Source organism: Eschscholzia californica, unplaced genomic scaffold (genome assembly GCF_041429995.1).
Source record: "Eschscholzia californica isolate CP2 unplaced genomic scaffold, dmEscCali1.0.p SCAF_1, whole genome shotgun sequence".
Lineage (NCBI taxonomy): Eukaryota > Viridiplantae > Streptophyta > Magnoliopsida > Ranunculales > Papaveraceae > Eschscholzia > Eschscholzia californica.
Window position 1 is genome coordinate 41,574,013 of NW_028238198.1, and position 67,695 is coordinate 41,641,707.

The window sequence follows — 67,695 nt, forward strand, 5'->3', positions numbered from 1 at the left end:
ATAGTTCGTTGTCTGGAAGTAACCCTTTTCGAAATGCATCCACTGCCGTCTCTTGGTTGAAAAATTGGGGATCGAGACTTTCTCTCTGTTGAACCTCCCCACATAATCTCTAAGTGGTTCACCTCTTCTCTGACTGAGTCGGTAAAGGTCAACAGAGAGCTTCTCTAACTTCTTACTACTCGCGAACTGTTCAACAAACGTTTCCGTCAGCTGGGTAAATGAGGCGATGGAGTTGTTCAGCAGGTTGGTGTACCACTGGAGAGCTGGACCAATGAGTCTCGACCCTAAGCTTTTGCACATGCAAGCCTCTCTATGGTCCATGGGTATGGCTGCAGTGAACATCCTTTGCTTATAGGATGCAATATGGTCGTCTGGATCTGAGGTGCCATCATACATTTTCATACCTGGGAATGAAAATTTCTTCGGCATCTCCACTAAGGCGATGGCGTCGACGAAAGGGGAGTCTGCATAACTCTGTGGTAGACTCTTTTTAAGGGGGGTTGGGACTCCTGGAATGCGAGTGATTAGAGCCTCCATCTCCGCCAATTTTTTAGCCATCGCCTGCTCCAAGGGGGTTTCTGCAAAGCCAGAGTTCAGACCATCAGTCAACAGACTAAAGGGTACTCCAATAGGTAGTAAAGTAGGAGCAGTAAATGAGGATGAGAAAAGAGGGGCAGTCATCGACTGCGATTGTTGATGGGTTTGAGCTGAGCTTTGGAAAGATAATAATAACGTCGTTGCCGGAATCGTAGTATCAGTCAGTGGATTCGAAATCGAGACGCCAATTGTGCCAGACTGGACGGTTGGTTGGCTAGAGGAGTTTCCTGCTTCAGGGGTCACCAAAGATTGCATCGGGTTGACTGGAGTTCAGAACCTAGGTCCTGTTGGATACACAATGACGAGTTCGGTAACTTTTTCTTGGAGTAGTTGACTCTCTGCTCGAACCAGAGCATTCTCCTCCTCAAAGGCCTTAAATTTTTGGGCATTTTCATGCACCTGAGCAGTGAGTTCAGCGATCTGGGTCGAGACATCGTTTGGTGAGGCTACCATTCCTTCCATTGATGAGGTCGTTTGAGATGTTAGTTTAAGGGGCCCCACGGTGGGTGCCAAACTGTGGACGGTAGAAAATCACACAATTAACAGAAGGTCGATTAGTGGGCCACCGACAACTTGGGCTTTAGACCTCGAGACGGACGAAGTTCTGGTTAGACCTGTAGACAGACAAAAGCGAGTAAAATCGTGAAGTCTTGGGGACACCGGAATGGTGTCTTGCCAAGGGCACTCCGACGGTCAAGTCAGCAAACTATAAATAAGATAAATATAAACTGGTGGAATGCTGAGGGTGTCACCATGTTGTATCGTCGGAGGATGGCTCGACTCGTAGAGTGGTCGAGAGGTCGTCTCGATCGGAAATTCTGGGTAATGGATAAGTGGGATGTAACAGAGACTTTAGAAGAACTTCCAGAATGATGGAGCTTGAAGATAGAGTATCGTTGTCTAGAGTGTTGAGTAGAAGATAATAAATGGGAGAGAGAGAATAATATTCAGTAGGTTTCTAGCTGGTATTCGATGCCTTTCGAAGTCTGAGTCTCTTTCTATTTATAGGTGAATGAGAGGCTCGTGGAGTCTATCAGATCCGAAATGCTTGGTATCGAGGGTGACCCCAAACCCTAAGGGAGACTCGTTCTTGGCCGTCGATTTGTCGCCTAGAGTAACTCGATCGTACGATTACGCCGCCTCGATTGTAGACCCTTCGTAGTCAGAAATGACTTCGAGATATTTGAAGTGACGTGGGGTCTTTGATTGACCTAGTCAAGTTGCACGTGGCGAGATCTTCTGAGTTGAGGTTAAATCGACAACCCGTAGGCTCGGTTGAGGGCAACCAAGAGGTGCTTGGAGCATTATTATTTTTTATGGGTTATTGTTCATCTAGATGGACGTTCACATGGGCTTGGAGCGTTCAGGCTTCTAATGGGTCGAATTCCTTGTTGGAGAGTGTCCAACCAGCAGACGAGTGGGCTAGGCCCAAGTGACATTTATTCGAAGTAGGTTGGGTCGAGGCGACATTTAGACGAAGTGGGCCTAGTACGATTTTTGGCCACTACAGTAGCCTTTTTGGATAAGATTTCTTTTGACTTCTAGAAACCCTAGTCAATCTTGACTTTGACTCAGACTTGACTATTTTGACTTTGAACCATAAAGAGAGGGTGCTCATAGAATCTTTCATTGTCTTGTTTTTCTTCTTTTCTTCTATGGGCTTTGGGCTTGAACTTGGTTTTGATTTAGAAACAAGGAGAGTGCCTTCAAATAAATACTTTGGCTTCTTTTTTCCATATCTTCCCCGTCCGAACTCCGAATTGAATTCCGTTTTCACCGTCAAACTCGTCGTTAACTCCACTTGTCATTTGATTTGCTTGAAGTCTTTTTATTTCGTTTTGGGCACATGAAATGATAGCGATTAATGCTTCGTTTTATTCCGAATAACACGCTTAACTCCAAAATAGGTACCTAACATGAAAAACACATAAAATATTATTGATAACACTCGAAAAGGATTAATTAGTCTATGTCGGGCTCTCCAAATGTGACATTTTTGTGTCACATCACATATACCTAATCTCTATTTCTATTCCTGTCTATCATGTAACATTATATATACTCCTCATATGAGATGAATAAAGTATCATTCATAATCAATCTTGCTCTGCTTTATTAAACTATTTCATGTTGTATGAGCTATAATTGTTCGAAGTAAAATCCTCAATCAATCCACGTATCTTCCAAGTACTCAATGGTTTTATTTGCTTTATCTTTGAAAAGTCGAACTCATATCATTGCCAAATAAAAATTGTTTTATGACAACAGGAGATCAAATCGAAAAGAAGTGAAGTCGTAATGTATCTCTTACTGAAAAGGTGAAAATCAATGTCATTGTGAAAAAATTTTGAAGAAAGAAATTCAAAGAAGTCGATGAAAAGTGTCTCGTAATGATATTGTTATACATTAATTTTCTAAATTGTATAAAAGTCGCAAGCAATTATAAGTTTTCAGTTAATTTTAATATGTTTTTATTCTATAGTTTGCTTTTAGAGATTTGTATTTTCAAACATTTAGTTTGATTGATTTGTATTAGGAGACGATCAAATAATTATGTTAACAAAAGGTCTTTTATTTGCAAATACAATATCATTCGTTTTGATATTAAGTTGGGTAATGGAAGCGTCCGTGCCAGAAGCACGGATTATACCTAGTACTTTAATAAAGTAAAAAAGTGTGAAACTGAAAAGGGAAAGAAATTAAAAGAACTTTAATAAAGAATAAGCAATTTATTTGTCATGCAATGATGTGAAATGAAATTTTGCTCAGTTAAAATGATCAACCGAACTCAATCGAGCCGAACCATGTAGGCCGCCTGAGTGAATCAGTTCGGCTTCGACCAGCGATTTAGTTAAACCACCACTTATTGGTTCGACTTAGTCTCAAACTAAAATCGAAAAAAACCTATTGTTGCTCACCCTTACATACCTTAGAGCATCTCCAATGCAAGACTCAAGAAAAACTCTAAAAATCCTACGTCTCAAGTGTGAAAAATGGATCTCTAAATGACCTCTTTCCTATTTGGCCATTTAGAGACACACTATTGCAAAACCTTCTCCAATGCAACACTCAAGAGAAACTCTAAAAACCTATATTTTGATTTAAAACTAATTGATTTGCTTATGTGGCACTTAGAGAATCTCAAGAAGACACTCTAAATTTAGAGTGTCCTCTTAAGGATCTCTAAAATAAATCTTGACACATCACTTTAGAGATTCATGTTGAGTTTTGCATTGGAGATGGATTTTCAAGAAAAACTCTAAAAAATCCTATTTGGCACTCTAAGATTTAGAGTTTTAGTGCTGCATTGGATATGCTCTTAATGTCTGGCAGCGCCTTATTCCCCAAATTTAGCTAGAATATCGTTGCTAGAAAATTCTTTAGTCTCCCTTTTAGTAATCACCCCCATCATCGCACACTAAACTACCACCGCTAACGGCCCAATCACCATTCTACGCAGTAGAGAGAGATTACAATAGAAAGAGATAAAATATAATGGTGGTAGAGGTCGATCAAGGTAGTTGGTTAACTTGTAGCCGTGACAGTGGCATGATATTGGTGGCAACATTGTGATGGTGGTATAGTGGTGTCGTGTAGTGATAGAGTCTAGGTGCCACTGGGGGTGGAATTGTGGTGGAAGTGGTTGTGGTGGAGCGGAGGTGGTGTTATTGAAGATGTTGTTGGTAAAGTTGTAACAATGTTGGTGGAACAGTTATCTCTTCTCCGATTTAGCTGAAATTTTTGTAGAGGTATTCCTGACTTGTTTATTTAGTATTTGGATGGAGGGATTGATATTTGGTGGCCGAAATCCTAGCTAGTGAATTTAGAGTAATTTTGGACTACATATTTTTGGGTTGTTTTACTCTTTCTTGTGAGGTTTTCTTCGTGTTTGAGATTGATTCTTTTGGGTCTGAGTCTCGGGTTTTGTTCTATTGAACAAAGAGGACGTAGTTTGTAACTCAGTTGCTTATTATAGTGGATTTGAACTGGACTACTTGTCCCGTGATTTTTTACTTCTCATATTGAGGAGGTTTTCCATGTTAAAAATCGTTGTCTTATTTACTTTCAGTCTTTCGTTTATTGTTACCACTATTCTACATATTTTTTTTATAACTAACACAAGTGAGGGAAAACTTTTGTTCTGCTACGCCGACGTACCCATTTTTCCAACAATATATTGACAGTATCGTGTGGTGGTGGAGTAATAGGTATGAAGTGGTGGTGGAGTTGTGCTTGAGAGAGTGGTGATTATTAGTGAAGTTGTGGTATTAATGATGTTGGTGGAGTGAACGTCATGTCAGTGATTTATTGTTAAAGTTGCAGCGGCGGCAGAAGGGTGGTGACGATGATATAGTGGTTGTAGTCGTGTGATGAATAAGTGAGGGAATGGTGTTGGGGTTGTGGTGGAGGTGGTACAGTAGTTGTAGCAAGATTTAATCTCTTCTCACAATTTAACCTTTTAAAATGCAAGGCCATGTTGATTCCCCTCTGTGGAGAAAATTAGTTCTCTAGTTTAAAATAAGCTGCAGTTTTTCTCAACCAAGCGCATTAAGTTTTAATAAATATTAAAGTAGATTGAAAACTCCTTCAACAAAAAAAAAAAAAGTAGATTGAAAACTAATTTATGTTAAGTGAAACCAAACGAGGCCTTAAGCCAACACCCAGAGATGGGATAATAAACTTTGGGTTTTTTCTGTTGGGTCCTTACGATGGTTTTATAATAATTGATAAAGTTTTTTTTATTAAAAAATGGATAAAGTTAAACCATAAATTCAATTGATCTTTTATAATGACATAATTTTTCCACTCATTCTTTTGTTCATGCCTTTCTTCCCCTTCTTTTGCTCCAAATAGCTACGCTTTTACGGAATAGTAACGCCTGAAACAAATGTAAGGACGCGTTCTAAAATTAAATTCATTCCATCAACGAGGCATTCATTTCAGCAAAAAAAAACTAGGCATTCATTACTTAAAAAAATGTCTAACATCTTAGAAATTCATTTTCTACATGCAGTGAAGCAAAACGAACCATCAATCTCTAAACTTATCTAACGAGTAGGTTGAATTGCTTGAATTACTAGAGAATATTTTATCCTTCTCATTTAAAGATCAGTTAAATCCAAGAATCATGTCCAAGTTTTAGGTAATGAATCATGCATTTGTGAATTAATCCACAAGTGTGTAGAGAGAAATTAGGAGGGAGGAAATATAGAGAGGAAAATGAAGTTAAAACATACTTCCACACTTGCTTCCATGAGGCAGTGCCGCAGTGGTTTGCGACAAAAATCAACAACATAGACCATTTTCTCAACACTAACAATATGTTCCATCTCTCTGGTGATGTGTTTACAAATACAAGGCACACCAACTTTCTTTATAGCCTCACAACACCCCTGGTTTGGTGGAAGCTTTGGCCCTTCCTTCAATACAAATAAAGCACATTCTGTTGCTAAATTGAGTTATAAATCTAACAAGAAATTGGACAGAAGATCTATATTTCTGAAATTCTTTGTAAAAAGACAAATTATTTTTCTTTGCCTTTGTGGGCACCACAAAATTTTCAAATACTCTACCAGCCCAATTTTGAATTCGACCGCTTTTTTAGTTACGAAAATATTTCTGTTTTAACAAGGAAATTCCTTCTAAATTAATTTTAATAAATCTTGCTGGCAGAGCTTGGAAAAATCTAGGAGCAAATTCGACCTGAATATTCGAAGAGATTTTGATCAAGTCCTCGAGACGTTTGAGGTTTGGGGTGGTTGAATCTGCTTAGTTTCGGTTTAAATGGACATTTCTTATTTCTGTTAAACAAATTTATGTTGCAGTTTGAAATTGAGTTTCTAGGATTTCCAATTTGTTTTTTGTTAAACAAATTCCATAAAGAGAAACTTAAAAGTTTCACAAGCCCTTACAAACGGTTTGCAAGCCTTTGCAATAGCTTGCAAACTGCTTGCAAGCCTTTGCAAAACTTGCGAGAGCCTTGTAAGAGGCTTTTCAAGACCCACAAGAGCTTGCAAGCGCCTTGCTAGAGGTTTGCAAGATCTTACAAACTGTTTCCAAGTCTTTGGACCAAAGGGTTTGTATCAAACATAAAAGAATCTTATATTTTCGTTCTCTATTGTGGCAAAAGAGGAAATAATAGTGAGAAATCTTATATTATAACCTTGTTTACAAAGCATTATAACTTGGTCAAAAAGGATTGCAAATAATTTGCAAAACATTGCAATTGCTGCTACAAAGTATTGCAATGGTTCGTAACCATCGCAAAACCTACTGCAAAGCATTGCAAACAATTGCAATTGTTACTGCAAGATATTGCAAAAGTTTGCAACCATCACAAAACCAATTGCAGAGCATTGCAAACAACTACAACTGCTGCTACAAAGTAATTCAAAGGTTCGCAACCATCGCAAATCATGGTAAAGTTATGCAAAACCGACTGTAAAGCATTGCAAAAGGGTTTTTGAACTATTGAAAACTGAATTAGGCTTAGCTTATCTTCCTTTTGGTTCTATCTTCAACGCTAATGGATGAACAAGTTTATTTTAGGGCTCTACAAAATTTTCAAACTTTAATCGAAGAAAAACAACCTAAAAGAGATTTTGAATATTTAAAGATCAAAATCTCACTATTAAAAAATCAAAATCTGAAAATCAACAACCTCATCTATCAGAAAATCAAAATCGAAGTGAGAATCAATCTCCTTAGATTCGTCCAGTTTTAGAGAGATGAGGGGGGAACGAGTTCATGTTCAGTAAAGAGAGAGAGCGGGAGATTTACTCTGAAGGTTATTTTTGTCTTTTCACAATGTTATATAATTATTATTTTAAATGTCAGAGGAAGCTGAAGCCTTGAAAACGTAAATGAATCCTTTTTACTAGAGAAACTTTTGTAGAGAGTTTTGACAAAATTTCATCAATTGAATTTTAATTTCTTATCAAAATTTTAGTAGAGTATGTTGTTCTCTGGTTATCAATCGATAAGTCGATTTCTCTCTGTCTTGCCTTGATTTAGACAGAGTTTCCTTTCTCTAACTTATAGAGAGATAAAATATTAAAGAATAATGATTTATCAATATTCCTTCTTTCGCACTAACCGAGATAGATGTTAATGTAGTCGAGGCAAGAATAAATTCTCTTTCCTTAAGACATTTTACACCCCCGTAACAGTACCAAACGTTAGGGTGTATGCCTTCGGGATACAACGACTTTCCTTTCAGAGTTTTAAGATGGTACTTCTTTATTCTGAAAGCGGACGAACCTTTGTAAGTATTATGAGCTCTTTGACTAATGCGGATGATCTTCTAGATGCTTCGGAAATTCAAATTTCACTCGAAACTTCTTTCTTCCTTTTTCTAGATATTCTAGTCAAACCAGAACCTCTAGAAATACTTCCTAATTAGATATTCTAGACAAACCAGGACCTCTAATTGTTAGAAGGGAAGAGAAGAAGAGAATGAATTGAATTGATGAAAAATGAAGTGGGTTTGGTGGGTTTATATAGGAATTGAATAGGTACATTAGTTTGGGACACATCTCTTGAGTTTTGGGGACAAACCCCTTAGTTTTTGGGACACAACTCTTGACAAGGAGTTGGTTACATAACTGGGATTTTCGGCAAGGTTTTGATACGTTTGATCTGGCTAAAAAACAAGGAAGAAACGCCCACCGTTGGATTTCTTTGGTTCTGTCCCGAACCATGCCCAACAGAGCTAACCAGATCCGTTAGATGAAGAGATCCCGAAGTGTGCCCGAAGCGGGATTAACGCCCGGCGTTGGATCTGGCGCAATCCCGCGGAAGGAACGCCCACCGTCCAGATCTGAGCGCGTCCTCTTCGCGAAAATGCCCCCCAACTTGACTTGTTCTCTTTGACAAGTTAGTCCATATTTTAACCGATGACCAAACTTTAACCTTGAATTTCTCATTCATCCGGAATCGGATTTGAGTGATTCTTGGCTCTAAATTGAAGAGCTCGACAAGACGAACGCAATGGTGCGTTCAGTTTCTGAATTTAACGAGTCGGGTCGAGCCAAAATTGGCTCCGATTCCAACAATCCCCCACATGAATGAAAATTTGAGGTTTTATGCTATGATATATGTAGACATACTATACTGACAGACTGACACTGACAGAGCTCATAAGCGAAACTTCGCTGCATCGGAAGAAGGTAGTCTTTCGACTTTGAACCTTTCCTAGTGAATAACTACAAGGTCTACAAGGACGGAAGTGAACTTTTCGTCTTAAACTAAGTCCTGGGAATTGTAATCCAAAATAGCTATCACACAGCTAATCCCTTACTTACTTAGGTTCTCGGTTGTGTTCATTTTGGCCTTGAACAATCCCGATTTCATGTGTGCTTTAGAGAAGTCGGCCTAGACGACCTTCCCACGGAACCGACATCAATTCACACACATATAGGTTATCCGTAATAAGGTATCCTGCTATACCTCACGTTAGAATCAAGTTCTAAGTTTTCGGATTCATTAAAAGCTTAATGCTTAGCCTCTCACTGCAGGCAACACTCTTGTCATCCTAGGAATGGGTAAGAGATAGAAGTCTCTTACAGTGTTACTGTCGAGTCAGGATATAGCTTCAGTTGCCCTTTGAACCTAGATCCTGAGATCTCCAGTCATCTAGGTAGGGTTTCACCATGCCTTTACTCATTTACTTTAGGCGTTTTTGCCACATTCCCCTTGATGATGCAATTTCAACTCTCTTGTTCACCCTTGTTCTTTACGGATCCGCCAGGTAACTTAGGATTAAGCATAATTTTAATTTATGCATTCCTTGAGAGCAATTGCTTTACGGTGCTAGTCTATTTATTTTGAATTCTCTAGACTTACCGTATTAGTGCCTACGCAACAACTACTTAGGTTTATTGCGTGCACTGGATTCAATCACAAACAAATCCAGGAAGTTCACCTACTTCCTTTGCTTTCTCCAAAGCAATGTATCCATCAAGGCCTTTAGGATTACATTGTTGATCCAGCTATGCACGTCTGCCTCTGAGGATTTTGTGATATCGTAGCCCTTAGTGGTTTTTCATATCCACTGTTAGACTTTGTATCTGAGATTCGAGTGTTGTCCACGTATCTTCATTTTCCTTTATGATATGTACAACCAAATAATACGAGTCTGCTCAGATACCTAAGAACTATTTGTTACTCAGATAACTCTTTCTTGAATTTGTTCAAATTCAAGTATTTATGCTTATCGTGGTTTTTGAGTGGTTATTCTACCATTCTCTGTCTAACCATGCACTTTAGATTATCAATCATGAGTAACGATTCAATCTGAAAAAGCATCGAATCATATCTTCTCAAACACTTTTCTTGCTCCTAACTAGTATCGTCTGTTATTTTGAACAGTTGATTCACGGTTGAATCTCGTTACTTAGTTAAATCTGATTTCCGAGGTACTCCATAATTTCCCTCTTCTCACGTCATTATGACGTTATATCTTCAGGAGAATTTGGATTTCTATATGCCATTTTATTTCTTTATAATTGGCTATTCGGTTCCTTCTCGGGTCCCCCCACATTTCAAGAGTATTTTCTCTTATTCATCAACTTGGGTGGAATTCTATATAGGGTACCGTTCAGATATGTGACAATATCTACCCCCACAGTTCTAGGGTAACCATTGCATTCTCCTCTTTGACAAAACTATGTTCGTACACAATTTCTTTAGTGTACCGTTTCTATTTGTTCCATAACATGATAATTTATGATCATTAGAACCTTGAAATATAACACAAGGTGAGTTTCTCTCTTAACTTTTTCTTAAGTTATATGTCTTAACATATTTTCTCCGTTGATAGATTTAAAACTATCGCATGATCATTAAAGTTATCATTCCCTAGTTAGTCCGTCATCGTCTCTAGATTTCATTCACACTCTTGAATCGAACACCAAGACCCTTGAATTTACTATTCGAGTCACGTCTAGACCGAATGATGTAATATTCAACTTTACGTCTTATCAACCTTAATTCTCTTGTCTATCCAAGAAGATTAGGTTGCCATGAGGATTTATAAGGACTATTCTGTAATGATACAGAACTAGGGACCTCCTTACAAAGACTTAAGGATTTATTTATAATAACTCCTGATCTCGAGATCTTTCAGCCAAGGTCCTTCCGTTTAACATATCTGAGGATTCTCTTGTAATTCTTAGACAAGTCTAAGGACCTTCTATGGAATTATACTGATTCACCGTCTGAATATGTTATGCGAAATAACTTACTTTCTCGAAGACAAGTTTAATTCCAGAATTTTTGCATTCTCCGTCAACTTTGTATTCAAGAATGTTTCACTGAATTTTCATTATCTCAGACCGATGAGTTCTTTCGAACAGTTCATCGTCTCGTAACTATTTGTATAACGAGAATATTCTGTCGCCGACCTTGTCTAACCGTTTAGGTTTTGACATTTGTCTTGACACACTTCTCCGCTCACTTATGCGGTTGTCTTCTTCGATTCATCATCGAATTGAACCTTTAGGATCATTTATGTATCATTGATCCCTCTCTGTATTTTTGATAGCCGGTTTCACACCTAGTGTTTATGTTGATACTTGGTGGTCAAGGTGTCGTTTAGCTTTTCGATGTCTCTATTATCGAGAAGATATTTTGAGAGTCATCAACTAAGTCAACATTCACGGTCACCATGTGTTGAACCTTATTTCTGCCCATGGCTAGTAATAGACTTTAGTGAAATACTTCACAAAATCCAAAGAGATTAGATTGATCATCGTTTTTAATCTCCACCGATCGAATTTTATCCCTTGTAACGTTCTGTACTTTCACTCTACTATACCAAAAGAGTCGACGTTGATGAACTATGCCATTCTTGGCGTATATCTCGGTGAAAGGAGATTCATACTCTCCATCTCAGTCGTTTCTCAAAGCCTCAATCTTTTTACAAAGTTGAGTTTCTACTTTTATTTTATAAAGCTCGAACTTTTCGATTGATTCGTCCTTACTCCTTAGTAAGTAATATCACAGAACGTCTGGAGCATGGAGTACATCGGTCAAAGTCACAGAACCCGGTCTCACTTAGAAGGAAACCAGAAATCAAGTTCTTTCGAATGTCTGGAGCATGGAGTACATCGGTCAAAGTCACTTCTATCTCTGAAGTGAATTTTAACACGATCTCCCCCTTTTCTTTGACTTGGGTGGTCGAGCCGTTTTCCTTGAATAAGGTCTCTCCTTCGGCTACCTCCGTATAGGAAGAGAACAGGCTTTTGTCACTACAAATGTGATGACTTGTCCCAGTGTCGACCCACCATTCTCTCTGGTTGTTAACCGGGTTAACTTCATATGCCATTGCACAGAGGTTCATCTTCAGAAGTTTCTGAAACACTTTTTCGAATTCAGTAGTCATAAGACAATGATTCCGATTTTCGGTATCTTTTACTAATGAAGATTGATTATCAATCTTTCCCCCTTGATTGCCATATGTGGAGTGACAATCTTTGGCTAGGTAGCCCCGCTTTCTACATTTGTAGCATTCGACAAGCCTTTGCCTTTTCCTCGACTTGCCTCTATTTTAAGACGGACGCTTCCGCTTCAGAGCGAATTCAGTTCCCTTGAACTTCTCTGGGTTTTTCACGTATGTGATGTTAGGCTGAAGAACCCGTAGGGTTGTTCTTGTTCTTGCCATTTTTTCTGAAACATACAGAAAATAACCCAGATCAAAATCTTATAACCAGAGAAATAATCGTTATGTAAAATGTCTTAAGATTGTTGTTCTCTGGTTATCAATCGATAAGTCGATTTCTCTCTGTCTTGGCTTGATTTAGACAGAGTTTCCTTTCTCTAACTTATAGGGAGATAAACTATTAAAGAATAATGATTTATCAATATTCCTTCTTTCGGACTAACCGAGATAGATGTTAATGTAGTCGAGGCAAGAATAAATTCTCTTTCCTTAAGACATTTTACACCCCCGTAACAGTACCAAACGTTAGGGTGTATGCCTTCGGGATACAACGACTTTCCTTTCAGAGTTTTAAGATGGTACTTCTTTATTCTGAAAGCGGACAAACCTTTGTAAGTATTATGAGCTCTTGGACTAATGCGGATGATCTTCTAGATGCTTCGGAAATTCAAATTTCACTCGAAACTTCTTTCTTCCTTTTTCTAGATATTCTAGTCAAACCAGAACCTCTAGAAATACTTCCTTATTAGATATTCTAGACAAACCAGAACCTCTAATTGTTAGAAGGGAAGAGAAGAAGAGAATGAATTGAATTGATGAAAAATTAAGTGGGTTTGGTGGGTTTATATAGGAATTGAATAGGAACATTAGTTTGGGACACATCTTTTGAGTTTTGGGGACAAAACCCTTAGTTTTTGGGACACAACCCTTGACAAGGAGTTGGTTACATAACTGGGATTTTCGGCAAGGTTTTGGTACGTTCGATCTGGCTAAAAAACAAGGAAGAAACGCCCACCGTTGGATTTCCTTGGTTCTGTCCCGAACCATGCCCAACAGAGCTAGCCAGATCTGTCAAATGAAGATCTAGAGAGATCCCGAAGTGTGCCCGAAGCGGGATGAAGGCCCGGCGTTGGATCTGGCGCAATCCCGCGGAAGGAACGCCCACCGTCCAGATCTGAGCGCGTCCTCTTCGCGAAAATGCCCCCAACTTGACTTGTCCTCTTTGACTAGTTAGTCCATATTTCAACCGATCTTCGACCAAACTTTAACCTTGAATTTCTCATTCATTCGGAATCGTATTTGAGTGATTCTTGGCTCTAAATTGAAGAGCTCGATGAGACGAACGCAATAGTGCGTTCCTTTTCTGAGTTTGACGAGTCGGGTCGAGCCAAAATTGGCTCCAATTCCAACAGAGTATTAGTATTTGATGTTTGGATATTTAGTGTTAGGGTCAAAGAAAAGTACTGGCATTAGTATTTGGGGCAAGAGTTTGTCCGTTATAGAATCTGGGTCTCAGACTAACCATTGACTCAATTGACTAGAGGCGGTCGTTAACAGCCGTGTTAGTCTGTGACTCAAATGCTAATGTCAGTACTTTACATTGACCCTAACACTATCTCAAAAGTAAATTGCAATGCCAAAATAAAAGCATATTGATCAATCTAAGAAAACTACATTGTAATTAAAAAACATAAATGTTCATCGAATTCAATATGTTGATTGTAGAGGGAACATGTTGTATTATGCACTTAATTCGCGTCCTCAAACCGTTGCGTCTTTCTGATGTGAAAATCGTTCCGTCAGTGCCTCGAAATATGAAATTATTTTCCTTACAAATTCTCTAGATCACTTTCTCTTTGTTCTCATGACACTCGTCTTTCTTGTCGTGGAACTCTCTATACTTTCTAAACATTTTTCACAAGTACTACATAGACTTAATTTTCTTTCTGAGCGTTTGATACAGTTGCCCTCTGAGAATCTCATCGGACGAGTACTTACGACTATTTCCTTGATACGTTGAAGGGGCTTATGCTAAGCAGTAGATCCACATAACCAAGGGGGAGAGACGCGAGCATCGTAAAAGCAATCCCCATGATATCTAGGGCAACAACAGGCTTTGAATAACTCCAATCAGCTTGTCTCTCTTAAAGTTGCATTTCTCCTTTTTATTTCACTAGATTTGGAGCTATACGAGACTCTCTGTTCGTGAAGGAGGGAAAATTTTGCTTTTCTTTTCACTCTACCTTCATCGGATTAGAAACTCCTAAGCTTCAGAAAGAAAAGAGCTGCAGGGGCATATTGAGCATTCAAACATTTCAAAGAAGGTCGATTTTAGGATTTTGACACATTCTAGAATTTGGCAGATTTTCACGAGTATGATTCGCACATAACTAATATTTGGCGACCCCTTGACACATTTTCATTACAAAAGTGTAGCCTTAATATCATGAAATAATTGGGTATCAAGATCCAATTATGTATTATCCCGTTTACTTACTTTTTAAAGTGGTGTTAGAATTTGAAAGTGAGTTGTTATAAAATCCAATTTCATTAAACATAAACACTAGTATTCTTTTATCTATGTACCGAGATAGATTATTAGAACAAATTTTCATCTCAAATACACAAATTTTTAGTTAGTGTTCGAAATTGAAAGTAGAGTTGTTATAAAATCCAGTTTGATTTGAAAAAACAGGCGTGTATCAACTCATATAAAATGGGTAAAATCAACATAAATATGACCATAATTCAGATTAAGATGTTCTAAAAAAAACAAATACTACCCAAATCTCATTAATGTCTTCTCTCGATATAATCTTTCTCTATACTTCTGTATTTGTTCGCTTCTCGGTATCCTCCTTTTCTTTTTTTCTTCATCACTTATAAATATGGTTTTTAATAATCAAAATTTAGGAGAAATGGATTATGTATTATAACAAAAGTTTGGTCCATCTCAATAGATTTTAGGAGATGAACAGTGCAAATATATCACTCCCCATATAATTTTTCCTTTCTAATTCTGTATTATAATTAGCACTCTTAATGGTGGTGAGCCCACTTCTCTACCAAAAATGGATTTCCCATAATTGTAACACTTTAAATGGATTTCCCATTATTTAAACATACATATGTTTAAACAATTTTATAGATATTTAAAGCTCGTGAATGAAGATTAAAAAAGTGTTAACATGAAATCAAAAGGCTCACTAGATCTTTGACTTCATCATTATGAAATGGTTGGTGCATGACTAGATTATTAGGTTTTGACGACACATGAACTCATTAGGGTACTACATCATAATACACTATATTTTAGGCATATATTGTTCTCTAATTATTTCCACCCCACCTTGTTTAGTTGATACAAAGAGCACTTTACTTTTGGTTTTTAAATATTTTGTGAAAGCACCCGGGTCATGTGGATCTTTTTTGTTGAAAGGGGTCATGTGGATCTTGACCCTACAAATAAAAAGACCAAATAATGTGACATGGTGGTCACTTTCTTATGTCTGGACTAAAGAGAGCAATCAACTGATGTTTATTAAATAATATTTTAGAATGTAAGCAATTCTTTTATGAGATATTTAGCATTAGGGTCAAAGAAAAACACCTACATTAGTAATTTGAGTCAAGTTTTTTCGTTATAGGGGCTGGGTAACAGACTAACCATTGATCCAGTTGACTAGAGACGGTCGATAACGACCGTTAGTTTATGACCCAAATACTAATGCCGGTACTTTTTCATTGACCTCAATACTAACTTTACTTTTTAATCATTGGAACGTGACCGTCTTAAAAATTGGTGAAAGATGTGTGGTTTCAAGGGTGTACACATTTTGATGAAGAACTTGAGATTTGAGAACTTGTTAGATGTAGAACAAAACCTAGTCCTAAGCTAGCCCTTCCACCATCGTTGGCGTTGAGAAAGACACGAACCTCGACCGACAAACTTGCCACTAGAGAGTCATGTATGTTGACGACCTACCGTTGGTAGAAAGACTAGTTATGTTAGCATAGTAACTCCAATGGATCTACTGCTTGGCATATACCCCTCAATGTATCAAGGAAATAGTCATAAGAACTCGTCCATTGAGATTCTTAGAAGGTAACTGTATCAAACGTCAAGGAAGAAAATTAAGTCCATGAGATATTTGTCAAAAATATTTTGGAAAGTTTAGAGAGATCCACGATAAGAACAAAGAGAAAGTCATCTAGAGAATTTGTAGGAAAAATAATTTTATATTTCGACGCACTTGTACAACAATTTTCGCATTGTAAAGATGCAACGATTTGAGGTCGCGCATTGAATGCAGAATAAAACATGGTCCCTCTACGATCGACATATTGAATTCGATTATCATTTATGTTTTTGAATTACATTGTAGTTTCAATATGCTTCTATTTTGTCATTACAATTTACTTGTGAGATATTTAGTGTTAGGGTCAACGTAAAGTACCAGCATTAGCATTTGGGTCACTAAAGGTTGTTAACAACACTCTCTAGTCAACTGGGGTAACAGTTAGTATGTGACTCAGACTCTATAACGGACAAACTCTGGACCTAAATGTTAATGTCGGTAAAAAAAAATTTTACCCTGACACTAAATATCATTTCTTTTATTTTTAATTAGTAAATGAGGCACATACAACATGGATATATTATATCATTAATTGAATAAGCGTTATAACTATCATCCCGTAAACATACCCTAATGGCCATAGAAACACTTTTAAACTCGTGAAGTTTAAAAGCCTATTTAGTATTACATCTGCCTTACTTATATTCATGTTCAATAAATTATAGATTTTCACTTTTATAGAAATTAAATTTAGGACCTCCAGGATGTAGAGTGGATGGCCAACGACAAAACGAAGTGGTAGTCCGATATAGTTTGTTAATGGTTACCCACATAAATTTGCCCTAAATTATTTTTTTGACGCACGCAGACGATTTATTTCTATCAATTGGGGGCAGCTAGAAGAGATCTATATACGTGTTTGGTTATTCGTTATCATTATTGTAGGTAGAGGCCGATGAAATGGGCCTAGCAAACTGCCTGCTCATCTTTTGGCTTATATCTCTAGTGTTTTAAAAGGAAAGACACATTATTACAAGAGAAAACCTTTTCAAAAGGAAAACCCCATTTGACAACATTTTACCCAGGAGAAGATATTACTAATATTGTTAAGAAAGTGGTAATGGGATAATGCTCTTGAATATACTATAATTTAATATTAGGGTTAGATCCCTTTTTGAATATACTATAATTTATAAGAGGGCCACCACACTCCATCTCACCACCAATGTGATAACCCTCCCAAGACCACATCATAGTAGAGCGAATCGTGTTGATAACGTGTTATAGGTGTGGATCAGCCTTCCGGACTGCGAGTGATATTGTGCGCTTTGGCACGCCCAGGCCTCACGGTTTCAAAACGCCTCTAGGGAATGGCGCTTAACCTCTTAAGAGAAGCATCACACTCCATCTCACCACCAATGTGGGATTGAGTTACAACAATTTGAGAGTTTTTTAAGTTGTGGACAATGCGTCGTGTGGGTCCAGAAACGGACCGGCACAACCCGTTTATAAGGCAACCCGATTTGGCACAGAACGACTCAAGTCGTACTGTGACAACCATCTCAAGTCAAACGGCTCGTGACTGGTCTAGGATTTTAAGCTCCCAAGTCCGTCAACTATGACACATTAGGAACAACACCGTAGCCCGCCACGAACCTTGTCGCTTCTGACCCGCCACGACCATACTAACCCGTTAGAAACGGGTTGTTTTATAATTTATAAAACATTACTACCACCTTGTTAAGAGTAATTATTAATTGTTACAAACCAAAAATCAAAATAGAACCCAAGTTTGTAGTATAGTTCAACATCTAAAATACTAAAATATAAACGAAAAGTGAAAAGTTATAAAAGATAACAACTTCTTTTCCAACAAATAAACAAAGAAAGAAAAAAACATGTTAGGCTTTAAACAAAGGGACCACAATGTTTGACTTGAAAAATTAAGTGTTATTTTTCGTTACTTTTTTCTGTGACAAATAAAATAAACAACTTAAGTATTGGTGAATGGAGCGGCAATGAGTGGACCATTCACCACTACAACGTCTGCAAACAGTAAGGCAACGGTTCGACGAAGGTTGGGTTGTGCTGTTGATGTCAAAATTTTCATTCTGGTATCAGTCAGAAGATGTGATCGTGGTGCTGGATCCCGCTGTAAATGATCAGATTACTGTAACTAATTTTTGCCCTTGCTCCCACTCATGTCGACCTGCGGAAAAACCTACTATTAGCTCGATAAACATCTCTGACGCTTAAGATGGTCAGATTGCCCTTGTACTTGGAAGAATTGAATATTGAGTGAACCTTTTTGTTTGTGCCTTCTTTGAGGCGAGTTGATAACCTTTTATAGCCTGCTTTGACTGACTGTTGGTAGGCGGCTTGATTGAGGCGATTGACATCTACTGTGTTGGATTGAAACTACTATTTCGTAGTTAAAAGATATTAGAGATTTCCTTTGAAGTTATCCCTTATCTTTGATATATAGGAGTTCCCTTGTTGAAGGATGTTTGATAGATATGATTCCAAAGTTGTAGATCTTGTAGGAAATATTTCCTCATTGAAAGACTCTTGAAGCCCAAGTTAATTAAATAAATATGATCCTCGTCGATTGAGATCTTTGATAAGATTCGAGATTAAGTCGGTAAGGATTGACAAGCTGCTACCCGACCCCCTCCTCATATTCCGGATTGAGCGGTATCGACCCTGCTGACGTGGACCCCTTAGTCTTCTCATAAATCCCATGACAGACCTGTAGTTGTATTTGGGCCAGGATAGGGCGTAAGGCGCCTAGGACAATCTTACCGACGCCTCGATTTTGGCCTTGAGTGGCAGACCTCTTTCTTATTCAACCTCCATGTTGTCTTGACACGGGTTGACCCGCGACTTTTGGTCTTCTCTTAACTCATTGATCTTAGTAAACTAATAACCATTTATGCATCATCAGTTGCCATCGTGTGTTTCTGTGCCCAGACCTTTTAGCTTTGTGCACAACACTACTCAAAGTCGTGTGCCGTATTCGTGGCTAAGGAACCCCCTATGTTTAAGAATAATGTAAGTGTTCTGGTTCTGGAGTATTTTTCATGTGTTTTATGTTTTGTGTTTTTCGTAAGTTTGTAATTCCATGTGTGTTTCTCTATTTTTGTCTGTCTCTTAAGTTATATTGTTTGTAAAAGTGGAGTTGAGGCGTTCTAATAAATATTCCTAATAAAGCTTTATTTAAATTGTTATTTTAATAAAGATTTATTAAAATTAAACCCTTGAAACCTAGATTTAAGACTTTTAGTCTTTTATCAACATATCCGAAAGTGTGTTGGAGCTCCACCTTTTTAGTTTCGATTTCACAATCTGCAGTCTTTCTAGTTACTTTTGACTGTTGACTTTGCCAAAATTGTGCCATTTTTTTGAATACTTCTGGAGTTTCATTTAATAATTTTCAAATATGTTGCTAGGAGGAACCCTAGTATTATGAACTTTCGTTTTCAATAGTATGGGACAGTGATCACTATTATATCGTGGGAAATGGAATACTCCTGTGTTTTTATAATGATCCAACCATGTTGATGTTGTTCCTCAAGTTATGGTTTGAGTTTACTTTAACTCTGTCTGGTCTTGATTAAGCCAGAGTCTGGGTTGAAGTAGGGAACTTCCTTTCTCTAAGTTATAGAGAGATAAACTATAAGCGAATACCGTCTTTATCAGTAATTCCTTCTTTCGGATTAACCGAGATAGACAAAAGATAATGGAGTCGAGGCGAGAACAAATTCTCTTTCCTTAAGACATTTTACACCCCTGTAACAGTACCAAACATTAGGGTGTATGCCTTCGGGATACAACGACTATCACTTCAGAAATTTAAGATTGTACTTCTATATGCTGAAAGCGGGCGAACCTTCCTAAATAATATGAGCTCTTGGACTGATGCGACTGATCTTCTAGACGTTTTAAGATTATAAGTTCACTCAAAACTTCTTTCTTCCTTTTTCTAGTGATACTAGTATTCCAAACACACAGAATACTAATTGTTAGAAGAGAAGAAAAGAAAAGAATGGACTTGAATCTTCTAGACGCTTTATAATTCTAACTTCACTCGAAACTTCTTTCTTTCTTTTTCTAGATATGTCAGACACACCAGAATATACTAAAATTACTTCCCAATTAATATTCCAGACACACATAATACTTATTGTTGAAAGATAAGAGAATAAGAGAATAAGAGAATGAATGGAATGAATAAGGAAGCGGGTTTGGGTTATTTATATAGGAAGTGAATGGGTATGGTGTCTATTGGGTTCAATGGACATATCCATTCAAATAGGCGGACTCAACTGAAAATTAAAGTCGATGCATTCTAGGGCGTTGGATCTGACTCAAAATCGCGGACAAGACGCCATCCGTTAGATGGAAATCGAGTTAGTCTCGGAACTGTGCCCAACAGATGAAGAAACCAACAGTTAGATTAAAAGATTAGGCGTAGCCCACATTCTGCCCGACACGGGGTTAACGCCTCCCGTTGGATCTCGCTGATCCCACGCGTCTGGCGTCATCCCAATACTGTCTCGAGGATGAAAAAGCGCGACCGTCAAATCTCACTTCAAAAACTCGGGTGGAACGCAAGCCGTCCAGATCTGGGCGTGCTCGCTTCGCCCAGATGGTCCCAAACTAATTTATCCTTTTTGACAACTTAATCCCTATTTCAACCGATCTTCGTCCAAACTTTAACCTTGAATTTCTAATTCATCCGGAATCGGATTCGAGTGATTCTTGGCTCTAAGTTAAAGAGCCCGACGAGACGAATGCAATGGTGCATTCCGTTTCTGAGTTTGACGAGTCAGATCGAGCCAAAATAGGCTCTGATTCCAACAGTTGAATCAGTTAGAACCCTGTCTCGTCTCTTTCCTATAAGATGGCCCAAATCTCTATTGTTAGACCAAGTAAAAGTTGGCCCGTTAAAACTCAAGTCTGTTAAACTAGTTTCGTTCATAAAAGTTGAAAATTGGCTAGAAAAAGAAATTGTCGTTGACCCACCCCATTTTTCACATTGAGATCCACTAGCATTGAGGTCACTCATACATGATCAGCTAGCAAAAATTCTATTTATCCTTCCATTTTGGTCCCTCCCCTAACCCTCCGCCGATGTGGCGACATATCACTGAAGTATATTTTCTCACAGTTCTCTCTCCAATTGCTCCACGCTCAAGTGATATGTTGCCACATCGGCGGAGGGCTAGGGGAGGGACCAAAATAGAGGGATGAATATAATTTCTCATCAGCTAAACCTCACATTGTACTTTCTATAGCCTGCCAGAACCTCAGTCTATCACGAACCCTTCGTGGTTCATAATTAATGCAAAATAGATTCTAATTAAGATTAAGTCACTAACCTTTGCTTGAATCAGATATATCAATGCAATGCCACCACCACGGCCAATTGTTTTTTCTTTTTGGAAGTCGACTACGATCTACGTATGTCGTTACATTTGGCACTTGATACATCATAGATGTGATAAGCTCGATAATCGCCCACTCAAACACTAACAGAACCAGGCCTATAGCCCAACAAGACATGACCTAAAGCATAACAACATTATTTACACCCTAATAACTCCAATTCAAATAACTAAAGATTCCACCTTCTTTGGGATTCGAACCTGGGACCTCCAGGGATTTCTGGAGTTTATGTCAACACCTTGGAACCACTTGGACTACCAACTGTTGGCACCACGGCCAATTGTTGGAATAATTAACTTGTGAAATAAATCAAATCTATCCATATTGAAAACAAGATAATCGGTATGTAGTCGAGTTTCAGACGGAAAAAGAATGTCAGGTTTAACTGCCCGAAAGAACTGATGTAAAGTATGAATTGTCTAGGTTTAACTGCCCAAATTTTTTTTATTTGGAATCGAACAAAAATTTAACGTGTCATATTTGTCAAAGTTCTGTAAAATTTCTTAACTAAGTAGGATCATATTTGTCAAAGTTCTGTAAAATTTCTTAACTAAGTTTATCCTACAAGATTGGAAATCCTCCACCTATTGCAATGGATATGCATGACAAAATCTTAAAAATCTTTTTATTTAGTTACATGTCATATCAAATTTAAGATATAAAAAATATTTACAGAGCTGATGAGTTGCATTGACATAGATGTTTAAATATATAGTGAGTCCACTCAAGTATCTTTGTTAGAAGTGTGTTGTCATCAAACTAGTGTTTTCTTAGAGACCAATTCGAAAATCAATTGGACTAAGTATATATTATGGATCGAATTTCTAAAGATGAAATCTTCCATTACACACGATGAAGATTTATGCTAGGAAACAAGAAAATCTAGACAGACTCTGATATAAATCTTATGTGGCTTGAGGTGATTTGTTGTCTAGTGGATACAAATCGTCTGAAGTACGAATCGCAACAAGCTAAATAAAATCTGCCAGAATTGGTTTACTTCTTATTTCCCACTATTTTTTTTTTCATACTGAAAAATTGAAACACATTTCACATTCTCACTATATGAGCTAAATATTGTAGTTTACTCTATTAATACTTTATTTCTTTTCCATTATTTGTTTACCATGTTACAACTCCATAATAGTGGTTGATAACATCATAATTCCAAATAGAGCATATCCCATTTTATAGACAAAGTAAAATGATTTGCTGCAAAAATAAGGAACATGAGATAGAAAGTGATGAATAGAGAGAGAAAGTGATGATCATAAAGAGACATGATAGAGAAAGAAAGAAACATTTACAAGGAACCCGTGAAGTCTCTGACAAAAGGTATGACTTGATGAAGACTAAAAATGAGAACCCGTGACATATAGTACACATCACATGCAACTTCACATTAATAGTACTTTACTATTACACTTCTTCACTTTACTCCAATTTAGAAGAACAAACAACAAAACAAAAAAACACAAATAACCCATAACTTCTCAAGACAAATTAAACCAACTTCTAATAAGACATTAACAAATTATTACATAGATCCAAACCAAACCCTAATTTTGTTTCACTCCTTACATAGGAAACAAAAGAAACCCCTAGTTTTTAGGTACATAGTTCACGAGAAACACCAATTCTTGAATTTGGTATATCAAACAAGACTCTATGATTTTGTTGTTGCATATTAGCAATGACATTCAAATTTGAGTTAATATTATCATCAGGAGCAGAAGCCATGGCTAAACAAGTAGTACTTCCAAAAGTACTATGAATCAAGATATTATCAAGTGGTAAAGTCACATTCATCCCTGTAAATAGTAAAGAAATAGTTGGAGCAATAATGGGTTTATCATAACAAGTATCAAAACCACCTAAACTTGTTACATTTCCTTTAATTCTCCTTCTAAATTCATCTCTAACTGCATTATAAGCTGGTTTTACTAACCTAGTAAATACTGTTCCTGAATCAAATATTGTACCAGCTCCTGTCACTGGGTTAAAAGCTAGGGCACTTGGTGGAATATCTACTATTTTTTTACCAACCCTAATAGCTACTAAGTTCACATAGTAAAGGGAGGATCTTCTAGGGTTTTTCAATAGTGGGGTGTATTTAATTCTTTTTGGTTGGGCTACTGGTCCTAGTCTAAGTGAGCCAGAGAATTTATTGGACTTAAAACTTGGTAGACAATAAGAGAATGTTGATTTATAGAGATCTAGGGTTTGGGAAAGAAGGGATAAGGGTCCTCTCCCTAGACCAAGTAGTCCTTGTGGAGGGACAGATTTGCCTGTGACTTGTTGAAGACACCCAAATGAGTAGTTTGGGACTGGGTCTCTAGCAAATTGAAAAGTGTCTTGTGAGAGGTTGGCTGAGAATGTTGAGGAACCATATGATTGATTGAAGGAACAACCTGATCCACCACAAGTTGGATTGGGCACCTACAAGGAAATAAAATCAGACAGGCGCATGTTAGTATGAGCCCATATGAATTTCTAACTTACACATTGTGATCTTTATGAACAACCAAAATTAAAACCATAAACATAATCAAAACATACCAAATTCTCACATATTTGGCACATTTGATCATAACTACATAAACATTATTGTTTATAAATGTCACTTCCCACAAAAAAAAAATAACATTGATAATGAACTGTCTAGATCTGGGCACCCGAAAAAAGTATACGTGTTAGTTGTTGATTTAATCAGGATGACAAGATCTGAACCGTTCATTGTGAATATTGTTAAAAGTTAGTAATTTAATTTGTGTTTGGATAATAGCATTTATTTCTTTTAAATGGATTTGGAAGTAGTAATATAAAATCAAGTTTACCTGCTTGCATTGAGCAGATTTACAACCAAGAGAGTGAAAAGATGTGGACTTGTTAAAGTCAAAGAGCTTAGAGGAGCAGCCTACACAGCCACTACAGGGTACCCAAGCTGCATCATTACTAGTATCCATGGCCATCATAAGTGTTTGAGCTGGGGTACCAATATTAACCTTGACAATGTATGTAGCACTCTGAATTATCTGTCTAGCAGAAGCGATTGGCACGTCCGAGCGCCTCGCAACAAGGTTAGAGAGATAAAGAAGTCGGGCTTCGTCTTTTTGGGCCGTCTCGAGTACGGTTTCTTCCCAAGAAAGAGATTTTGATGGTCGGAACGGCGAGCATTCGTCGTAAATATGCATAACTTTAAGAGTAGAGCCATAGTCTTGTGACTCACATCTAGGGTTGGAGTGCCCTTGAGAAGGGTAGAAGAAAAGTACTAGGGTAAGCAAGGAACCAAGGAGAAGTAAAGAAGGTTGTGACATCCTTTAGAGAGAGAGAAATGGTGTCTTTGATGTTTGAGTGTTTGAGTGTTTGAATGGGTGTATATATAGTGGATATGGAAACATTTTGTGGTGGAAAAGGAGAGTAAATTGCCATGGCTATGCTTTAATAACAGACTGTATTCCATTTTACCCTTAGATATTATATTTTTATGCCTACTTTTCCATTGGATCTCACTACCCTTTTATATATGTTTCTTGTGCTTTACCACCTAAATTTGAAGCATTTCGGATGAAAGTGTCGGTCCAACTGTTTTATCATTCCTTTTTAATGTAAAAAACTGAAAGAGTAAAAACATTTGCTAAATAGAAGGAAAAAAACTAAGGATTACTTCAAGAGTGAGTGAGTTACATTTTTTTATTGAACTATTTGAGTTGTTTGGTATGACAAAATAAGGGTATCGTTTTACCTTAACAAACGGGTAGGTGGCACTTGGTAAAAGTAAGACATAATTAAGTTGTGCCTTTAGCCAATTAAATCCATGCTCTTATTCTGATATGACAAATAATTCCAAGAGACATTTATTTGTTCATTTCATTTGGACCACTAAAAAACCAATAACGACTTTTAAGTTTCATCTTAAAGAGCCTTCAATCCCATCTAAACTACACTTATTTCATTCAGTGCATATACTTATATCAATACATTTTGGAGATAATACTTCTACAAAAATTCTAATCTAAGACTCCTGCCACTTAAGAAAAGATTCAAACTAGTCTACCAAAAGTCCATCCCCATTGTAAAAAAAAAGTGATAAAAATATTTAAGGACTTTCACCAAAGTCCAAAAAAGAGTTATAATTGAGGAATTAAGGCTGACCCAGGTTTCCTCAGTGGAGAGATGCATGCAGCTAAAGTGAATTTCACATATCATTGGCAGAGAGTGCCGTGACATTTCCAATTACAAAAGTTATGGGGATTTATCATGCTTTCATAAAAGTTTGACATGAACCATTCATATTACCCCCATCCCTGCAAGAATCTAAGATAGTGTAAACTTTGTGTTTTTGTTTGATACCTTGGTCCTCATGGGGTCTGATAAATTATTTGATGTGGTATTGAGCTCTTCAAAATTTGGGATTTTTTATATGCTCCAGCAGGACGAGTTGAGGATTAAACTGTTTATCCAACAAAGAACCCAAAAATGGTACACTTATTCAATTGATTTTATATGTGAATGTTTATATTGATTCAATGGATGAAGGACCTCAATCTTAAATTAGCACATTTATACCCTATTTTGTGACTGAATCTGTCCAAAATTGAATTTGGTGAATAACTGAAATGTTAGTTTTAAATAAAATTATAATGGTCGGGGGAGGTATGCAAATAAGTATTGTAAGCTGGAAAATATTAAAGGCCACGGCTTTGGGGTATATAATCTCCCGGGAATAAATTCTCTAGGGAATTCATGTTTTTTTGTACATTTTCGGGAGCATATTATTTCTTAACCGAAAAATTAACTTGATCAAACATCGCCCCCTAGTCTTCATCTTCTCTATCACAAGCACAATCCAAAACTTCCCACCACCACCACCATTCCGACCACTATTGCCACTTCTTTCTCCTCTCTCACTCATTGTTACCCTCTCTCTCGATCTCTCCCTCTCTTTCCAATTATCTCTTTTTATTGCTCTCACTATCTATGTCTCTCGATCTCTTATTGTTCCTCTCTCAATCTCTCAGTGTTTCTCGATCGATCTTTCATAGACACTGTTCCTCCCTTCGCTGGAACGAGACCTCGAGCTGAGGAGGATTTCTGGCGAAACCCTCTGAGGATTTCATGGCCCTCACCACTTCGTGGCCACAACGTTTCGTGGCCACGAACTCTGTGATCTCCACAGAGAGATCTATACAGATCGCAAGAGAGAGAGGGATAGATAGATACTGCGAGAAAGAGAGATAAGGATTGCGAGAGAAAGAGAGAGAGAGAGAGAGAGAGAGAGAGAGAGAGAGACAGAGAGACAGAGAGAGGGAGAGAGAGAGATAGAGAGAGAAATTAATCTACAAAGAGATATGTCTACAATGAGAGAGATGAGAGTGATATACAATGAAAGAGAGAGAGGGAGAGAGAGATATCTAGAGTGAGAACGAAAGAGAGATAGTCAGTGAGAGCAAAAGAGATAATGAGAGAGAAAGAACGAGAGAGAGATACTGTGAGACAATGGGAGAGAGAGAAAGAGAGGGAGAGAGAGACCGAGAGAGATGTAGGGTTTTGTACGTCTCTAAGACTACTAGCTAATGTTGTAAGCGGAATCTCAAACATCTATATGTTTAGCACTAGATAACCAGAATCATAGTAAGAACTAAAGATGAACTAGAATCGGGAAAAACTTACCTTAATCACAAATTTTCCCTCACACATTTCCAATCGCGTGTGAAGATCAATAACTCCAATTGTCGTTCCTCTACTTGAGACACCGAGTAGGTTAACTTGATCTCCCTTCCTTAATGTTTGCTAGAACTTAGTAGAAGGTTGAGAATAATCCTTTTGCTTGACTAGATAGATAGAATTAGAGATTTTTCTCTAAAATCCCCTCTCTCTCTAAGTTGGCCGAGGGAGATGATTTCTCTTGAGAAAATTCCACACCTTTTCTGTTCTCTAACTGACCCTTATATAGAAATCCTAAAATTAGAGTCCCACTCAAATTAGATTTCTATTTGGGTCAATAGAAAAGATATTACCCAAAACGCCCTTTTAGGGTAATTAGGGCTTCCTCTTAACTGTGGTCGGCCAGAGTAGCCCACTATGGGCTTTCTCTGGCCGGACCACTCACCTTGGTCGGCCATCACATGGCCGGCCGAATGAGCCTTGCTTCGGGCACCCCTTTCGAGCCCGGTTCTTTCTATCTTTGTTCAGAATCTCCATTCAAACCCTTTTGGCTTATTTAGTTGGATTTAATCCATCTTAAGCCTAGATCTTACTTGTCAAATCTCTCCGATCAATTCACCACTCTTATGTGTAACCCGTTGTAGGATCCGGTCTATATTAGCTGCGAATCACCGAAGTGATCCGGCAATCATAAGCGGCTTCTAGCAAAGCATTACGATCCCCAATTGGACCGGACTGGATGATCTTCAGGATCGGGTCATCGTTATCCTAGCTGAAAAATTGATCGCATTGCCATCTTGGTCGAAGGACAATCCTTTGGAAGGACATCTCCTTCAAGCCGAACGGATACATCTTTTAGTCTCCCACTTGTACTTAGAACAAGTGCAATGCTCGATTCCCATGTCACTTCGTATCCCATCTTATACGTCATACCTTGTAGACTTTTTTGATCTGGAGAACAAATGTCAAATCAAAAGATTAACTCTTAATCCATTTGAGTGCGACCGCATGTTTTTCAGTTACTTCTGTCTAAGTGGCCTGGAGATACTAATCTAACCTCATAGAAGGGCATAATCCAGTCTTTTACTCCCACTTAACTTCATGTCTTTCATGTCTCACCCAGTAATCCGCTTTTATAACCTCTTTCTACGGCACGGCGTTTGGCGGTACCAAAGTTTGACATTCTTACATAAGATGAGTGAAGTACTCATGTTTAAGGAATCTCTTCAATCTTGCCTATGACAGTTATGACGTCTTTCATCACTTGAAAACTCTCATGTTTGGGTTATCCAGTGTATATTCCCAATCATACACCCATGTAATTGACTTGAATACCATAATCCTATAGCCCATGAAACTGCGCTATCAATCAATCTCACATGTTAGTCTTCTTGAGTCATTGTTGTCCATACAATGACATGGATTAGGAACTAAATAATGAATCTATTCCAAGTTTACTTAGTAGGGTTTCATTTACCAGATCACACATCTGATAATCCTACTTGGAATGCTTTATTATTTTTGGACTGTCGTTTAAATACTAAACCACGACTTGACGATGAAATAATTAACTTATTTCTAGTAATAAGAGTTTGTAAAATTGAGTCTTCCCGTCTAACTTCTTACACCCTCAATTTTACCAGTTTAAGTTTTTTTGAAAAGCTTAATACCTATGACCCTAGTAAGACTTTCATACTTAGTCTAAGGTGACAGTTTAGTTAGTAGATCTAATCTATGTGGATTTTGCTGTTTATCATCTTGATGATAATCTTTAGTATCCCAATACTAAATTAAAGCACCTCAAGCTTCGACTACTTTCTTTTATTAGTAAAGTTTGCAACAGTCTTCGTCTGGAACCTTTCCAGCATACTATTCTTCCAAGTCAAAATTGTCATCTTATTCTGGAAGTTTACACCATATGACTTTTCAACCGTTTTATTTTCCTACCGAGAATTTATCACAAGTTCTTCTCAAGAACTCTGTGCGATCCAGATTGGCTTATCTGGATTTGATCGGTGACAACCATAGATACTCCAAATATTTTGAGACGTTGAGGTGAATGCTAATCATGTCCAACATGACCGAGCTTATGCCTTAATGATGAGACATGAAAATGTCCCATCTGAATCTCTTAACTCGGGTTAGTTAGTCCAGTTCGAGCGGTTACTCTGATGATTTGTTTGATTTTCTTTCTCAGGTCTCATTTACGGGGTTCGATGCGAAAACATCGTGATAAAGACATACTTGAGGGGCATTTTGGTCATTTTAATGACAAGGGTATTCTGGTCAATATTAGTGCTCATGTGAAAGTAGAGTCGAATACGAACCCAACGGTGAAAACGGGAGGCAAATCGGAGTTCAAATGCGAAAAAATTGACAAGGTCAAAGTTTAGGTCAAAGTCTATTGACCAGAGGCCAACATCAGTCTTCAAACAACAAGTGGCTTGCATCTGACTGCTGGGATGATGTGATGGCTCTTTTCGGTCATAATAAGTTGTATTCCGGGGTCCGCTGGAGTGACCTGATCACATGCTTCTGTGCGCAAAAGGAAACTGTACTCCTCACGTCTATCCAACCAGGTCTAGCATCCGGTGTCTTTGGATAGACACGTGTCATTGTCGCAGAATGTGTTGTAGCTTTCCTTATTTCTCGCGCGAAGCATCAAATCAGCCCTCTCAACAGCCAAATCAGTAGCACCCGATTGTTCCCAAAATTATTGGGATTTCTTTCTTTTATTCCTCTCTAACGTTAGAGAGAGAGGAGAATGTTTTCTTTAAAAAGAAAACTAACCAGAGAGAGGAAGAGGGAGTTGGATATATTCTATAGGAAGACAGAGAAAGAGATTGATGATAGATTCATGGAGATTTTCGACTGTGAAGAGAGAGACCGAGAGAGAGAGAGATTGAGGGTGAGATTTTCTTTAAGAGATAAAAAGAGAAATAAGAGAAAACAGAGGCAGAGATTGATTCAGCTGATCGACTGAATATATTCGAGAGAAATTTTGTTCTCTGATTTCGGGAGTTGGAGCAAGAGAGAAAGATGAAGGGATTCGGTTAAAGCTGGAACCAGTAGAGAGGGAGAAGCAGAAAGTTTCTAAAACCGAGAGATAAAAAGTATTTTGAAGATTCTCATGTTAGACGAATTGTCTCCGAATACACAAAGAAGATGAAAAGAAGAGGGATGGAGAGATTAGAGGCTTGAAACGTGTACTAGGTACACTTTCCTTAAAGCATTATTTGCCCCCTCTCACTCGAGATTACTTGAAGGATACAAGGCAAATTGCTTCCCAAGATATGACAAGCCTTTGTGAAACTACACCAAGTAACTTGTGGAGATTTCACTAAAGGAGCATTAGAACATAATGAAGATGGCAAAGGTTTTCCGAAATTTTTTCTACATGTTGGTTCATCATATTTTTAGTTTGTTTAGAGAAAACTTTATTTATAGAAAACAAAGAGACATTTTTTAAGTAGAAAATCTTTTCACAAAAAGAGATATCTCTCCATATAATTTATCAAAAGATATAACTATTAGACATAAATTTCAAATTCAAATATTATAAAAATTAATTTCTGATTTTATAAAATAGATTACTTAATAACTTGTCCAAAATTCCAACAATCCCCCACTTGGACAATTATTAATAAAATTCCTTTGCCAAACTAAATATATTAGTATTAGTGCATAAAGTATGGTATCTTTCGATTTGAACCATACCTTAGTGTAAGTGCACAAAATTTTATCGAAATCCCAGGTAGCTTGTAGCTTTGAACCAATTATTCCTTGTGATAAAACCGGTAACATCACACACACTATACATTTGTTCCTTTGCTCCACACTTTTCTCGCTTAGCACTTATATGGCCATGTGCTTCTTGGTTTCATGAACTCTCCTTAGATAAACTCTAAATCTAATGAGAGGCGGCACCACCTCTAAGTTCACATAGTTGAAGTTCTTCTAGTATCTTTGCTACTTTAGAGATACTTGTCTTTGACTGAACTTCATTAAGAGTTTTAAACTCAACCTCAGTCCGTAGCAACCAACACTTACCATCCTAGATAGGGTTAGATATAAATTGAAGTGTTGAAACTAGTCACTTATCAATGACTTGTTGTTACCCATTGAACCTAAGACTAGTCATTTCCTAGTGTTAGGTTGGGTTGCCGTCAATGGTGACTTTTATGTAAAGAGTTTCAACCCCATCTCTCTAGATGTTAAAGTTTAAACATATCTCTTGTCAGAGATTTGATAAACAATGTTTACATTTTTTTTTAAATGTAACAGTATTAATTCCATCTTGAATTAAGTATTTCGCTTAGACGTCTCCACTTCTTTTCTCTTGCTAAATCTCATTTAAAATCAAAAGAACATGTAACAACAATCCTCTTGATATTAGATTGGCCACTCTAATGTCAAGATTGTTACCACTTTGTTGTGAATGATTTTCTAAATCTCATAAGAATCATCAACTCAATATATGCATATATTATCTCTTTTAAATATCATCTCATGAAATTGTTACCCCCACTATTTTGAATTTTAAGTTAGTATATTATTATTATTATTATTATTATTATTATTTTATGTAATCCTCATCGATTTACAAACAACATTTTCTCAATATTACGAGAAACAAAATTCCATAAAATATCTCATATTAATTTTATTAACTACCCCCACAACTCAAAAATTAGTAAAACCATCATCACTGCCTTGTTGATTTTTTTTTTTTTTTTTTTTGAAACATCACTGCCTTGTTGATGGTACTGCCTCTATATTTCCACACCAAATCGTCTGATGATTTTAGTCTCTTCTCACAAGTCACAACTATAACGGAATAGGCACCCCCACCATTTTTCAATAATATTTGTCTCTCTTTTTTAAATTTCAAATAAAATCTCAAAAGGGAGAAGCACAATTCCTCATCGAGTTCTCATTACTCCAAATTACCACACCCCCTAGATATTAATATAGTGGATAGTATAACATCTCATCTTGATCAATGGCTCCAATTCTACAGATCAATTGTAGAAGTTTTCTTTTGATAGAAAAATATTGTCATATGTTATAGTGATTAACTACGTCTGCATGCCACATGATCCAAGTCTACAACTTCTAAATTAATGTTACTAGTTATTCTAGTAACCCATAATAAATCTTAGATCCACAGACTATACTCACCAATATCACAATTTGGTGGTTAATGGTGTATTAATATTTTGATTACATTATAGTAAATAATATCAAAATATACAAGAATGATGTACAATTTATCATAGTGTAACACATCACTGCACGAAAATACAATAGTGTCGCATAACACCCTTTGTTACTAATTCATTTATTAACTACACGTTAGGGCAAAGAGAAAATGTGATTTATTTAACATACATATAAATTATATTTCCAACATTCTCAATACTCAAACATACCATGCATAAACTAAATACTCGTTTAATGTGATCGACAATTATTAAGAATTCTTTGCATGTGATTAAGACATGATAATAGTAAACAAGAATGGGTTATTGATCACTCCTCAAAACTAAGTTATGTAAATATCAGAAATGAAATGAATAGAATTGGAATCAAGGATTAATTCTATAATTAACAACTCATACCCTGGACCTATCCAAATCAGGGTAACCCTTTTCAATGAATCAATGATATTCCGAGAAGTTTCATTTAACTAAAAAAATTTATTTCTTTTTATTGGAAAACATGTTTCTTCCCATCAAATAGACATAACTATTGGCAAACCAATAAGATCAATAAAACGGAAAAACGCACCTTATTCAATTTGAGTAGCCGAATTATTCCTTCTGCCTTTGTCGGTTTTCCCAAAGTGTTCTCCTAAATCTATTGAAGAAGAAATGATCAATAAAACATAATCTACCTCTACATGTGCCTTTTCTTCTCCTCTCTCTTTTTCTCTAATGATTGGTATATAACTCACAAATTGAATTCTTGATTCAATGTAACTTCTTTCTTGAATAGTTAAATACCATTATCATCAGAGGATCCACTTTACACAATTTCCATTCTATTAATTTTGTAAAGTCAGTCTGTCTCTCGGCAAAATTATTTTGCATCACCAAATCTCCACAATGACTTGGGTAGTTTTAATCTCTCTTGCTCTCTACGCTAATAATGCTTTAAGATTGTTAGACGAATTGTCTCCGAATACACAAAGAACATGAAAAGAAGAGGGATGGAGAGATTAGAGGCTTGAAACGTGTACTAGGTACACTTTCCTTAAAGCATTATTTCCCCCCTCTCACTCGAGATTACTTGAAGGATACAAGGCAAATTGCTTCCCAAGATATGACAAGCCTTTGTGAAACTACACCAAGTAACTTGTGGAGATTTCACTAAAGGAGCATTAGAACATAATGAAGATGGCAAAGGTTTTCCGACATTTTTTCTACATGTTGGTTCATCATATTTTTAGTTTGTTTAGAGAAAACTTTATTTATAGAAAACAAAGAGAAATTTTTTAAGTAGAAAATCTTTTCACAAAAAGAGATATCTCTCCATATAATTTATCAAAAGATATAACTATTAGACATAAATTTGAAATTCAAATATTATAAAAATTAATTTCTGATTTTATAAAATAGATTACTTAATAACTTGTCCAAAATTCCAACATCTCATTGGTATTTAGAGAGAGAAGTTGAAGACAGAGATGATCAAGGATTGATGGAAAGATATCATGGAGGATTTGATTTTTCGATTTTGATTTTTATTTCTCTCTTACATAAGAGATAACCGAGAGAGCTGAAAAAGAAAGAAATCAGAGAGATAATCGATTCTTAGCTCTCTGGATTCGAGTGATTGGAGGAAGTTCTTTTGCTACTTCAATCGATATAACAACAAAGAAATACAAGGAGTAACACATCTCGGTTGGGAGGTCGAATTCTTTCTTTTAGCCCAACTAACAGAAATATTAGAGAGAGAGAGAGAAAGAAGGTTCACCATTATACCATTTATCTTTTCTTCTTATTCTTCTTCTTCTTCTTTTATTAATATTTTAGTGAGAGAAATAATTATCAATAGAGAAAGAGAGAAAGAATTGTAGAGAGAGAGAGAGATTTTTGTATGAGAAATAGAGAGAGAGAGAGAGAGAGATATTTTTGAGAAAGAATTGTATTTCAATTTCTGGCTATTTAATATATCATCTTTTTCAATTTTGGTGGTTGAAGTTCTGAATTGAAATAGAGAAAAAGAAGTGAAAAAATCAGAGGAGGAAGAAGACCACGTTTGGGTCAATAATCTCTCTGGAAAATAATTTTCCCAGAGAGAAAATACTTCTGAGAAGACGAGAAATTTATTTTCTCCAGGGGAGTGTTTGGCTGCAACAGGGAAAATTCAACGAGAAAAGTTTAGTTCTTTCTTTTCCCTCTTATTATTCATACTTGTTAGTTTTATCTCTTCCATCATGAGTAACTAATCTCCCAATCTAGGAATTTCGATGAAGTTTTGACATACGATTTTGATAATTTTTTCATGGCTTAATATCTTAAATGCTATAATCGTTATAATATTGAATTCGTAGAATTGGTGTAGGAAGATTTCTTCATTAGCTATGCTTTTGATTTGATGGTTCATGTTTAGGTTAAGTCCTTTAATGAGTCATGCTTATAGATTGATAGTTAATAGTTGCGACTTCGGTATTTCAAAACTTCGAGTTTAGACTTTAGTTTTATTCGGCTTTAACTAGAATATTTTCCGGGGATTGGTACATTCGGTTACCAAAACTCGAGTGATAAAAAGATATGCATGATTAGGTTTTCATGAGAATGTGTTAAAATGGATTCTAAAATCTTAGGCTCTCTTCCCATTTGAGTTCACCTTTTTAATCGGTTTAATATTTTTATTTTATTTTAAAACTTTCTAGGCCCATCACTTAAGCATAACCATCACTTAAGCATAACCATATTTCTCATGCGTGCTTGCTCATCAGAGTCCTTCAGATGCTGGATCTTGCCAAGCTGTGTGCCATGAGACTTGGGTAGAAATACTCTACTTGAGTCTTTCACATTTAGACTTTTCAAGACCTTTTTTTGAATGATTCTTATCATCTCCTCGATCTATCTCTATAGATCTTTGATGCGCAAAAGCATTTCACCTTATTGTTTAGTCCTTTTATTGAGTCAGTTCTAAACTGTTATCAACATCAGAATGTTGTTCTCAATTTCTAGTATGTCGTCTACATACTAGACCAAAGAAAACAGGGTCACTCCCACTAACCTATTTGAACTTCCTGAATTCAAGATTTCTCTTCATTCCCAAAGAAACCAACTCTTGATTACTTTGTTGAATCGAAGATTCCCACTTCTTCTTGCCCGCTTAAATCCGTATATGGATTTTTTTGAAGCTTGTGATTTTTACCAATTTTAGAAGTGTTAACTTCCTTCAGAATATGTCACGTACACATTCTTTTGCTAGTGATTGATCAGTATGTTCTTAAGCCTCGTGACATGAGAGTGTTAGGAATTATACGTATCTAATACATAATCTAATCATGTTACTAGTGTTGGTAGTGGAATCTCAATCATCTTATGCTTAACACTAGGTTGTCCAGGATTTATACATGAACATATCAATGAACTAGAATGAAGAAGAATACCTGGATTCGCTTTCCCACGAACTAAAATCCGACCAGTATTCGGAAGATAAAGAGCTTCAAGTGGAACTCCTTTACTTGAGACACCGAATTGTATAACTCGAACTCCCTTTTTTAAGTCAGCTAGACCTTTCTTGAAGGTTGAGATGAAGAACTGCTTCTTCTAGACTTGATAGAAAGAATGAGAACTTTTTCTATAAAATCTTCTTATCTCTAAGATGTGTGAGAGAGATGATTTTCTTCTGAGAAAATTCCACACCTTCTGAACTCATTATGGAGCTTTATATAGGCATTACCTTAGTAGAGTCACACTCAAATAAGAAATCCTAAAAGTCCCTTCAGAAAAGATAAGCACAAGTTAGTGTTTAAACTAACCGGGACTCTTTAATATTGGGAAACCCTAATTAGGGTTTCCCCATGGTATGGCCGGCCAGAGCAGCCCTTAATGGGCTTGCTCTGTCTGGCTCACCCCTTTATTTAGGCCGTTCAGGGATCTCCTCTTAAGGGAATCCCTGGTTTCCCCTTAAAAGTGGGTTTTTACCTTTCGGACTTCTCTTTCGAGCCCGATTCTTTCTATCTTTTAGACTGGATCATATCCATCTATTTACAAGTTCCCATCAGTCTATTCTCACTGTTCAAGTTACATATTCTTATGTGTAACCCGTTGTAGGATCCGGTCTATGTTAGCCACGGATAACCTAAGTGATCCGACAATCGTAAGCAGCTTCTAGCTAAGCATTACGACTCCTAATTGAACCGGATTGATTGATCTTCCAATAAAGTCATCATTATCCTATGAGCCAAATCATTCGCATTGCCATCTTGGTCGAAGGATATACCTTCAGACTCTAAGGACATATATCCTTTAGACTCTAAGGACATATATCCTTCAGTCTCCTACTTGTACTTAGAACAAGTGCAATGCTCGATTCCCATGCCTTTCATATCTCATCTGATACGTCATACTTATCAGACTTTCTTGATCGAAGGACAAACTGTCAAATCAAATGATTAACTTTTAATCCATTTGAGCACGTCCATGCATTTCTAGTTTTCACTCCTCAAGTGGCCTAGAGATACTTTATCCTAACTCTCGTTAAGAAGACATATTCCATTCTTGTACTCCCACTCAAATTCATGTCTATCATTTCTTACCCGGCCTCCATTTTTATAACCTCCTGTTACGGCGCGGCGTTTGACGGGACCATGGCTTGACATTCCTTACATAAAACGAGCGAGTACTCATGTTTTGAGAAATCTCTTTGATTTGCTAAATGAGAGTTATGAAGTTCATATCTTCAACTTCTTGAAGTACTCTCACTTGGTGGGTTCCAGTGTATCTTTATACACCCATGAAGTGAAGGAGTTGAAGGAGATGTCCTTCGACCAAGGTGACAATGCGAACAATTTGTCGGATAGGACAATTGATGTGGAAGATCATCAAGTCCGATTGATTTAGGGATCGTAGAGTTGTAGCTAGAGACCAACTACGATCGTCGAATTACGAAGTAATTCGCGGCTAACTTCGATCGGATCCTACAACGGGTTACACATAAGAGTGACAAATTGATCTAGGATATGACTAGTGGGAGTGAGATATAATCATGGGAGTGTCCCATAAACATATCTCATAGGCCTAAAAAGGAATTAGGCAAAGATAGTACAAAAAGGCCAAAAACAGGGTTTTTGGGCCTAGACCGGTTCGGGTACTTCTAGGACTCGGATTGGGCTGAATTTTGGAGGGTTAGTTTCTGATATAATAAACATTATATCTGACAATTTTCGTGGTGTTTGGACACCTCCTCCTTAGGGAATTGAGAAAATACCAACAGTTGCTATTTTCGACTATTTCCCTAAATCTTATTCTAAAGGGTGTTTTAGGAAACCTAAAAGGAGGTGGATTCTTATTAGGGTTCTATATAAACACTCTTAGGGCAGAGAATAAGGTGTGGAATTTCTCTCTAAGCTTTCTTACTCTACCACATCAAGTAGAGAGGAGAAAGTGAGCTAATTCCCATTAACTATCAATCTAGTCAAAGAAGAAGGTGTTCTTCTTTTCCAACCACCATTGGTGTGCTAGCTATACAACAAGGTGGGAGATCAAATTGATTGCTCGTGTCCCAAGTAGAGGAGCTACACTTGAAGCTCTTGGTCTTCTTCAATCAATTCAACTAGTTCGAGGGAAAAGCGATTAAGGTAATCTACTATCTCCATTAGATTAATTACTAGTTTTGCATGTGATCCAGGGAATACTAGTGTAGACATTAGATGTCATATTTCCGCTATAAACACTAGTAGAAGGGTGTAAATCCCAACAGTGGCGTCAGAGCCTCTTGCCATTAACTAGTTTTTGCTAAGAATCGAACTAATTAATATGCTTAATAGTTTGAAAATTGAGTTTATAAAAGTATTTTAAAAGGTGTTTTAAAAGGTATTTTTAACTCATAATTTGATAGGATTCAATAAATTTTCAAATTGAGAATCACATTGATGATTAAAAGTGTTTTAAAAGTCTCAATTTGATTGAATTTCAAACTAATCCATTCTTGATTAAATTGATAGTTATGTTTAAAAAGATTTTAAAACATAAAATTTGATTAATTTTGAATTGGATTCAAAGATTTTTCAAAATTGATTTCAAAATTGTTCTTTGAAAAATTTCAAAAACCTAGATTTTGATCCAAAATTGGTTTGATTAAGAGTTGTTTTTTAAATTTTGGAAACTTTTGAAAAACAAAGATTTGGAATTTTAGAAGTGTTCTAAAAAGAGTAGTTTTGAGTTTGGGAAACTCTCAAAACAAATTTGGAAAACTTTAAAAAGTTTCTAAAAGTTTTGAAAAATTTTAGAAGTGTTCTAAAAGGAATTTCAAAAATTTAAGAAAAGTTTTAAAATTGGAAAATAGCAACTTAAAGTTGCATAAGAAAAAAAAAAAAAATTTCTTTTTGGAAACTAGGGTTTTGAAAAACCCTAGTGTCCGGCCAGGAAGCTTCCTGGCCGGACCAGAAGCTCCTGGATGCGTCCTCTGGACGCGTCCAGAGCAGCTGCTGAGACGCGTCTTGAAGACGCGTCCAGAGCAGCTACTAAGGACGCGTCTTGAAGACGCGTCCAGGTCGCGTCTAAGACGCGACCAGCAGCTGCAAAGGAGCTTCCTGGACGAGTCTAGGACGCGTCCAGAGCACTCGACCAGACGCGTCTTGAAGACGCGTCTGGGAGGTTCTGGGTGTCTCGGACTAGTCCGAGACACCTAGTGCTGGTCCGGTCCAGTACCAGACACGTCTAGGACGCGTCTGGTACATGGACTAGCGTCCTGGCTCCGGCCAGGACGAGACCAGGCCTTGATAGGCCTCGGCCAGGACATGCCGGCCCTATGGGCCGTGCTATGTCCGGACCTTGTCCGAGCCCTTTTTGGGCTTGGGCCGGGACTTGTCTAGGACTTGTCCCGGGCTTTTTTCGAGGCTTTTCGGACCAAGAAAAGGGACCATCATTCGAGTGGGAGTTTTTGCCAAAAATTTTTCTGATTCCAACCAAATAATTCCAAAATCAATCCGGGCCATCCAATAGCCCAAAACGGATTTCTCTTTAAATTGATTTATGAAATCATTAAGAATCGAACCAATATTTTTTCCGAAATTGACCCGGGCTTTCTCGAGCCCAAAACGGAGTTTTTCTTAAAGATGAGTTTAGAAATCATAAAAGATAAAACCGGAAAGCACCATTAGTAGAATTCTTCGAATTTAGACTTAAGGTCCGTAATGTGACATGTGATGTCAACAAAAGTATCTCCCAAGATAATCATGCATATATAATTCTTAGCCTTGATATATTATATGATTGCATGTGATGTGAATGCGGGAAACTAGTATGGCCATAGATTTATTTCTTTATTCTTGTTTTAAGCACGGATGGGTGCATGCTTTGTAATTAATTTTAATTTCAAGTTTATACGATCTGCGAATCGTTAGAGTCTTGTAATTAGAGTTTAGGGTCTATGAGTCCATTGAAGAAACTCGAGGATGAAATCCAAAGGCGAGTGGGAGAAATCAATGGAGGTTCAAAGATGGCGATCTAAGACGAACCAAAAGGCGAAACAAGAAGAAAACCAAGGGTGATTAGATCTTCTAGGTTAGGGGCCATACTAGGATCCATGTCTGCTTGATTTACTTTCTCGCGCGCATTTACTTACTTATTTACGCTTTATGTCGTGGATGTTAGTTAGGCTAAATAGTTCACTATAACAAACGCCAGACTAGCGTAAAAGTCCCCAAAAGTAATCTTGAGTAATCGCCTATCCAGATTAAGACACTCGTTGCGCCCTTGTTCGAGGAAGGTGGGTCGGCCTTCGCAGAGTACCTCCTCTACCTTAGGACAATGCGGGTAGGTCTATAGAAGAGGCCTACACGTCTAAATGGTTCTACTCAACGAGATCAGCAAGAGAGTCTTGGATACTCGAGGCAAAAGGATAGATTAGTCATTCATTAATGAAATCTATCAACCAAGAGTCATAAGGTATGATCAGTGAAGTAGTTCGCTCACCCGGAACGACGGAGTCAAAGGGTAGGGCCTTCGTCCGCTTTACTTCGAAGAACTGGGGTCTTGGAATCACTTATTCAATCGGGGACGATTTTTATTGAATAATGTGGGAAAACTAATGTTTTTCAAAAACGATAACGAGTTTTAAAACTTTGCCATTTCTTTATGTAGTTTTAAGATGACACAAACGATTTCAACATTGAATCACACCTAAGGGAGGTGCTGATCCACTTCCTAGAATGGAAGAATGAATCCGAGAATAATTCTCAGATTCAAAAGGAAGGTCACTAGAATACCCAATCCCAATGTTGACTCATACAAGAGAAGGTCAAAAGCCATTTGCAAGCAATCGTATAACATTCTCTTTGGAAGAATAATGAATGCTAGCATAACCATTAAGACAAACTGAGGAAGAATTTCCCACAGAAGTCATAAATGGAGAGGTACGAGACCTCCAAGGCAATCTGAAAGTCATCCTAACGGAAGACAACAGAATACATCTATCACCCAATTCAATATTGATTGAACAAAGATAGATAAGACCTTAGATGAGTCACTCAGGTTGTTACAAACAAACTGAGCAGAACATACGGGAATATCCAGTCTAAGAAAGGTTCTTAAGATTTGGTACAAAGAATCTAAGAAATAGATTCAAAAGGGCAAAAGGATCAGTCAAGTGAGACAAACATTTGATCAAAGAAAAGCAGCTACCGAGTACATGATCAAGAGTATTTCTCATTACTGTGAATGTTTCTGAACAATGGCTAGACCATTTAAAAGGAAACTACCTTTAGCACCTGGAGGACAAAAGGAATGGAATTATGAATTCCGATTCCGTATCCTTGTTAACAAAGTTAAAAACAAGTATCGTAAAAATTCCTTCATCAGGTATTTAAGACCAGATGAGCGGCTCAGTGGGAGCTCAAGGAAATCACATACTTGACTAAAAGAAGTAAAGATCCAAGAGGGAGCAGAAGCAGTAATGCTAGGGATGCTGAAAGGGATCGAAGTCTTCTTTTAGACACTGATCTAGCTTAGAACTTAATAGTGATTATTTTGTTCTTCTAGAAACGTCTGATGTTTTAAACCAGTGATAAAATTAACTGAAGGTTAACATTGATAATGGCTAAAATCAAGAGATTCAAACTCATTAAACTTCAGCATTGTCAATTGGGTCTTAAGGACTAATTGACAAAGTCACCCTTTTCAAAAGGCATAAAGACTAGTAATCTATTAGGACTCATACGGTGTTATGCAGACCTATAAGTTTACTTGCAGAAGCTAACGAGAGAAACTTCAAATACGTACTCTGACAACTTCATGAAGTATGGAAACGTACAAATCATAAAGTATAAGTCAGAATGTTTGAAAGGTTCAAACAAAGTACAAACCGAAGTAAAGAATCACTTTGACAAGATAGTGAAAACTTGAGTCAAACACTTGATAACCATCAAAGGAGTTGAGAAACAGTTTCCCAACTCTGCTCCATGGAACACATCCGACGGATGGTGGATTCAGTAGGAGCAATCGAACATTGCTATGCATAATTCGATCAAAGATGGGTTTAAACCAGTCTTCCGAATATTTTGGGACATATTCTATAAACGATTGTTTTCACACCTACCAAAATTCCGTCTAACAGCTAAGCTTGTAAAAGCATTACAAAAACTAGCTAATATCTGACGCAATTTCTTTTGAAAGAAATTTGGGCTTCTTCCACAACCAATCAAGAGAACAAAGTGTTTGTTGCTCATGATAGTATTCTTCTAATAATTAGCACACCTGGTCGTCTGGGAGAAAAACACTAATTATTACAAGAATAAGTGGGAGAAAAGTACAAGTCGATTTAATTCGATCATGAGAAAAATCATGGAGGGTCATGAAGAACAATCATGAAACTTGTACAAGTCGATTAAATTCGACCAAGAGCAACAAACTGCGGCTCCTCGGAAAAGGAAAGGTTAAAGACATGATCTAATAAACCCACCGCACAAAAGCGAATGTCATTCGCCGGAGAACTCTCAAAACAAGTGAAAGTGTCTCTAAAGGAATATCTTAAAGTAATTGAGAAAATTCCAAATTGTTGTTCAAAAGCCCTAAAAGGTCAAATCTCAAAGACACAGAAAATAAAGGTTATTTCTGAAGAGATAAAAGACCTGCCCAGAAACGGAAACTGACTCTAGATTTTGGCTAGAACCCAAAATCATCGTGGAATCCATATCTCGTCAAGACATGAAGCTTGATAATTTAAGTCAACAAAAGACCTAAATTGGTTTTCCAAAATAGAAAACTGAGAAGGATGGAAACATTCGTGTTTCCCGAAACGAGACAAGAAGAATAAAGATTCTTCCAATCAAGTTATGTCCACAAGCATGCTTTAGAAATCTATCGACGGATTAAAAGCACGCAAGAGTTAGAATCTTCGATTCAAAAGGCAATCAGAGAAATTTGATTCCTGGAGAATGAAGAAAATCTTGAATCACGAGTTTCAAGAAGGTAAGTGGGAGTAAACAAACCTTCCGGGTCCGTATGCAGAGTACATACAAAAGATTGAGTACGACATAAGGTGTTGTATAACAGTAACGAACTGACTCAATAAAGGACCACACACAAAAGGATAAAATGCCATTTTGGGCATCTGAAGATCTATAAGCATAGATCAAAAGGATGATAGGATTAGAGAGACTCAGTACGCTGAGATGCTTGAGATCCGAAACAGAAAATCTAAGACTCGGAAAGTCTAAAAGAATTTCGACCCAAAAACTCATGACAAAGGGCGTTGCAAAACTCGGAGTCTAAAAGACACCGATGAGCTAGCACGCATGAGAGAGACATTTATGTTCGAAAACATAAAGTCAATCATGTTGGACATGATTAGCATTTAAACATCCGAATTCGGATTGGAAAACCGAAACACTACTTAGTACATCCTAGAAGGCTAAAGGATGAAGTAGTACAAAGTTTAACATGTCATCGTAGCAAACTTCCAGACATGGAAGGAAGGTAGGCTAAAAGTGTTTTAAGCCGGGAACTGTTGCAAATACTACACAAAGAATTAAAGGCCTTAACTCTAGTAAAGATTACTAGATATTATCAAGGTTGAAGATAGTAATCTTCAAGTTAATTGATAATAAGCAAAGTTTAAAACCGACTACCACGGTAGTCAAACTAAACTGTCACCTAAGACATAGTATGAGATTCATACACAGTCTAAGGCATGAGGTGTAATTTTAAACCTCGACAAGTAAAACTGAGTGGGTAAAAGGAGTTTTACGGAAGAGGCTCAGATTTACAACTCTCGTTATCAGAAATAATAAGAATTATTTCACCAGTCGTCTAAACTTGGTTTAGTGTTTAAACGACAGTCCATAGATAATAAAACGTTCCGAATAGGTTTGTCAGATACGTGATCTGATGAATGAAACCCTATTAAGTGAACTTGGAATATTTATTATCAAAAATCCCTGGTCCAGGTCATTGCATGGACAACAATGACTCACGAAGACTAGCACGGGAGTCGATGGGTTAGCGCAGTTTCATGGGCTATAGGAATAGTATATTCTATTCGACTACGTGGGTGTATAAAAGGTTTATACACTGGATAACCCTCAAATGAGAAGTACATCATTCGTGATGAACGTCAATACTTCTCATAAAGACAATTGGAGAGATTCCTCAAAACATGAGTGCTCCACTCATCTTATGTAAGGAATGCCCGACTTTGGTTCCGTTAAACGCCGCGCCGTAAAAGGAGGTTATAAAGACGGATATTGGGAAGGACAGGATAGACATGAAGTTAAGTGGGAGCGCAAGAATGGATTGTGTCACCCTAATCACATTAGGTACAAAGTGTCTCAAGGCCACTTGATGAGTAGCAACTGAAAATGCGTGGCCGCGCTCAAACGGATTAAAAGTTAATCGTTTGTCTTTTACAGTTGTACTCGGATATCAAGAAAGTCTGAATGATGTGACGTATCAGATGGGATACTAAATTGACACGGGAATCGAGGCATTGCACTTGTTCTAAGTCCAAGTGGGAGTCTGAAGGAGTTGAAGGAGATGTCCTTCGACCAAGGTGACAATGCGAACAATTTGTCGGATAGGACAATTGATGTGGAAGATCATCAAGTCCGATTGATTTAGGGATCGTAGAGTTGTAGCTAGAGACCAACTACGATCGTCGAATTACGAAGTAATTCGCGGCTAACTTCGATCGGATCCTACAACGGGTTACACATAAGAGTGACAAATTGATCTAGGATATGACTAGTGGGAGTGAGATATAATCATGGGAGTGTCCCATAAACATATCTCATAGGCCTAAAAAGGAATTAGGCAAAGATAGTACAAAAAGGCCAAAAACAGGGTTTTTGGGCCTAGACCGGTTCGGGTACTTCTAGGACTCGGATTGGGCTGAATTTTGGAGGGTTAGTTTCTGATATAATAAACATTATATATGCCAATTTTCGTGGTGTTTGGACACCTCCTACTTAGGGAATTGAGAAAATACCAATAGTTGCTATTTTCGACTATTTCCCTAAATCTTATTCTAAAGGGTGTTTTAGGAAACCTAAAAGGAGGTGGATTCTTATTAGGGTTCTATATAAACACTCTTAGGGCAGAGAATAAGGTGTGGAATTTCTCTCTAAGCTTTCTTACTCTACCACATCAAGTAGAGAGGAGAAAGTGAGCTAATTCCCATTAACTATCAATCTAGTCAAAGAAGAAGGTGTTCTTCTTTTCCAACCACCATTGGTGTGCTAGCTATACAACAAGGTGGGAGATCAAATTGATTGCTCGTGTCCCAAGTAGAGGAGCTACACTTGAAGCTCTTGGTCTTCTTCAATCAATTCAACTAGTTCGAGGGAAAAGCGATTAAGGTAATCTACTATCTCCATTAGATTAATTACTAGTTTTGCATGTGATCCTGGGAATACTAGTGTAGACATTAGATGTCATATTTCCGCTATAAACACTAGTAGAAGGGTGTAAATCCCAACATGAAGTTGACTTGAATTCTCTAATTCCTATAGCCCAAGAAACAACATTATCTTGTCAATCACTCATGCTAGTCTTCTTAGGTCATCGTTGTCCAATCGATGTCCTGGACTAGGGTTATTTTATAACGGAATGCTTCCATGTTCACATAGCAGGGTTTCTTTCATTAGATCACTTATCTAACAAACCTGCCTGGAGCTTTCCATCATTTTTGGACTATCGTCTAAATTCAAAACCAAAATTTAGATGACGAAATAAATTTAATTTGTTTCGGATAACAAGAGTTTGTAAAAGTGAGTTCCCCACGTAAGCTCTTTACGTGCCCAATTTTACAAGTCTCTTAGGGCAGTCTTTCATGACCCTAACTCCTTAGATTCGTACATCTTCCATGTTTGATCTATGGTGACAGTTTATTTTTGTGGATTTAATCCACTTTTCGTTTTCACTTTGCTTATCATTATCATGCTGAAGAACGCCTTCGTCAACTTTTACGATAATGTCAGTTTTCTTAAACTGAAACTAACACTTCCTAAGTCCTAATTGTTCTTTCTTTACTAGTAGAGTTTGCAACGACTCCCACTGTGAAAAACTTCTTTTCCACATGATTGTCCTTCCTAAAAGATTCCTATCTTTATTTTCGGAAGATTGCATTTATGACTTTCTTCAACTTTTACTTTCAGAGATACTTTCTTAGATACTCCAAGTATCCTTTGGAACTTCTCTGTTGTTTATGGGGCGACGACATCAAATACTTTACGTATTTCTAGATGTGCAAGTAAACATCGATCATCTTTATAATCGATCTTTATGCTTTGTGACATAAGTGTTCCCTCATGTGTGCTTTTGCTCATCAGAATTCCAAGTTCTGATTTCTTGCTTAGCAGTGATCCATGAGAGATGAGTAGAATCTCTCTAGGAGTATTTCTAGTTGGACTTCTTCAAAACTTCTTTTGAATGAGTCGTATCATCTGTTAATCTATAACTTTATAGATTTCGATGCCCAATTTATTATCCCTCGTCTGGTGTCCTATTGAGTCAGTTCTTTTTAACTGTTTTCTCAAATCTCGTATGTCTCACATATAGGACGTGAAACTAACTTGTTTCATTCCCACGTACCCTCTTGTCGAATAAGAATCTAACCATTCTTTTCAGAAAATCAACCCTTGAATTTCTTTTATGAATGTTTAGATACCAACTCTTACTTTCGATCTATTGACTCTTAGTCAATTTTCAGAGTCTGGTTCCGCTATAGTTTATGTGAGTCTTATGAAGACTCAATGGGATTTCTGAACAATGTCATAGAACCTTCTTAACTTATCTTAAGAAGTTTGGTGAGTTTCTCGTACTCCCATTGTGTTCTTTTGTTGCTCTGTTTGAATCAGATTCGAATATTTTCTCCCACTTGTCTTCTTGAAACAACTACTTTTAAGGAAGACACCATCGAGAGCAACAATCTAATTTCGTTTCGATGTTTTGAGGGAAAACCCCCATATTTCTTCTTTTAAAGAAGAAGAAACTATGTCCAAAGTTTTCAGACTATAATTGAAAGGCTATTTTAGAATCTTTCTAAAATCCATATTCATATGGAATTCTTCCAATTTCTATAACATTTTTGGGTTTCTTGTGGGTATGCAGTTTGTATTTAGACACTATCCCTTTGGAAGATTTGTTATGACTTAGACTATTGATCTTATCAATATTTTCCGTCATACTGATTCATTACTAGATTTAGGTTAAGTTTCTAAAACCTTCTCCTAAATTCGAGCACTTAGTTGATTCTAGTCACATTAACCACTATCTTATGTCCAACATAAGTTTTAGTGATTAATTGACCTCTGTTTTGATTCATCACTCCTCATAGCTTCTTCTTAGGTGCATGGTTCACCTCCATCAATTTTTTCTCCCACACTAAGTGCAAATCCAACCTTATCTGCCATCCCATACCTTTCTGGTGCCCAAATATGTCTCTCCTTCCCCTGTTCCTCGCACCACTGTAATGAACCAGCTCTGGTTCATCTTCCTCAGCTTGCTCATCTACCTAAGGCCCAACCTCTTCCGGAGTGTCTATCTCAAACTCCACCTGCTCCCTATGATCTTCCTGCTCCACCTGTTTACCAACACCCTCCCGAGCATCTACAGGCGTTACCTTCTAAGTTACCATGGCTAACTCATCAAAAGTAACATCTCTACTTATGAGAAACTTCTTCGATTTTCCATCTGGATTCCACAATTGATAACCCTTAACTCCGGGCTCATACCCAAGAAATTCACATTTCTTAGCCCTCGGATCAAGTTTACCTTCTTTAACATGTGCATAAGCCGGACAACCAAAGATCCTCAAGTTCTCATACTTAGCAGGATAACCAGACCACACCTCATTAGGAGTTTTACACTCAATAGATGTACATGATGAAATTTTTCCAGATACTCTGCCATGTTCATTGCTTCAGCTCTGAACACCTCCGGCAGCCCTGCATTCGAAAGCATACAACGAGCTCGTTCCAACAGAGTTCTGTTCATACGTTCTGTCACCCCATTCTGCTGTGGGGTATTTCTGATCGTATGGTGTCTCACTATCCCTTCGTCTACGTAGAACCTATTAAACTCGTTTCTGCAAAATTCCATGCCATTGTCAGTCCTCAAGCGTTTGATCAATTTTCCAGTCTGCTTCTCGATTAAGGTCTTCCACTGCTTGAACTTGACGAATGCCTCATCTTTGCGTTTCAGTATATAGACCCATACTTTCCTGGAAAAATCATCTATCAAGGTTAACATGTATTTACCCCCACTATGTGAGCTGACCCGAGAGGGACCCCAAAGATCTGAATGGATGTAATCCTGAGTTCCTTTGGTATTATGAACCGCAGTACTGAACTTTACATTGCTTCCCGAAGATACAATGTTCACAGAATTCCAATTTTCCAACCTTTTGTCCACAGAGTAAATCCTGCTTACAAAGTATAGCCATCCCCCTTTCACTCATATACCCTAACTGCATATGCCATATCTTGGTAGTCTCAACTTCCTTGTTTGATGATGATACCGCTACAGATCCGGTAACTGTGTTACCCTGTAGCACTTATAGACCATTCTTTTTCAACCCCTTCATAACTGTAAGACTCCCCTTAGAAATCCGAAGAACATCACCTTCACCAATATATTTGCAACCATTATCATCCAGAGTTCCCAAAGAGATTAGATTCCTCTTCAAATCTGGAACATGTCTGATTTTTGTTATAGTCCTCACAACACCATCGTGCATCTTGATCTGAATAGTACCAATTCCAACCACCTTACAAGGAGCGTCGTTTCCCATCAACACCTTACCGCCATTAATGACTGAGTAAGTGGAAAACCATTCCTTATGAGGACCTACATGGAATGTACAACCAGTATCCAAAATCCACCTATCTTCAGCGAAGCAGGCATTGATCGCCAGAATCATAGCTTCATCACATTCTTCAATGATTTCCAAGACACTACCATCATCTTGTTCGATGACTGCTGCCTCACCTAGCTTCTTCCTAAGCTCAGGACAATTCTTCTTAAAGTGTCTCTCTTTCTTACAATCCATATTCGAGTCACTTCCAACAGAGATGTTGCACAATTTCGGTGAACTCGCCCCGTTACTAATGGTCGTCGGTGATAGATGACGATTTCGGTGGAAGAAGAGTGGAAGAAGAAGAAGAAGAATGTCTAGGGATTTGCGTTTTGGGAAGATTTATTGTTTTCTTAACTAAATTGCTAAAGTGAGTAAACTACACCCTTAAAGGGGGTTTGCTTTACCACTCCATGGGGGGCCCTTTAACCAAATTAAGTCAACGACTTTGTACTAAGTCAATAGAGTAATGGGGGGCCTTTTAGCAAGAACTGGGGGGCCTATAAAACTGCCCTTGGATATTTAAGGGTTACCCCAAAATTAGGTTAGTGTTTGGTGATCGGCCCCTACCACATTAAATCTGCAGGGCTTTTAGTTGACTCTTTCTTTTTAGAGCTGCGAGAAATATAAGACCACATAATAAGAGAGAGTGAGATTATGCTTACAAATGAAGAATCCGACCATAATATTGTTACTCTTCAAGTTTGTATCTACCATGGTATTTGTTCTAAATAAAAGTGTTGAAGCCTCGTCAGAGTATAATTTTGGTTTCGTTTATAATGGTTTCAGAGATGCAGCTAATCTGCATCTCGACGGAGTAGCTTCTGTCACACCCAATGGTCTATTAAGTTTAGACAATGACACCAAAACAGGAATAGGCCATTCCTTCTACTCTCGTCCGCTTAAATTCAAGATCAATAATTCATCATCATCACCACCAGATCCAAATGGTAACACTACTGCTAGAACAACTACACTTTCTTTCTCTACTACTTTTATTTTTGCCATAACCTGCAAATATCAAGATTTAAGCGCTAATGGAATAGCCTTTTTTCTTTCACCTCACCAAGAGGCTCAACCAGGACGTTTACCAATACAATATGTAGGCTTATTCAATAAATCGAGCAACGGAAATCCCTCAAACAATGTCGTTGCTGTGGAACTAGATAACTACAAGGTCGGAATATATATCAATAGTGTCAATTCCGTTCAATCATCTCCTCCCAAGTACTTTAGTAGCAGAGAAGGTGGTTTCAGGAACTTAAGCCTTGCAAGCGGACAACCAATGCAAGTTTGGGTAGAATATGATGGGGTGGAAAAGCAACTTAATGTAACAATAGCTCCAATTAACATACCTAAACCAGATATTCCACTCTTGTCTTTGTCCCAAGATCTTTCAACTGTCATATTAGATTCGATGTACGTAGGCTTCTCTGCAGCAAGCATAAAATTGTTAACATCACATTATATATTAGGATGGAGCTTTAAGATGAATGGGAGAGCTCAAAAACTCGACCTCTCGCGAGTTCCTAATCTACCTAGAATAGGATCGAAGAAGAAACCAAAGATTTTGGTGTATGGATTACCTATATTGGTCCCAATTCTTGTGTTAACTATGATCATTGTCATCTTTTTTATCATAAGAAGGAAGAGGAAGTTTGCCGATATTGTGGAAGATTGGGAACTAAACTACGGTAGCCAGAGATTCAGATATGAAGATCTATACATTGCTACAGAGGGGTTTGGAGAGAAGGAGGTTCTTGGTGTCGGTGGCTTCGGCAGGGTCTACAGAGGTGTATTACCAACTTCTAACCTCGAAGTAGCCGTCAAAAGAGTTTCCCATGATTCAAGACAGGGCATAAGAGAATTTATAGCGGAGATTGTTAGTATTGGTGAACTTCGGCACAAAAACTTGGTACAACTATTAGGTTATTGCAGACGTAAAAGAGAGTTACTTTTGGTCTACGATTACATGCCTAACGGAAGCCTGGACAAGTTCCTCTTTGGCTCTCAAATGAACTCATCACTGACACTAAATTGGAACCAAAGATTTAAAATCATCAAAGATGTGGCAAGTGGATTAGTTTATTTGCACGAAGGGTGGGAACAGGTTGTGATTCACAGAGACATCAAAGCTAGTAACATTCTATTAGATGGCGAAATGAATGCGAAATTGGGAGATTTTGGTCTAGCAAGATTGTATGATCGTGGAACCAATCCTCAGACAACCAATGTGGTTGGGACATTTGGTTTCATAGCACCAGAACTGACTAGAACTGGAAAGGGAACGACCAGCACCGATGTCTTTGCATTTGGACAATTCTTGCTTGAAGTTGCATGTGGAAAGAAACCTGCAGAACTATACCAATCTGAGACCGAAGAGGATCTAGTTTTGGTGGACTGGGTGTTTTCTTGTTGGAGTAAAGGCTTAATTTTAGAAACAAGTGATCCAAATTTGAGAGGTGAATATGTGGTTGAAGAGATGGAGTTGGTTCTGAAGTTGGGTTTGTTCTGTTCTCATAGTGTTCCAGCAGCTAGGCCCACCATGAAACAAGTTGTCCAATACTTGGAAGGAGATTTGCCACCTGCAGAGCTGCGGGTCGTCAATATGAGCAACAGTATCAATCAGGCGGTGTCACGTCAAGGAACATCGTCATCGATCGCTGAGTCAATCCTCTCTGGTGGTCGTTGATTTTCATAAATTTCATAAATTAATTTCAAGTCAAAGCTTTCTTCTGTCATACATACAATGGTAGACTAGTGGTCTTGGAATCACTACAAAAGACTTCTGCCGGCAGCCTCAGTTCTGAGCAACAGTATCAATCAGTCGACACTCTAGTTATCCTTATTGATAAGGACTTTCATCTAGTTTTTGCAATTGCTAGAAAACTAATATATATGAACTTCAAGGATAAAAACATCAAACAGTAAATAGGCAGGGGCCGCTGGAACGCATACCGCTCTGTCACAAATTATGTCAAAGACTACACCACTTGGGTAGATCTTAAGCGAATACCCCTCCCAAGTGCAATGGAGGTCACTAACCTAGGCCATGGTCCTCCTTGATCAACTATTGACCCCATCCAGGTAAGTATGTTTTAGTGTCACTCATCAACCTTCTCTTATACAACTACTCTATATAACTTTTTCTTGTAGTTGATGGATGTTACTAGTGTTCAAGGGCACCCCAAATACCTTAAAGTGTTTTTTATTTTTTATTTTTGAAACGATACACTAAGAGAGAGAGCTCAGACACAAAAAAACATGTAAAAATAAACAAACAAAACCTAACTTCTTAAGAATGATCTACCTGATCTATCGTCTTCAATGATATTCATTAGCTCTTGTGGAAACTCCGATAAGGAAATCTATAGCAAAGACAGATTTGTCTACCAACTAGCTAGATAATCAGCTGCCCTATTTGCCTCTCTATAAGTATGCTTAGTATTAAAGTATTCAAAAGACCCCTTGTGTTGAGAAATGCTTCTCCATATTCTCCAACAGTGTTATAGAGGACGAGCATTAGTAGAGTTGAAGTACGAAACTATCCTGAATTCGTCGTTCATTCATTGAGCATGCTAGTCTCAGCCCCGCTTCAATGCCTTGCAACTCACGCAGCGTGATCGTCGTTGGAGTTACCATCCCCGCAATTGCACCTCTGACATAATTTCTATTTGCATTTTTTGAATGTATACGACTTATAATTAATAGAAAGAACAACATATATCAAGAGGTCTTCTTCAAATTTGTTACACTTGGAAACATTAATTTTAACATAAAATAAAGAACAAATGAGAAGTTAAAAGAAATCTTGCAATGTACCATTTTTTATTTATTTCTAATTGTTGTGATTTATTAATTTTAAATTTTCCAGTTGGTAAAGTAAGGAAAAGATGGATAAGAGAGAAAAAAATAGATATGAGAAATAAAGATAAGTCGGCAAAGCATGACATCGAAGAGGTATAAGAGATCGAAGAAAAAAATAGATAAAACAATGAAGATAAGAGTATTTTCGTATTTTCAAGTACATTAAAGGGGTAAGAGGGTTTCACTAATATCCAACTAAAAATAGAGTATCACTTTTTAAGTTAAGTAACTTTTGTTCGACATACACAAGAAATTTATTTTACCATCATTTTTTTGAATGTCTACCTACGATCCACCGCCACAACAAAATTTCCATCACACCATTGTACCTCCACCACAACAACCGTAGCTCAACAACTACAACCACACCTTATCAACCACCACCACCATACCTTATCCACCACCACCTCAACCTCCGTACCTTACCACCACTATACCACCATCAAGGACCCATCCAAGATTTCCGTAGGCTAAAAGCAGACCTTGAAATTGAGGCCCTTTTCTTAAGCTAACAAGTGTCATTTGATTTAGACAACTTGTACATATATATTAGCAATTTTCTATTTTTTTTAAGTTAAACTGCTCGAAGTTAACTGAAAAAATGTAAAGAAAAAAAGAGAAAAACTCCAACTTTTAAATACTTTAGTGTTCAGACAAAATTTCTAAAATATGTATCAGTTTTTAACTATGAATTCATTATCAGTTCTAAAAACTTCAGAAAGATTATTCTGGGTACTACCATATTGGAATGAAAGATTGAATCATAATAATTAACAATATAGTTGAATTTGACTACAATTATACTTTCTAGTTTCTAGAAAAAGTTAGGCGCAAATAATCGGAAAAATAGTACACCTTAATATAACTTATGGAACAACAAATTCATTTACTAAAATTTGTTTTAAGCTTTATGTTTATTAACGGATCAAGAGAATTGTGTGAAATAAAAAAAAAGTACATGAACTGGAAAGATGGAAAAAAGAATAAAATATATAGATAAGGTGGTTCAAAACCATGAGCTCTTGAGAAGTATTAACGCAAACTACCAACTCAGCTAACCTTCAGCATATGATTTCGCAATTTTTAATCTAGGTTCTAAAACGTCTGGGCTCTTATGGTCACTAAAATTTGGGGCTCAAAGCCACTGATTTGGAGGTTTTGGGCCTAGGTTGGCCCTGCCACCATCACCACTGACGATGCATAAAATGTTCATCCATTGACTAACGACTGAAAAGTCAAGATCAGACCTGAAGTCTCTTGGAACGACTCGGCTTAAGGCAGCAGGACAATTAAAAATCTAACGGTCCACCATACGTTCCCTTAACTGGGAGATCGGCCGGAAGAAACCAGCTCTGCATTAAACGCCCTTGGCATGGACAGATCAGCCTTGGGGACTTAAGAGGAATAAGGGAGGTCTCCACAGGTTCGGCCCATATCTTACGCCCAGAACTGGGGAGATATCAGCGCTGCGCGACCTAACGACTTAATCCCGGACTTTCCAGAAAGGTCTCAGTCGGCCACACATCTTGAAGTGTTTAAGCCCGATCGGACTCCACGTATCTATACGAGGAAACTTCTCCTTTAAAGTCTATCACTTCGGCAAGATACATACAAAGTATCCTTGAACTTAGGAACTTTCACTTATCAGAGATCCGGGATAGACTCGAAGAGAAACCTTGGATACGCAAAAGAGGTAACTTTCCTTACGGTTTGACGGCCACCGCCTCACCACCTCCACTAATCACAGTCAGTCTAACTTCGCCTATAAAAGGCCCCCCACTTCGTCCTTCACAGGACACGATCTCTTCACTCTCCAGAAAGATCACCCCAAACTCAGAGTTCTCATAACTCGCACCCCAAAAGGATCGATCAATATTCATTCTTTTACTACAAAGAGCACCCTGACTGTCTTGAGCGTCAGAGCGGTTTCGAACCCTTTGCAGGTTTTCCCCCCTCGGGAACAGATGAACAGGAACAAGGAGCAAGGAGCGTGGAGCAAGGAGCGTGGAGCAAGGAGCAAGGAGCGTGGAGCAGAGCAGAGCAGAGAAGTAGAGCAGAGAAGCAGAGCTGAACAGAGGAATCTCTCATCTCTAAACAAAATATACCATCATAACGGAGGTTGTCATGCATCAACTCCCTTTTTCATGCTGATTTAACCGGGAGCCAATTTTCGACATCAGCAACCACTACGCCCAGATCACCATACAATCCAAGGCTCCACCATCACTGCCGCTACCATTAATATCACCACCAACTTTTCCACAAGAACAATCGTGAAAACATAAATAAAATTCAAATGAAACCAAGTATTTTCAAGAGAAAAGAAAAATATAAATAAATTACCGTACATAACTAACTTTTTGACTTTTTTTTAGTTATAAGATAATACTTTTTTCTCAAATAAACTTTTGATAATTTTTTGCTTTTTTGTAGCAAAAGTACTTCTACTACAAGCAAAAGTACTTCTACTACTAATGACTTTCATCCGTATTGATTGATTCGATATCTTATTGATTGATTCGATTAATTTCCAAAAATGACTTTCATCCCTGGGCTTGCTCTTAAACTGAAAGATATGGATAGACTGCTAAAATTAAGCAGATTACATCAATTGATCAGTTCGAAGATTCATGAAGAACAACCATATAGAGTGATTTCCATTGTCGTGAAAACTGGAAAAGAAGATGGAAAAAATAGCGAGTTTGTTCTGAACAATTGCATTTGCGAAAACACGAAAAGAAATAGCAAGTTTGTAATGTCTGGTGGCACACGTTATGAATTTAATCTCTATCTACTTTGTTCCAAGTGCAATGGGGGTCACTAACCATGCCATGGTCCTTCTTGATCAATCATTACCCCCTCCACGTAAGTATGTCTTAGAGTTACTCGTACACCATGTCTTATACAACTACTCTAAAAAAACTTATCATTTCACTTGATGGATGTAGGACTATCTAACTCCATAAAGCCCAAATAACTATATGTAGCTGAAGGAGATGTCCTTCGACCAAGGATGCAATGCGAATAATTTTTCGGATAAGACAATTGATAAGGCAGATCATCAAGTCCGGATGATTTAGAGATCGTAGTGTTTAGCTAGTAACCAACTACGATCGTGTGATTTGCGGCTAACTTTGCCGGCTGCGACGAGTAATTTGTGCGGCCGTTTCACCTCTTCACAATCGATTCTTGTGAACCCTCGACCTATTATATTTTTTTTACGGCTTCAACCGTGACGTTTCCATATCATACTTTATCTATGATGAGTTCTATTTCTTTCCTAATTATATTTTTGGAAGTTCCTTTCAACGAATTGAATATGTCTATTTTGTTCCGAAATTAAACCCGTGACCTTGTCCTTTCCGACAATGGATAGCTTGTCGATCATAACAACGACTTTTGTGTTGTTCCTCGATTTAACTTGAAACGAAGGTTCATCCCTTCAGTCTTTAAGTTTTCCCAGCTTCAGTTTTTTTAGCTGTGATTTGTTTCCTCCTTTGGTTGAAATTAAAATATCATTAGATCATATTTCTTCATGTTTCGTCTACAATGACGATATATTTATCAAACCGTAACCATCCGGTTATAATCAATTTATTAACATCCAAAAGAGTTTGATCTTCTCTTAAATTGGCGCCTTACGGGTCAACCCATCCCTCCCCTCCGTCACTATTGTATGCACAATATTCACTTACGTTATTCTCTCATCTTTGCCGAAATAAAGGAAGAAAGAAATAAAAGAAGAAAAGAAGACAAGAATGTCATTCAAGCTTACGAAAGAAAGACAAGAACATTAAATCAGGTTTATGTGCGATTACAAGTTCAAGTTGCAGACAAAGAATTCAACATCATTTGTTCGACATTAAACAAAAAAAAATCAAGTCCAAGTTCAAGCTTTGAATCCGATCGTATGCGAGAAAGATTCACCTTTTCCAAGTTCAATTTTCAAGTTGGATACTTCACAAGTTCCGTATTCCAACTTGAGGGGGAGTGTTAGAGTATAAGAATCGAGATCCGAAGATATCCAAGATCAACCGTTCAAGATATATGAAGATGGGACGGATCGACATCAAGAGATCCGACGATCAAGATGAGTCCAAGATATTGGAAGATATGAAAGATATCGAAGATATATTTAGGATATCTCTTCTAACTATTTAATAGTAATATTGAGTAGAGATTATATTATTTCCTAGTTTAGTTAGGAGAAACTAGGAAACCCTAAACCCTATAAATAAGAGATGGGTTCTAGGAGTTTAAGCATTCGATTACTAATCAATCATTGTAACGAATCACCACAATTGTGGATAATAAAGTATGTAGCCGTTCTGGCTTTCTCCGAGGATGTAGGTCGTGATCCTCCGACCGAACCTCGTTAAATATTGTGTTCTTTATTTTAGTTTATGTCTTATAGTCTATCAACTAACATAAACTTTCACAATTCACCCACTTATGATTTAGTTTAATGGTATTACTACCAGTAATAAAAAAAATTGAGCAACACTAATTTATAGTTTTGTTTTCTACGCCATAACCAACAGTTCACTATTGCTAACTTGTATTTGCAGTTCAAGTTGGTCATTAAAATCTAAGAAGTTAACTCTTTATGTATAGGTCAACAGTTGGTAGCCCAAGTAGTTTCAAGGTGTTGATATAAACTCCAGAAATTCCTGGAGGTCTCAGGTTCAAATTCCAGAGAAGGTGGAATCTTTGGTTATAGAACCAAAGCATACCATCCTAAAATTCGTTGTTATTTTGATAATCATCGCCTAATAGTTTCCTTTTCTAATTATTTGAATTTGACTAGTTTGAGTGTGACATGTTTTTGTTGGGCAATAGTCATTTTTGGGTGTTTAAGGTAATGGACTTTAAATTCAAACTTATTTTACATCTGAGTTAAGTAAGTATCATATAGTTAAGCTATTCTATACCAAACGCTACGTAACAGCTTTTGCAGATGAAAAAGCATTTTTGTTTTGTCATACTAACCAACCATGTTAGCTTTTTGCAGAACACTTTTGTTTAAGCACTGAAAAAAAAAATTATTGAATTAAGCTATACTTATTTCCAAATGAGGCCGATCTAATTATTGGTACGGTTGGTATTGTCTAATAGAACTTTCTAATTTATATAACTAGCAACACTTTTTGCAAATAATAATCCAAATCGAAGCGAATTTCATTATGTAAACAATCTCAGGAATACCATCTAGTTTATAATTAGCACCATAAACTTCATTACTAGATATACAAAATAGTTGGTCCATTTGTCTCCCATGGCCAACTCCAAATATTTAATTGTTTATTTCCAGCAAGTAAACACAAGACCAAAACATCAAAAACCAAGCTGAAAATTGTTTAACCACTTATTTTTGTAGTTCTTTACAAGTTTACAATGCCAACACGAGATACCCTTCTCATATCAACATACATTTGAAAATCTAAATCTTTAGAAAGTGAAAGAGAAGAATAAGAACTTAGTTCCATATCATGATGTAACATCTTTCGTCATTCTTCGACAAAGAAAATTAAAAAATATCAAAGAAAGGGTGAAAGTTGTTCAAGAGTTTTCGGTGATAGACATCGTGAGATTCTTGGAGAGATAGATTTCAACAGAGTGCATTCCGAAATTTAGTGATGATAGATTTTAGGGCCGGGGAGCTTTTAGGACCTTTTCGCTAACCACGTAAGTATTCCATGAGGGGTATTTTTGTCAGAACTCACGCATTTGGTCGACACACGAACCACTAACTGGTATTTAACAGAAAAACAGAAAAGTGGGGGTAACGCCTGACATGTATATTCATTAAGGGGTGTTGTCCTAATATTGCTAAATAGTTGGAGGTCAATGTCTAGAAAGTAAACAAATGAAGTAACAAAAGAAAAGTCTGCATATATAACGGTTACTGAATTAGGGCGTTCATGTTATTTCGGTTATACTATAGTCTAAAAAGATAGTACTAGTAGAGTAAAGAGGTAGATAGGGTTTACCCGTGACAGGGTCAGAAGAAGCAAATAAGACGTTGTCGGCCTCCTCTATCTTCTTTCTGAATACCTCCACAACAAGTGGACATCAGTAAAATGTTGAAGTCAAGATACCCTAAATGTCGGGTATGAATTGTATTTATAGAAAGAAGGAAGATAATACAATTACAAGTATGTCTTGAGAAGAATGTAAAATAAAATAATACCAACTATGTAATTTTTTCCTAACTCCTCCCCTCAAGTCGAACGTCATTTGACTAGAGAGAGCTTCAATCGTTGCTCATTGATCTTGATGTGGATAGACCCTTAGTGAAAATGGCTGCCACTTCAGATTTTTCTAGCAATAATTTGATTTGTAATTTTTCAGTGTTGGACTCTCGCGGGCAATGAATAAGTGCCCCTAAACGAGAATGTGTTAGCTTAGCCCTAACTTCCAGAATCAACAGTCAGATTCTCCATGGAATATTATCGTGATTATCCAAAATCCCTGAAATAAGTACTTCGCAATCCCCTTCATATATATAAGAGGGACAAGTCCTATCTCTTGACTGAGTTCAAAAGCCAGGAGGCAAGCTTTAGTTCTTCTCTCAATATTGGAATCTGCTTCCACCCTTCTCACATGTTGGTAAATCACCTTCGATCTGTAATCTCTCACCACTGCAGCTGTAGCTGAGCCCCTTGGGGTAAAATCCCCATGGAAATTTATTTTAATCATACCTTCGCCAGGTGGAATCCACTCTCTCACAATGGGTAGGGTATAGACTGGTCAATGTTAATACATTATCTTTTTACAAAGATACAAGAAGTCATGCTCCTAAATCTGTATTACATAAAAAAGATAGGGCTGTGATTAAATGAGCTCGAGCTCACGCGGTGAGGTGTGAGCTCGAGCTTGTGACCGTGGGTTGTTGAGGATCAACACACTTTACAGTTGGCTTCCCCTTAATTTGGGGGACACATAACGTGGGTAAAAATAAGTCATTTAAATAGATATAATTGCACAATTGCCCTTGTCACACTATTTTTTTTTCTTGGCAAAAACAAGTACTTCTTTCCTTAACAAAAAAAAAACAACTTTTTTTTTTTTTTTTTTTTGCTGAAACCAGTACTACCTCTTAAAAATACTAAAACTATTTCACTCAAAAAAAAACAATACTAAAACTATTTTATAATGAATAAGGCTTCCTCCAGGAAGGCATTGCATCTTTCATGAACATCCTCACACCGAGTTATTTGTCTCTCCATTAACTAAAGGCCTAAACATTAGTCTATTAGATCAAATGTACATTTATTTGTATCAGATTCAATGAATATATAATTTTTTTACATATGAAATCCGTTTAGATAATATGGAATATTAAAGACTCTATTATCCAATAAATATCAAGTTTTTAGAGACTCTACTATCCAATAAAAGTTGGATACACAATAAATATTAAGTTTTAATATGCAAATCCAAATTCAAAAATACTATATATCTCATAACTGATAAACTTAACGAATATGAAATCAAATGTTAAAAATATTATATTTAGTGGATTCGATACAAATAAGTGTACATTCGATCTAATCAGCTAATGTTTATACATTTAGTTACTGGCGAGACAAATAGCTCCGTGAGGGGATGTTCATGAAAGTTGGCATGAGTTCGTGGAGCAAGTAGTTTTTTTTTTTTTTTGTTGAACGTGCCCATTGTAAAATTGATTAGTACTGTTTACTGACAAGAGCAGTTTCGTAATTATATTCATTTAAATGACTTATTTTCTACCCGTGTCATTTGTTCCATAAATTAAGGGGCAGCTAGCTGTACGTTGGTTGATCTTCACCAATCCCACGGTCACAAGCTCGAGCTCACACCTCACGGTGTGAGCTCGAGCTCATTCAATCACGGCCCAGATAACCCCTTCTTTAACTTATCTCTCCAAGAGATTTATTTTGGTAGGTCAGTATAGTGGGAAGAAAATAATATAATTATTTCTTTAGGGGTAAAAATTCTTGTTGAAAGCTATATTGACCCAGTAAAAAAGTTCTTGCAAGAAAAGTTCTTCCATAATATAAAGAGATCTTTCTCCGGATTTGTGTTTCTCTTCCTCTCGTAGCAGGTCTTTAATAGAAAAAGAAAATTATAGAAGATGGAGATAAAAGATGAGATGAACAAGTCAAAGATGAGGCCAAATTGTAAGGATCTAAAAGTTGAATGTTAAAATAAAATCACAGCTTGGGAAAAAAAAGATCTTTTGGGTACAACTTTTTTAATAGAAACAAAAAAATTTGTTCTCATTTGTTTCCGAGAAAGAATTATCTTCTCTAACCTAATTATAATAAGATAAAAACTGTGATTTAAAAAAACGGAAATTTGATGTAACAAATATCCGACTCGAGGATACCTTTGACAATTTACACCTTATCTATTAGTACCAACAGTAATGGTGTATGTCTCCCACGATAAAACGGATTACCTATTAAGTTAAAGATGGTATATCTTAGTTTTGATAGTCAGTCGAACTTGGTAAGCAATACGAACTTCTGAACAATGGTCCTTAAACTCTAATGCTTGAAAATGAATGCTCAGAAAATGCTAAAAGTTAATGTTTTTTTAGTTTGCTGAATTTTCATGGTATTTATAGGGGTATTAGCAACACTTCGTATGGGTGCTTATCAACGAATGGATGTTTCGAACAGTCACAGTTGACTGTTGGGTTTCAGGTTTAATTTTGACCATCAGATCTCAATAGATCTATCTAGATCTAGGCATCCAGCGCCTCGAACGCCTACCATTAGATCGGATCTATCATTGAAGGCGTCCAGCATCTCGGCCATCAGATCGCTCAGATTGATTGATTACATCTCCATCGTCGGATTAAATCACTGATCTTAAAAATGAATGGCTTCAATCGCTCCTAGCGAGGATGCGCAAGTGCGAAGTGCAAAATGCAGGCGCCCACCTCTAAAGCGCCCTATACGCCCACGCCATGCACGTGCGCTTGTGTAGTTTGCGCGGTGCCAACCACCCAAAGCACCCCCATCGTTTCAAGGATTCTACTATTAGTACGTGAAAAAAATCTATATAAAGATGTAGAACTTTCTTTATTTAGCCAATACGGTACTAATAATAAAACTACACGTTGTAGTTATCCTTATATATACCCTATGTAAATCAATGATAACCCATTCATATGAAATTATATTTTGACAAACTTTATGTCTAATTCAAGAGCTCGACGATACGAATCCAATGGTCCATCTTGGTCTTGATTTGGGCAACTTTTGTTTGCCCAAATTGGTAAAAAACAGATAAGGTTTCTACAAGAGCTCCACATGAATGATTATTATGATTTTAATAAAAATTTAATGCAAACTGACTGACATTGCTTATGTTTTAATGCTGACAGATAAAAGTTCATATGCAAAATTTCGTTGCATCGGAAGAGATGACTTTTGACTTTGAACCTTTCTCAGTGAATAACTATATGGTTTACAAGGACAACAGTGAACTGTAAGCCATGAACTGAGTCCTGGTTATTATAAACCAGTATATAACACACGACTAGTTTCTTACTGACGTAAGTTCTCGGTTTTGTTCTTTTCAGCCATGAATGATCCTGGATTCTTGTGTGTTACTAGAGAATTCAGCCTAAAAGACATTCTCATAGAACCAACCACAGTTCTCACACATATAGGTTTTTCCTACTTAGGTATCCTGCTATACCTTTACTTTAAATTTTATTTTAAGTCTTTTCGGAATTATTAGAAGCTTTCAAGCTTAACCTCTTCAATTTAGGCGACACTAGTAACATCCTAGGAATGGTAAAAAGATATGTTCTCTTTCAGTGTCACTGTCGAGTTAGGATATAACTTCAGTTGCCTTTTGAACCTAAATCGTGGGATCTCTAGTCTTCTAGGTAGGGTTTCATCATGTCTTTAATCATTTTCTTTAGGCAGCAGTCCCATTCCTTTTGATGAAGCAATTACAAGATCTCTAGATAATCCCGTAGTAAAAGGATCGGCTAGGTTATCTTTGGATTTCACATAGTCAAATGTTATGACTCCCCCAGTGAGTAATTTCTTTACGGTGTTATGTCGTCGAAGAATGCGTCGTGACTTACCGGTATACCTCTTACTATGTGTTTATGCAATCGCAGCTTGGTTATCACAATCCACATTAATTGCAGGCACTGGCTTACGTCATATCGTATATCTTCTAAAAATCTTCTTAGCCATTCAGCCTCTTCTGCAGCTTTATCCAATGCAATGAACTCTGAATTCATTGTTGATCTAACAATGCAAGTTTGCTTAGAAGATTTCCAAGAGATGGCAACCCCTCAAAGTATGAATATATAACCACTACTTGACTTTGTATCATCGGTATCTGATATCCAATTTGCATCACAATATCCTCAAGTACTTCTGGATACTTGGTGTAATGGAGTCCATAGTCCTTTGTATGTCGTAGATACTGTAATAGCCTGGTTATAGCAATCCAATGTGTCTCATTTGGATACTTGTGAATCTGCTCAATTTGCTAACTGAGGCAGCTAAGTCTGGTCGAGTACAATTCATGAGATACATAAGGCTGCCTTAAATCCTTGAGTACTCTAATTGTCTTACTCCAGTTTTAGTAATCTTTTTAAGATGAATACTTGGATCTAACGAAATCCTTGCTATCATGTCGTCATTTTTGCTAATCTTTTCCAAAATCTTCTCAACATAGTGAGATTGAGACAAGTTAATCCCTTCAGCTGTCTTGGTAAGTTTTATGCCAAGAATGACTTCAGCTTTCCCCAAAGCTTTCATATCAAAGTTTTTGGAAAGTATTTTCTTAGTTGTATTAATGACATCTAAATTATTTCCAATAATTAACATATCATCTACATACAAATATGACACATCCTTTTGCAGTGCTCTTAGTGTAGACACATTTGTCACACTCATTAATTTTGAACCCATTTGATAGTAAAGTGTTATCAAATTTCAAGTGTCACTGCTTGGAGCTTGCTTAAGACCATATAATGATTTTACTAATCTAGACACCTTCTTTTCTTGTCCAGGAACCACAAATCCTCCAGGTTGTTTCATATAGATCTCTTATGGAGGTGATTCGATTAACAAGAGAATAAGTATCGAAATACTATAATCCTTCCGTCTGAATCCTTGAGCGACGAGTCGCACCTTATACTTTTCGATAGATCCATCTATATTTAATTTCTTCTTACAACCAGGTGGAAGATCCACTACCTCCCAAATATGGTTTTGCATGATGAACTCTATCTCACAGTTCACAGCTTCCTTCCAAAAAGGAGCTTCTGGCGTAGTCATAGCTTCTGTGAATGTTTGAGGTTCTCCTTCGATCATGAAGGTGACAAAATCAGGACCAAATGTCTCTGTACCTTTGTCCTTTTACTCTTTCGAGGTTCAATTTCTTGTTCCTTGATTTCCATGTCAACTTCTTTAGATGGTTTTGAAATTTGACCACTTTGATCTCTGTTTCATTTCTTAGTTTCAGATTGTATTTCCTGAGTTTGTTTAAATGGAAAGATATGCTCAAAGAACTCCGCATCTCTGGATTCCATAATGGTGTTTACATGGATATCTGTTATATCCGATTTATGCACTAGAACACGATAGGCACTGCTATTAATTGTTGGTCCTATATAAATACAATATATCATTTTAGGTCCTATCTTTACCTTCAAGTGTCACTGCTTGGAGCTTGCTTAAGACCATATAATGATTTTACTAATCTAGACACCTTCTTTTCTTGTCCAGGAACCACAAATCCTCCAGGTTGTTTCATACAGATCTCTTATGGAGGTGATTCGATTAACAGGAGAATAAGTATCGATATAATCCTTCCTTTTGTCTGAATCCTTGAGCGACGAGTCGCATCTTATACTTTTCGATAGATCCATCTATTTTTAATTTCTTCTTACAACCAGGTGGAAGATCCACTACCTCCCAAATATGGCTTTGCATGATGAACTCTATCTCACTGTTCACACCTTCCTTCCAAAGGAGCTTCTGGCGTAGTCATAGCTTCTGTGAATGTTTGAGGCTCTCCTTCGATCATGAAGGTGACAAAATCAGGACCAAAGGTCTTTGTACCTTTGTCCTTTTACGCTTTCGAGGTTCAATTTCTTGTTCCTTGATTTCCATGTCAACTTCTTTAGATGGTTTTGAAATTTGACCACTTTGATCTCTGCTTCATTTCTTAGTTTCAGATTGTATTTCCTGAGTTTGTTTAAATGGAAAGATATGTTCAAAGAACTCCGCATCTCTGGATTCCATAATGGTGTTTACATGGATATCTGTTATATCCGATTTGTGCACTAGAACACGATAGGCACTGCTATTAATTGTTGGTCCTATGTAAATACAATATATCATTTTAGGTCCTATCTTTACCTTCTTAGGAAGGGGAACTAGTACCTTAGCAAGGAACCCCCACACCCCCCCCCCCCCCCCCACCCCACAAGTTATAAGGTAAACCAGAAATCAACAATAATGCATTTATCATTTATTTCAAAGTTCCATTTTTATGCTGAGCAATACCATTTTGTTGAGGGGTGTATGGTGTGGTTGTTTGATGAATGATTTCATTTTTTGCACATATTTCAGCCGAAGGAGATTCATATTCTCCTCCTCTATCACTTCGAGTTGCCTAAATACTTTTATTAAGTTGATTTTCCACTTCTTTTTCATAAAGCTCAAAATTTTCAGTTGCTTCATATTTACTTCTTAATAAGTAAACAAAATCTTCTAGAATCATCTATGAAACTGATGAAATATTTCTTTCCTTCTCTTGTTTCAACTGATTTAAAAGAAGGTTTAGTCAGTTTTTACTCTCACATGTGGGGCAATTCTTTCTTGATTCAATTTTAGATTTTGGTATTAGGTCCATATTAATTTCCTAATTGAGTTTAAATTCACATGTCCTAATCTCTTATGCTAAATTTCAGAAGAAGATTCGACAATATAAGTGGAACTCATAACTTTTATTATTAATAATTTTTTATGCGTTAGGCATTATATTGGTTACATTTAGTTTACATAAACCCCCTGACATGGACCCCTTCCCCACATACATATTATTTTTGGACATTACAAAATTATCTGCCACAAATACAAGTTTAAACTCATTCTTACCAAGAAGAGATCATGATACTAGATTTTTCCTTAAATCTGGAGCATGGTACACATCATTCAAGGTTACTTCTTTTCCAGAAGTAAATTTCAACACCACCTTTCCTTTGCCTTGGACTTTGCCGGTTGAGTCATTACCCATAAACAGATTTTCACCAATGTTTGCTTCTTTGTACGTAGAGAACATGCTTCGATCAGCACAAATGTGGCGAGTAGACCCTGTATCTATCCATCATTCTCTCATGTTACCAATGAGATTAACTTCATATTTTCAAATTTCTAAACCACATCCTCGACCATGTATTCATTTTGAATAACGAGAGCAAATAAATTCTTAAGTTTTGAATTTTTATAAGTGAAGTTTGATTCTTTACTTTGTTTTGTTTACTTGTTGGTTTAGAAAACCGACATTTCTTGGCAAAGTGGCCTGGTTTTCCCCAAGTAAAACAACCATTAATATTTTTCTTCTTTTTGGCCTTACCATTTGATTTGGTTGCCCGTTATCTTTTATTAGCCTGGTTTGGTTTTGTTTCAACCACATTAACATTGGGGGTTTTTTTATTTCTCCTTTCAACACTTTGACTATCTTCCTCAATCCTTAATTTAAGGATTAGGTCTTCAAGACCCATATCTTTGTTCTTGTGCCTAAGATAATTTTTGAAATCCTTCCAACCTTGAGGGAGTTTTTCTATCATAGCACGAACTTGAAAGGTCTCGCTAGTAATCATATTTTCTGCGTTCAATTTCTGTAACAACATTTGGAGTTCTTGTACTTGTAACATAACTGGTTTAGAGTCAGTCAGTTTATAGTTCAAGAACCTACCAACAATGAATTTTCTCATACCCGTTGTCTCCGTAGTATATTTGTTGATGAGGGTATTCTATAATTCCTTAGAGCTTTCTATAATATAACAAATATTATAAAGACTGTCATCAAGAGAATTCAGTATATAATTCTTACAGAGAAAATCACTATACTTCCATGCCTCCACAGTTGATACATTCTGAATGTCACCATCCTCATTTAGGATAGGTTTTTCTTCAGAAAGATAATTAGTCAACCCGAGATGGTTAAATAAAACAACATCTTCTACTGCCAACGTTTGAAATCAATCCCCTTAAATTTTTCTGGGTTCTCAGCATGGTTCGAGGATGAAGCATTAACACAAGCAGTGTCACCGTGTGTTGCCATTTCTATCTTAACACAGAATTAAAGTAAGTTAATATTTTAAGAACCAGAAAACTAATTATAATAAATTGTCTTAAGATTGTTGTTTCCCTGACTTCTTTTAAGATAACAAAATCTTGATCTTTCTGTTTAAACAAAATAGAATACAACCACTTAGTTTTCTTACTATCTGATAAATCAGAGAAAGAATTATCAATCTAAACTAATTGAAATAGATAAAACAGATTACTTATCAAGTTAGAGATGGTACCTCTTTTGATAGTCTGTCGAACTTGGTACGCAATACGTGTTGGTATGGTGGTGTCTACTAATGTCGTATAAGCGGAATCTCAGACATCTAATGTCTTGACATTAGTACATCCCAAGATCATCATGCATTAACTAGCAATTAAACTAATAGGAGATAGAAGATTACCTTAATCAGTATTTCCCTCGAACTATTCCAATAGATTAAAGGAGACCAAGAGCTCCAATCGTCCCTCCTCTACTTGGGACATCGAACGGTGTATTTAATCTCCCTCCTTGAAAGCTTGTTAGAGCTCCAATGGTGGTTTGATAATAAGAAGACCTTCTTCTTGCTTGACTAGTTGATAGCTTGGGAATTAGCTCACTTTCTCCTCTCTACTTGATGTGGTAGAGTAAGAAAGCTTAGAGAGAAATTCCACACCTTATTCTCTGCCCTAAGAGTCTTTATATAGATCCCTAATAAGAGTCCACCTCTAATTTGGTTTCCTAAAAGACCCTTTA

At 37.1% G+C, this 67,695-nt stretch overlaps 1 protein-coding gene, 1 non-coding gene and 1 pseudogene across 3 annotated transcripts; 1 reads left to right on the plus strand and 2 right to left on the minus strand.

The window, feature by feature from the left end:
- Positions 1-22,940: 22,940 nt before the first annotated feature.
- LOC147566904 (Eukaryotic aspartyl protease family protein) lies at positions 22,941-25,088 on the minus strand. Its single transcript, XM_086653478.1, has 2 exons — positions 24,402-25,088; positions 22,941-24,003 (listed from the first exon to the last, which is right to left on the minus strand). The coding sequence occupies exons 1-2, from the start codon at positions 24,879-24,881 to the stop codon at positions 23,173-23,175; spliced, it is 1,311 nt and encodes a 436-aa protein (XP_086509604.1). The 5' UTR covers positions 24,882-25,088; the 3' UTR covers positions 22,941-23,172.
- A 24,320-nt stretch (positions 25,089-49,408) lies between these two features.
- LOC147566905 (L-type lectin-domain containing receptor kinase IV.1 pseudogene) lies at positions 49,409-52,121 on the plus strand (annotated as a pseudogene). Its single transcript, XR_015230589.1, has one exon. The product of XR_015230589.1 is annotated as an L-type lectin-domain containing receptor kinase IV.1 pseudogene (transcript).
- LOC147566906 (U1 spliceosomal RNA) lies at positions 51,705-51,863 on the minus strand. Its single transcript, XR_015231516.1, has one exon. It is a non-coding gene; the product is annotated as a U1 spliceosomal RNA (small nuclear RNA).
- Positions 52,122-67,695: the final 15,574 nt, after the last annotated feature.

Bases quoted from the DNA above. Each gene is read 5' to 3' on its own strand.
- LOC147566904 (XM_086653478.1), bottom strand. From the start codon at position 24,881: ATGTCACAACCTTCTTTACTTCTCCTTGGTTCCTTGCTTACCCTAGTA. The intron at 24,004-24,401 runs GTAAACTTGATT...ATTTCCTTGTAG, and splicing joins AATCTGCTCAATGCAAGCAG to GTGCCCAATCCAACTTGTGG.